We start from the raw sequence: 72,089 nt of genomic DNA, 5'->3' as shown, positions 1-72,089 counted from the left end.
TTTTTAAGTACCGAATATCAAAACGACTGATCCAGAAACTACTTCCAAGTAGTAATAGGATGTTGAACGAACACTATTTTAGTTGACATTTTCTTGATTTTATTAATTGAAAGCAATACTTCAATGTAGGATGGCGATAGTTTGTATCACATAATACGCAAACAACGGTTACAACAGCAACATATATTTGTTGAATATTAACGTGACAAACAATGTGGCTAACATGCAATCAGACCACAATTTTGAATACACATCAATTCAACGACAATCAGCTAGAATATTTATAAGTCAAGACATCGGTGATCATTACTGACCACCAAAACCATCGATACAGAAAGTACCTTGAATAGTAATAGTAAAAACACAACTAACACCAGTTTAGGTAAAACATTTCATTATTTAAAACGAATAATTCATTGTGGGATAATGGTAAATTATATCACACAGTACGCAATATCCAATTAGAATACACTTTTGAATACACATCAATTCAACAACAATATCTAATAGAATATTTATAATTCAAGACATCGGTGTTCATTACTGAATATAAAATCAACAGATACAGAAAGTACCTCCAAGTAGTAATACAACACAATAAGACATTTCCATAGATTTTATTGATTGAAACAAATACTTCAATACAGGATAGTGGAGGATATTATCACATAATACGCAAACAACGGTTATAGCAGTAACATTCATTGGATGAATATTAATGTGACAAACACTACCATATCCAATTTACTTTTGAATACATATCAATTTAACGACAATTTGGTAGAATATTTAGAATTCAAAACATCAGTAGATAGAATATTTTAATTTCAAGACCTCGGTGATCATTACTGAATATTATAACAACTGATACAGAAAGTAATTCCAAGTAGTAATACTACAAAATACTAGGATGATCTAACACTACTTTAGGTGAAATTTTCCTTGATTTTAATAATTGAAACCAATACTTCAATAGGGATAATGGTAGATTATATCACATAGGGTAAGGTTGCTCAAGTCGTACCATGGCCTAAATCATACCCTGGCAGAAATATTTTCTTCTGATGCATATAAATTGCACCATCTGGTGTCGTTTACCTGAACTATTTAGTCGAGCGAACAAAAGCAAACAAGTGGATCGCTGGGCAGCTACGTGAAGCAAAAAGCTTACTTTTATTCTTTGTTAAAATCTATTTGTAATACTTATCTGACAACTGTTTAGGCATACACAAAGAGTAGAAGTTTTATAGATTATGTTAGTGATTTTAGTTTTAAAGTTAGGCTATCCCGCCGCTTAAGTCGTAGCTATCCAAGTTTCCTTACTCGTACCGGTACAACTTAGGTATTAAGGAAATTGTTTTTTGTTTTTATTTTTTTGTAATTTAATTTACTTTTTATTTGGTAATAAATATCCATCCATCCATCAAATCAAGAACTTGGTGATTCAACTGAACCAACTAGGGAATCACCCGCTAGAGCCACATCGCCATCGATTTTAATATCATCAAGTTGCATTGCCTCCAATAAAGCCATTATTAGTATCTCTACCAATATTTTAATGACCATCATCTCCAAAAATTACAACGCCACCTTTAGCAACTAGAGAATCAACACCTCCCAACAATCAACAGGAACCTTCTACAATATCACAAGATATTTCACATAATGACGATAATTTAACAATAGATAAAATTATCAATAATCAACTAATAAAGAGTCACTTGAATATTTTATCTCCTATGCCTTGCATAAAAACAGTCATTAAAAAATGAAGAGGTTAGTACCTTTAGTTACCTTTTAGTTACCTTTGGCTTAGTAGCCAACAATGGAATTAACTTCAAGTCCCTATAAAAATGAAATCGAAGAAAAGGAAAACAATTGTATTCACACACTTAAACTTAAATTGTAAGTAAGAATAAAATATGTAAAAGAGCAATACACAAGTTTCTTGCTTGTTCTTCTTGTGATGAGACAGCATTCCGAATGAGCGATAGATTAAAAAAAAAAAGTTATGACTATTCAAAAGTGCTTCAATGTAAGTTATTTGAATAAATGATTTTCTATTCTAAAATTAAAAGGAAGAGACCTGTACTAGATATGAAAAAAATTAAAATAGACAAACATATATATAAAAGGAAGAAATACTAACGAAACATGCAAGAAAAACAAAAAAATCCTAAACAAACGTGGTTATGCAAACTATGTAGTAGATGGAGAAGAAAACATGATCCAGTGCATAAAATGTAAAGGTTGGATACATGATCTATGTGCAGGCGTTGAAAGTAAAGTAAAGAAATATATTTGTGATATCTGTGTCCAATCTCAATAATTATCTAAACAATACTTTTTTTCAAGGTGCTACCTATAATTTTATTTTCTATGTGTTATTTACTTAGTAATTAGATTTGATTTTGTAACAATAAGTGTTTTAAGTTGATTTCAGACTGAATTGTTTCTATTCTTTTAGTTTTTCATGATCTCATGTTATTAAGTATTTTCTATAAAGTTTATTATGTGTTCATTGAAGTTTATTTTCTAAGTACGACTAAGGCTATAGGTGTTACGAATTAGGCGACTAAGCGCTTTAATCGTACCGAAGGCATATTTATCAAAAACGTTAATATACCTACTTTGTTAAAAAAATTCTTTGTGTTTCTGTGATTGTTGATTAAAATCCAAATAAATAAAGATTCACCAAATGCATAATATTTTGTTTTATTATTTCAATTGCAGTGAATACTATAGTATTATTATAAAAATAATATAGTATTATTTCCTTAGGGGGTACGACATAAGCAACCTTACCCTAATAGGCAAACAACGGTTACAACAGTAACATTCATTATTTGAATATTAATGTGACAAACACTATTATATCCAATTTACTTTTGAATACACATCAATTGAACGACAATTTTGGTAGACTATTTAGAATTCAAGACATCAGTAAATGGAATATTAAATAAAACAATACTGTGATAGACTAACACTACTTTGGTGAAATTGTACTTGATTTTATTAATTGAAACAAATATGTAGTTTAATGTACTAGGATAGTGATACATTGTATCACATAATACTCAAACAACGGTTCCATTGGTTGAACATTAACGTGACAAAAACTACAATATCCAATTAGAATAAACTTTTGAATACACATCAATTCCACGACAATTTGGTAGAATATTTATAATTAACGACGTCCGTGTTCGTTACTGAATATCAAAACAACTGATACAAAAGGTACCTCCAAGTAGCAATACGAGTACAACACAATTAGTAATAGAAGAAGACATTGGTATTCATTAAGTACCGAATATCAACTGATACAGAAACTACTTCCAAGTAGTAGTAGGATGTTGAACGAACACTATTTTAGTTGACATTTTCTTGATTTTATTAATTGAAAACAATACTTCAATGTAGGATGGCGGTAGATTGTATCACATAATACGCAAACAACGGTTACAACAGTAACATTCATTGGTTGAATATTAATGTGACAAACACTACCATATCCAATTTACTTTAGAATACTCATCAATTCAACGATAATCTGGTAGAATATTTATAATTCAAGACGTCGGTGTTCATTACTGAATAACAAAACAACTGATACAGAGAGTATTTCCAAGTAGTAATACAACACAATAAGACATTAGCATTAATTTTATTGATTGAAACAAATACTTCAATATAGGATAGTGGAGGATATTATCACATAATACGCAAACAACGGTTACAACAGTAACATTCATTGGATGAATATTAATGTGACAAACACTACCATATCCAATTTACTTTTGAATACACATCAATTCAACGACAATTTGGTAGAATATTTAGAATTCAAAACATCAGCAGATTGAATATTTATAAATCAAGACATCGGTGATCATTATTGAATATAAAAACAACTGATACAGAAAGTAATTCCAAGTAGTAATACAACAGAGTACTGAGATGATCTAACACTACTTTAGGTGAAATTTTCCTTGATTTTATTAATTGAAACAAATAGTTCAACTTGGCATAATGGTAGATTATATCCCATAATACGCAAACAACGGTTACAACAGTAACATTCATTATTTGAATATTAATGTGACAAACACTACTATATCCAATTTACTTTTGAATACACAACAATGCAACGACAATTTGGTAGAATATTTAGAATTCAAGACATCAGTAAATGGAATATTAAATAAAACGACATCCGAGATCATTAGGGAATATCAAAACAACTGATACAGAAGGTACCTCCAAGTAGAAATACGAGTACAACACAATTAGTAATAGAAGACATTGGTATTCATTAAGTACCGAATATCAAAACGATTGATACAGAAACTACTTCCAAGTGGTAATAGGATGTTGTACGAACACTATAGTTTAGTTTTTTTTACATTTTTAGTTGAATTGAAAACAATACTTCAATGAAGGATGGCGGTAGGTTGTATCACATAATACGCAAACAACGGTTACAACAGTAACATTCATTATCATTATATTTCGTCGCTTCATTCTTCAGATATTAATTTTACCATGTGATGGGAGGGCCCTTGCGTAAGCCACCACGCACGTCTTTAGAATTTTTTTTTTGTCGGTACTTTTATTTCTTCGTCACTTCGCCTAGATATTTTACTCATTCCTTTTTCGTGCGTTGCACTGAACGGACGTCTTTTAAAATATACATAATTACGATGCCGAAAAGAAACGCACAGGAAAAGATAGTGTACTACCAGAATAAAATAAAGAAATTAAAAGAAAAACGAACTCGACGGTTAAGAGTCATCGCTTCGGATTCGGACCAAGAGCCATGTAAGTTTTATTAAATACTTATGTACAGAATAAAACATTCCTTTAAATATGCTGGACATTGTCCGTGATGATAACACAAAGGCAATAACACTTGGAGGTTATCCGCGATGATAACACGAAGGCAAAAACACCTGGAGGTTAACCGCGACAATAACACGAAGGTAATAACACCTGGAGGTGGTCCGTGTATGACAACACGTGGTAATTTAACTGTACAAAGTTCGAGGTTGACCGTGAGGATAATACGTGGCACTTTAATTTTTTAAGGTTATACCTATTTATCAGTAATAAAGTATATAGAATATTAATGTATAAACCTGGAGGATAACCGAGACGTTAGCACGATGGTATACGCATAAATAACATACACTGCAAGTTTTATAAATATATAGATATTTAAGAATATAACACATTTATATTTGAAATACCTGGAGGTTATTCGAGATAATAACACAAAGGTAATATAGAACATTGATAGTATTCACTAAGTGTGGTTTATATCATTTCAGGTTTAGACCTGGAAACAGGCTATTTCTGCTTCGCAGCCCGTATTAGATACGGGGAAACAGTATCTCCAAATGAATTAGACACTGGCGAAATAGAACCAGACCTACCCACCATCAGCAACAGTGTAATACCTGTTACTGACCCAGTTACACCCGTGGATATCCCAGTTCTGGATCCAAGCATTCTAGCAGCTCTGGGTGAAATCACCGATGAAACGCCAGAATTTGGAGAAAAAATTCACGATAATCTCGCAAAAATATGGCTGCCATTGTTGAAAAAAGGTATGTCAAAAGATAATAGAGAGGCACTGACTAAAAGGTACCTTGTGCCTGAAAATTGTACATTTCTACAGGCACCGGCTCTTAATCCAGAGATCCTGGCAGCAATACCAGATTCAGGAAAATACCGCGACAAGAAGATGACCTTTTGTCAGCAACAGTTAGGAGTAGGTATTACTGCAGTTAACAGAGGTCTAGACTTACTAATAAACAGTGGAAGTAATGTCGAGGCCATTAAAAGCATTAGCGACGGATGTCGCATCCTATGTGACCTACACTACCAAAATACTGAAACAAGAAAATAATTTATAACACCTTCTCTGGAAAAATCATTTTTACAAATTGTAGAAAAATCTGAAAGAGACAGCAGTTTGTTTGGAACCGATCTATCAGAAAAAATATAAGCTGCCAAAGCCATTAAAAAAGAGGAATCATTGCCACCCATTACACAAACATCTTACGCTGGCTGCGGCGATACTCTCCGGGAAGCATTCCTCAGGCGAAAAATCCCAGCCGAGTCGGTGAATCTCATGCTAGCATCACTTTCTGACAGTACAAGAAAGCAATATAATACATCATATAAACTTTGGTGGAAATTCTGTCATAACAATCATTTTAATACATTTGAAAGGACTGTACCTGTGGTTATCTCATTTTTAACAGAACAGTTTAATAATGGAGCGACATACGGATCTCTAAACTCTCACAGACCCGCACTTTCTCTATTATTGGGCAATAACATTGGTTCTGATGAATGCATTAAGCGTCTCTTGAAAGGGGCTTATAGGTTAAAACCCAGTAAACCAAAATATAATTACACATGGGATCCTCAATTAGTCCTAAACCATATTTCAGAATGGTATCCGAATAAAAATATTGAACTCGCACAACTAACTAAAAAATTAGTCATGCTTCTTCAGCACAAAGAGTCCAAACTCTTTCTCTTATCAAAATAAACAACATACAAATTTCATTAAACGGAATAAGAATTGTCATAAGTGATATAGTAAAAACTTCGGCCCCTGGAAGAAAACAACCAGTACTTATCCTTCCTTATTTCACAGAAAATAAAAGAATCTGTCCAACTACAGTACTTTCAGATTATTTATTTCTTACGAAAAATCTAAGAGATACAAATGAGTCAAGGTTAATTCTTACAATCAACCGCCACGGCTCAAACAATTAGTAGGTGGATTAAAACAGTTTTATCAGAAAGTGGTACAGATACATCAATATTCACGGGACACAGTACACGACACGCATCAACCTCCTCTGCTAGCTCTGCTGGTGTCTGTATTGACACAATACGAAAAACAGCAGGTTGGCCGAACCAATCACAGACATTTGCTAGGTTTTATAAACTTAATATAATTAATGAAAGCGAATTTGCTAACTACACATGTTTAAAAAATGCATATGATCCAATCAGAAATTGATTACGAATAAATTACTGTTTTTCAATATTTTTTGTTAAATGAAAACGAAGAAAACTTATGTACTTAGTAATGTCTTAAGAATTATTTTGTAATAAATATAATTATCAAAAATAAAATACTTATTATTTATTCTAAGTTATTTACAAAACTCCATCTCTTAACATCGACTCATATAATAATGATCGAACTTCACTTAGAAGCTCGTTTGATCATATATTATATTTCGTCGCTTCATTCTTCAGATATTAATTTTACCATGTAGTCCCCCTCCCTTGCGTAAGCCACCACGCACGTCTTTAGAAAGTTTTTTTTTGTCGGTACTTTTATTTCTTCGTCACTTCGCCTAGATATTTTACTCATTTATTTTAGAGATGAATTTAACTTTAGTTGTTTGCAAACTCACTGGGTTTTTAGGGTGGGTGCGTATACAATATATCTTCGAATGAAGCGACTCATATAATATTGATCGAACTTCACTTAGAAGCTCGTTTGATCATATATTGGTTGAATATTAATGTGACAAACACTACCATATCCAATTTACTTTTGAATACACATCAATTCAACAACAATTATATACAACATTTATAATTAAAGACGTCAGTGTCCACTTCATATAAAAATTGTATTTGAATTCCGGATATCAGTAAATAACGTGGCCGAACATAAAAACAATGATAACATCTTCGTTCATCTGCAGATAACTAATGTTATAACTCCTTATGACATTAACAATCTCTGAATGATAACTCCGTTAGAAAAGATCCTGATTGAAAAAGATGTAAATTCCGCGGGATTAACCAGCGAATGACAGATAGTAGTGATTAAAAAATAAGTAGATATTCAAATACCAACTCCTTTTAATAACTAGTGATACGAGATATCGTATACTGACTGACTCAATCCTCCGTTGCCATTCCCAACGATTGCACTGTCATACTTCCAGACCCTGTAATTTGATTGCCATATCTTAACTTTCAACATAACTTACTAAGCAAGTGACGACCTTGGTGGTGTAGCGGTTTAGCAAACCGCTTCACTTCTGGGAGACAGTGGATTGTTAAGAATGTGGATTGGTGATCATATTGCTAACTATGTACCATGTCAGGTTAACATCCGACGCGCTTTCCTCTGGAAATCATCATGATAAATTCTTGGTGAATTTGTCACGATGGGCCAACGGACCTGACCTCATGCTCATCTTATCATCCTCCTCCACTGGTGCCCCGCCAGCGTAATCCGTTACCGGGTGCACCATGTAGGTAGTATGGCGACAAAAATATTCACGTAGACGTTTTTGTAAAAAATCTAGTATCAATACAACAACATAATAATTAACATGTATTATTGAAATTATTATATATACATATATGTAGACTTTACAAAACCTTTTTACTTTCAGTAGAAATTTCATCCGATATTAACTTATTATTTGTTATATTTTCTATACTTTTTGACACATCATCTATTTCCTGTGTTCCATTTGTCTCCTTATCATCACCATCATCATCATCATCATCATCATCGTCATCCAACTCTTTGTCTTCTGTCTCTTTCTCACTGGGAACGTCATCTGACGGCTCATAGGAATGTAAATTGAGTTTCTCCAACCAGTTGCCTATTGAATTGTCTTCTATCTCACCTTTTACTATATTAGGGTATATGTGATCAAGTTTGAATTTTTGTACTGCTTCATCCTCTGCCTCCCAAGTTAGACTGTCATGGCTAGTTTTATAACGAGCATCATATCTATCGTAATGCACCTAAAAAATAAACAATAAGATAATAATAATATCTCAGAATTAATTTTTTTAGATAATTATTTTGTGAATATGTATATACATAGGGAACACATATATGAATACAAAAAAATATATAAAGGCGAGGTGAGAGAAACTGTTATCATATCTCAAATCTTGCTCTCATCTCAAAGCAAAATATGGCTCGCTCAGCAGCTTTGTTTCAAAACTCTCGAATACTAGGGTACTAGTATATAGAGGTACTATTGTATTATGTAATATAATATGATTACTCACCATGTCAAGTACTAAACCCAGACCAGGCGCAGTGGGTATCATCACCTTTTCCTTGCCGAATGCCCGCTCCAAGGTACACATGTTGGTGTGTCCCCTCACCACAGCTATCATCAGCCCCACCATTTTACGAATCTGATGCAGCATGAAGCTTTGACCCTGCATTCAATTAGTTTATTTCTTTGATGGATGAATAGAATATTTTTTTATACGTGACAAACTAGCTTGCCGCTCATCTCCTGTTACCAGGAATTGACCACGATATATGTGGGTAAGAGAAGTAGGCATTATGTCATCTCTATCGCACGCAGCTGGCGTCATTCGGCTATTGACACTGTTATGTATTTGAGAGCCGATAATTAGAAAGAAAAATACAGTGCTTATTGCTTGAAGAGTAGATAGGGCAGTACTAGTCCGCAGGCGCAGTAGTAATAGGCACAGTAGTCCTTAAGGATGGCAACATACTTGGAGCTGTTGTTCATGTACACAATTACTACTTTCCATTCAATTTACATAAAAAAATACTCACCTTAACTAATAAAACTGCAAATTCCATATCTGTATGTACGAATACTCTGTCAATGCTAAAATTCATCATATATCTCAACGCCGACGGGTCTTGGAAGTGTCTGCAATACAAGATTAATTGCGATTTTATTGTAAAGTGAAATATAGGCATGTCAAGTGTTGCGAATTACTAATATTGCTCATAAGTTTCTAATATTGCACTAACTGTAAAAAATATATAAATTATGATGAGACTTTTACTGTCCTAGATGTTCTTAATCCGTTCAGTAGTTTTTCGTGAAAGAGTAATAAACATCCATACTTACAAAGCTTTGCTTTTATATTATTAAGATTAAGATAAAATATAAAACATTTACTTACTTTTTTTCTGTGAAGTTGTGATAACTTTTGGTTCCTTTATATACACTTAAAACACTATTAACTTTTTCCAATTTTTCCGCAGGTATTCTATACAGCTTTCTCTCGTCCACACTCACTAGACTGGGTTCAAACACATATGTGGGAAGAGTGAAGCTATATGTTCGTGCGTTACATTTCGATTTTGAATTAAACTTGTTCGTAACACGTTTTACAGCAAATACCCTTATACATTCTGGTAATTTCTTGTTAACATCGTCAATGTTTATTTCTAAAGCTGTAAATACAATTATAATTAGAATATTTTATATAATTATGTTATTTATTATTTATTACTTACAACTGATATGTTCATGGTCCACTTAATGTTTCTTTTTACAACTTAGATGGCAATCAAGCATACAGCCTAACTGTTGGTAACCGTTATTTACAGGGGCGGATCGTGAATTTGTGGGGCCCTGGGCTAAATTTACTTGGGTAGGCCCAATTACTCAAATAAACAATACACTGACCAAAAACAGGCGACTAGAAATTCCCCATTCATTTCGATAGGCACCATTAATTGATCTCAGGGTTGCCAACCTTGATAGGTTTTTTAACGTTCTAGATTTTTTTTTATATTCTAAATATTGTTTCAGACGGGACTTGGGGCCCTGGGCTGCAGCCTAAAAAGCCCATAGGTAGAACTGCCCCTGGTTAGTTAGCCCATTGTGACAAATTTACTAAAACATTATCATGATGGCTTCTAGGGGGAATCGCGTGGATGTCAACCTGACTTGGAGCATTCCTAGAAGTATGGTCCACATTTAGTCTAGTATACCATGAATCCACCGTACACCGTACACCACAGTTCCCGGGTTTTGTGACCAGACATAGGTTTAAGAGAAAGAGAGAAGAGAAGATACTAAATTTATTACAAGAAAATACTAACGTAGTTTCAAAGACACAACCTGTCTGGCAGCAGAGACACCTTTGTCAGTCCGTGAACTCCTCTGGAACTGTACATTTTGTTGGTTATTGAAGTCCTCTTCTGTAATATTCTTAGTTTCTAATAGTGCTTTCAGTAAATCTTCCTCAATCGTTCTAACACCTGGGTTTCTATGAATAAGACAAAAAAAAAATTTTTTTGCAAAAAAAAATTTTGTATGTATATCGTTGCGACAATCCAGACAGACATAGAGGCTGTTGTATATCATATATTAAACACGAAAATTCAAAAATTACTAGAATGGGAACATAAACAACTAAACCTTAAACACTTTTTAAAATTGGAGTCATAAGGAGTTGTAGTTGGAGTGTAGTATATTTGGAGTGGATAAACCAAAATCCAAAAAATGCAAATTTTACATTCTGTAGCACCAATTTTAGTTACCTTTGCATTCCATAATAATCCACCCCACAGTATCCCAATAACATTGCCATTTTTTTCCTCTTTATCCTCTCAGAGGTTTTCTCACACAGCTTCTTTTCGTCTGTCTGTCCGTCTACTTTCTTACTCACAGCCAACTCCTCCCACTGCCGTTTCATGTGGCGTCTCTTAAACCTCGTCTGACTTTTGCTGTGTACTATCTCAGTAGCTTCATCATTTGGTGCATCTGTTTTTTCTGGTGTGGCTACATCCATGGCTGTTACGAAACGGTACTGTACACCTAATGACATAAAAAAAAAACATGATAAGACACAATGAATCAGGTGCACCAGCTTGCGATAATGGTTTATGCTGACATAGCACCAGTTTTTTTTATGGATGATAATGGAATGGTGCTCCCGCCTGCGCTAACTGCTTACGATGATGGGGCACCAGTGGAGGATGATAAGATGAACATGAGGTCAGGTCAGTTAGCCCATTGTGACAAATTCACCAAGAATTTATCACAATGGTTTCCAGGGGGAACTGCATGGAGGTCAACCTGACATAGTACAATACTAGCAATAAGATCATCAGTTGACATTACTAACAATCCCCTTTCCCCCCACATAGCACCCGTTGTGGATGATAATATATATGGTCAGGTGAGTTGCCCCATTATGATAAATTTACCAGGAATTTATCATTATGGTTTCCAGGCTTAGGGATAGGGTTTGATATCCATATATCAACCTGAAATGGTTTGGGGCTAGCAATGGGGTTGTTAGTCCTCATTTGAAACATACAAGTACATACATAAAATAAATAGAATGTCAAAATAAAGTCAATAAAATAAATATTAGTTTCTTAGTATAAAGGCCTGCAAAATGAAGGATGAAAGTAGACTATTTTTACATATTTTTTAGAAAATCATGTAGTGTCACAAACTATATAATTTTCTAAATATTGGAAAAACAAAATCTTGTCAAAATATTGAGAATTCAACAAAAAAAATGTAGTAAGATGCCATAGTTTTCTTAATGTTACATGTAGGACTTGAAGACATGACATGAAGTACTTTAGTCGTGATCTAGTTTAGTCGTTTGGAAGTAAGTGCAATATGTAAGGAACATGTGACAAGAAAGTATACGAAAATAACTTAAAATAAAATCAACAGACAGTCAGGGTGGAGGGGTATGTTATTCATGGGGTCCAATATTAAGCATTGTACCTAATAACTCGTCCCCCACGCGGTCTCCTTGTCAACTATCGTGATTAATTTCTGGTGAATTCGCCACAATCGGCTATTTGATCTGACTTCAAGTTCATCACATTAACATCCACTGGTACTGCGCGAATATATGCCATATACGAGTGCCATCATCAATCGAAAAAACACCCGACACTTATGAACCAGGTGAACGAATGTCCGGTATTCTGTTACGAATTTTCGAGGTTATGTTATAATTGAATGACAAACGGTATTACATTTCTGTGTTAATTACGTTATAAAAACAAAATATAAGAAAGTTACAAAAATTAAAATTACAATTTTTTTTTTATCCCCGACACAAAAACAACGTGTGAAATATTGATTTGAACTGGAAAGTACCTGATTTAATTGCATGTCTTGGCAGGTTCTTTCCAAAAGTGTTAAGCAATAGTTTGAATATTGTAACTGACATACCTATTACAGTAATAATGACACAAATAATCGAAATTAACAGAAATAAAATACATACACTAATATTCAATTAAACTCCTTACAAATGAACAAAATCACTATACTATAGGATAGTAGGAGTGTTAATCAGTGTTGCCACATTCGTAATACCCCTATTACTCTGTATACATTTGCAATTTATTGATTTCATATGTTCAATGATTTTATGGCTCTGGGTACTTGAGGAAATAAGAAATTTCAAATAAATGAAACATGACTTCGTTATTATGAATAATAGTGAATAATTTTAATAATTTATTACCTATCTTACCTACTACCTACTAAGTAAGATAAGTAATAAATTGTTACTTACTGCCTTTTATTATTATTTTCGGTTTTAACTTAAGCGTAGATGGGAATCTATCTCTTTCATTGTTAATAGCCCAACATGTCAAGACGGTCTCCACGGGGTCTCCCCTGGAAACGATCGTAATTATAAATTAAAGTAAAAAATATATTATTTTTTAAACAAATTCATCATAATAGCTCAGTAATGTTTATATGTATATACTAACATTAAACATTACAAAGAATTGTTTATTGTGCACCTCAATAGTTTTTAAGATTTTAAAAATTCCATATTCAAAAAATGTCCACATAATCAGGGAGTACCATGGGGTACATACACTTGACAGGATGGATGAATAAATAGAATTCTTTTCTAATTTTCGAATCTTCTTAGTTTGGAACATTTTCGTTGTAACAAAGGAGTAGGTACCTACCTGCCTATATCTTAAGTTGGTAAATTAGGTCAACTTGTCTGTTTGCTGAAGTATTAATGAAACCGACTTATGAGCGAATACCTACGGTCCATTGAGAATATATACATACCTTGCTTAGCATATAACAAACCATCCGAGTCAATGAACAACTACCGCGCATGTACCTACAATGCGCATGTCTGAACTCTCGGCACCGCATATTTAGTATAAGACACACATCATGGGGTGACGCATTGCTTGTAAAAAATGAAGGGTGGAAGTTCAGAACGGTTGGTGAGATCTTCTCGGCGTAGAGGGGAAACGCGAGCCAAACTTACCAGATACATAACTGTGACGTTAGCTGCTCTTTTGGGTGGCGGCGGATCTGCATTGCTGTTCCTCGTTCCTCTGTATGCTGACCCAGCGCTTAGTGCCCTCGCTGCAGACTTTGACCCAGTACCAGCCGAGTGCATCACAGAGAGGCGTGACGATAGACTCGGCCTCGACAACTGTACCTGGGCGTCATGCAGAGAAGGTTGCACCAGTGACGCGTATAAATGCATTCAGCTGCACGTCAAATATAAAGCCCATACTGAGGACTGGCGTCCGGCCGTGTTATTTGTCAATATAAAGGGGTGTGGATACCCGCCCACTGTGGATTGCGATAATTTTACCACCAGTTACGGGTTTGTTGGGGCCAAGTACCCTTGTTACTGGTCAAGAGCTGACACCAGTGTGGTGATACCTAGGTGGTCGCGTGGGGAACAGGTTGCAACTGTGACCAGGACCCTGGCATTGCCTCTGTTTCTATCTGGATGCGCTGGGATTGGATTGTGCGCTCTGCATTGCGAATGCAGACCTCGAAGGAGGCGGCGCCCCCCACGCCGTCCCCCTCGTTTGCCTACGTTGTCACCCGACGACACTTCGGTCTACAGGCTAGCTTAGGCTCACCGTAAGGTCCAATAGAGCTGTAACTATTTTAATACAACGTATATTAAGTACATATTAAAATTATAACGAGGATTAATGTAAATAAAATGGATATATTTGTGTTCAATTGTGGTTTTATTTGGAGTGCCGTATGTTGATTGGGTCAACACAATTTAGTTAAATAGAGGTTTTGTTCCACGAACAAACAAAAAAGGTGTCTTTAATAGACATACCTCAGCCTACTTTAGAGATAGATAGCGATATGTGAATGTCCTTGGTTATTATTGTCATGAATTTTGTAGGATGTAGCAAACATGCTACAAAATTCAATATAATCAGACAATTTCACATTAACAATTGCGAACCGTAAATGTTATCAGGTTCTCTCAAATTATAATAGGTTTGACGTAACAATTGGAAATTGTTACTACAGTAATCATTATATAGTGTAAAAGAAACTTGCTCTCGCTGTCTGTCCGTCCCTATGTATGCTTAAAACTTTAAACTACGCTACAGATTTTGAAGCGGTTTTTTTTAATGAGTGATTCAAGATAAAGGTTTATATGTATAACACATGTACAACCGGGCGAAGCCAGGGCGAGTAGCTAGTTAGAAAGAAAAGTAAAAAAAAAGTAGCTAGTTAAAAAAAAATAGACCTCATAGGATGCAGAAGTTATTGGGCTGGGATCGAACTTGAGACTATCGTAAAGAGTTATATATGGTACAGCATTAGAGTCTGCTTTTAATATGTACAAATAATCAATTTTCATTCAGTAACATTCCGCTAAAGTTTGTCGGGAATTCGTAGTATGTAACTACGAAAGTATAATGAAATATAGCAATAAAAAACATTTGAATGGCGTAGAAACATTTATTTTAGGTTTATAATGCGGTTTTAATATTAATTTAGAGTACAAAATTACATATTCCTTCAGTCCTATATTTACTGAAGCATTCAGTCTTCGTTCATACATTTACCTCTTTTCGTATATACTCTTATAACCCACTCATTTTAAGATGACGAACCGATCTTTAAGATTTTGTAAGAAACAACACTAATTTATCCCAGATGGGGTGATCTCATACATCAAATGTCGACGTCTTTATGAATACATCTTTTTACATGCTCACATATCAATAGGTATATTGGAATCCAACAAAGGTGGATCCAAAATCCTTGAAAGGTCGCAAGATTAACAGTCTTTCGGATTAATTAGATTTGTTATCGGTGTTTCCATCACCAGAGTCAGAATTATATATATATTTTTATAAATGTCTATCTATAGTCCAAGTCTAAATAACTATCACCAACATGCCATATCTATTTGCATAACTTATGTTGAAAATTTTATGTGCACATATTTGTGTAATATTTCTCAAACATTACACAAACTTCACAAGTCGGCTCGCCACGATATTATGAACGGGCTGTAGTCTATAAACCTCTGTAAGATACCGTTATACATGAACAATTTTATATTATTTCCGTATTATAATTTTAATAAACATTCCTTTTACCTCTCGAAATAACAATTTCCGGATATTAAACATGTAATTGAGTAACTTTTCAAGCATTTCAGATATATCTATCAATTTTTATAACAGTTTTTGCATATTAACAGTCTTACAGAAAACGATACTAAAAGGGTAATGATTATAATATTCATAAGTATACAGGCATATATTTAAAAAATGAGGCAAATACATACATATACCAGTGGTAATAGGAAGCTCTAGGTTCTAAGTATTACAGAAATACTGTTTGCTTATTTTTTATTCTAACAATTTTTTTGACTTTTCAACAAAGATGATTTTCTAAAAAAACTTGGTGTCTATTACAAAAGCATGCTATAATTGTGGTATATAAAGGTAAAGTATAAATATTTTAATGTAACATTCAAGTTCCTTTTTTAAATTTACAATGTTGTCTTTTAGAAACATATACTCCTAAGAATCATAGACAAAATGGTAACTAATTTTATTAACATAGTAAACTAGAATTTTGGTGATTTGAAACATTATCAACCTTTTACATTCAACAATAAAAAAATATATAAAAAAAAAGTAAAACGCGACCCATATAAAACCCGCTTACAAAGTGAATCACGCGTAATACCTATTACAAAATAAGTGAAAATGGAACGGAATCTTTAATTAACAAAAAAATAAATAACAGGGCTTCGAGTAAAACATGAGCAATATAATTTAATCTAAAAAGATTCTATTCCAAATCTCACGATAACATAGAATATTCATTATTAACACTTTAACTGTTGTAAACTCGTAAGGCGAGTTGAGTCATCTACATTGCACCTTGACTTACGTATCGTGGTGCGAGCTAAACGGTCAGGCAAGTCGATGTATATCAATAAGTTATTATTCTCCGCCAGTGTTGCCAATCCTACAGTTTTAACTGTGAATATACAATTGAAATTCAACAAAAGTAAAGCTGAAACGAAAAATCAAGAAGACTTACAAATTGAAGATGAGATAATAGCTAGTGATACAATCTAACATTGTAACATTGTGATTTATTATTTTGATATTTAATTTGATTAAAACTATATGCTGAGGTTGGCAACACCATTCTTACATGAGTACAATTCTGATTCCATACATTATGAGTTAAACCAGATGGTTTCTACAAATTCGCTCACCAGTTAAAGTGTCAAATTTCGGCTTTTTTAAACTAGGACCACGCCGCCGTTTAATAAAGCCGAGAAATAAAATTACAAACAAGGAACAATAAATTAAAACAAGATCGTGTTCACAACCATATCTCCGTCCAGAATTGAACTACATTCAAGTTAAATAGATAAATAAATCTAGAATTATCCTAATTAATACGCTATTTCGGATAAAGTATTAAAAATAAAAGAATCAAGGTGATGTATGATATAATTACTTGATTAGTAACAGCACAATATGTAAAATCATGAGTAGTCACATTGGACGCCATTTTGTGTACGTGTAAACGTTCACAAAATGGAGGACATAAAGTGACATCTGTTTTTCAGAATTTGAGCAAATTTTTACCATTTGATGGCATAATCGCGTTGAGATAAGTATTTACTAAAAAAAACAAAGAGCTAACACAGTATGGTCATGATTTTACAAATATTAATACGTCGAAATAATTCTATATATTCGGAACTAAATTAGTTACAATTGTAGATAAACAACGCAAGTTGATATTTATTCGTGTCTAAAAAGACTTCATAGGCTACGGTAACCATCAGATGGCCCGTATGTTAGTTTACCACCATCGCAGTATAAAAAAAAATGTAGAACAGAAGACAGTAATGTCGTTATATACAATAACAAACAGTGTTGTTTTCGTATAATTCATCAACTTACGTCGCCAATTCGAACTTATAACAGTAATTGTAAAAACCCGTATCTATAACAGAACTAATATCGTTTAAAAAACCTAATTTGATACAAGCCTTTCACCATTTTAGCGTCATCAAGACATCACCGTAATACAAAAATAAATATAACAAATGACTGTCTAAATGTATTTTGGGAATCATCAACATGCAGCATCTAAAGCAGTCAAGATCACCAACAACCACATACTAGAAATGCCGTTTTTTATATGAATATGTAAAGTTTAAAACATTTTTTAATGTAACTCGAATAGCAAACATGCTGTTCCACCTGATGATAGCGGTAACCGTCGCCTTTTTTATAGTATAAGAGACAAACGGGTTTGCGTCTCACCTTATAGTAAGTGATTACCCCTGCCTATGAGTCCTCGCAACACCAGGAGAATTGCAAGTGTGTTGCCAGGCTTTTAAGAAGGAATAGGCTTTTTTCTTGAAGTTAGTTGTATCGATTCGGAAATACCATTGTTGGAAAGTGGATTCGAAATGAAAATAACATGAATAGCATCACAGCCATCACGTTATCACGTGACACAAGTTACACCATGCATGTGTCGCCATTCTAGAGGACTGAGACTTTGTCTATTATTCTGTAATTTCACAGCCTAATAGTACCCTACAACCGAAGCAGCTTGCAAAGAAAGTTGCTTGGCGGCTGAAATAGGCGAAACATTTGTAATAAATAAATTACATATTCATATAGAGCGTAGACTTTGTTAATACAATGGATGCCTACAAAGTACCGAATCACAGCTAGCTGAGTGTCAATTGTAACAATATTATGTGGGTGTCAGTATACCTTATTTATTTATCAATCCATATACTATATCAAATTTACCCCAAGGATTTTATTTATAAATAAAATATTTTATTTATTATTTATAGATAAATGTACACAAAACTGTATAATTTTATTTACTGATGTCATATCACACTCGTTCACATTAAGAATTTAATATGAAAGAAAGGGACGACAATCTATAATAATTTTATTAATTAATTAGTTAATTATATAAATTAGTACCTTGGAAAAATTACAGATAATATATGAACTGACGTAAATTTCATTAGTCTATTCCACCACTAAAACATACTATGCAGAGTAATATAAATATTAAATATTTTTTACAAAATCGTTTCCTCAATAACATGTATTACATGTTACATGTTAAATAAAAAATGTTTTTAGAATTGCGTCAAATACTAACATTATTTATTTATTTGTGAAAAAGGATATTATTGATATATTATAGAAAAAGTAATTACTTATCAAATATATATATTTAATTCACAGGCACAGAAGCATCATGTACCGTAATTTTACTGATATTTCTTTAAATATTTATATGTAGACAGATTATGATAAAGTGGTGAAACAGTGGATATTTTTTTTTCTAAAATCATTTATAAATATAGCATTCGTTTCGTTCGTAATCATTCATTCGATATGGCCGAATTATAGACCAAACTTAGAATATAACTCTCTCAAATATTTATTGCTACAAATATCAATAAAGTTTACAATACGAGAATAGCCTTGATCAGTGGTAGAATACACGTCAATGTCTAGGATCCTCTGTACGAGGTTTTTGGAATCAATTAGAATATTCGAGTTTATTAAATACGAGTATTTTAGAGTGAACAATTCCAAATAACCTCTTCCATTTCAATAACATTCTTCAAGATAATTAATTGATGAAAAAATCTACAAAGTTAGGTATTACTTAAGTACATGTCTAAAACAATAGCAGTAAACTGCATTAACTCATAAATTACAAACTTTGGAAAGTGGAAGTTCTAGTTTAAAACATAAAATTGAATTTCGAAAATTTCTAATTTCTTATTTATTATAGTTCATTATTCGGCTACATAAAAGAATGTTTGATACGAGAATTTTAAAAATTCTATATTCGAAATTTTTTTTTTTTGGCGATATTATAGATGGCCAGTTGATTTTTCTCGTACTGTATCCCTTTAATATAGCTTAAGCGTATACAAAATAGCTGCATATTCACAATAAACATTTTGGAATAAACATTATTATCCTAATATCCGACTGCAAACATTCTCGATTTAAATACGCGAATAAATTACAAGCAGTTTTATATAGAATCTATAATCGAGTGTTTGCAATCGATCCATACTCATGATATTTTCAAAATACAATTTAGTCTGAGGTTTTTAAATGACCTGGCATGGTCTTTAAACAGTCTTATTAAACTTTTTAATCTAATACATTTCATGAGTATGAATTAATAAACAAAGGTGGATTAAGAGCAATGCCGTAGGGTTTTCAAATTATTTTTAACAGACTAACACTGGTATGACAAGAATTTTAAATGTACTTTATTTTTTGTAACTGGCAATTTCATCACTGAAAAACCATAGTAGTAGAATTTTATGATATTAAAGAATTAAAAAAGCTTACAAGTATTATGATAGAAACAATATGTTGCCATAGCAGATAAATCTTTTACTTTAAATTCAGTCTGTACTCCCTGGAAAGCACTGGATCCACCCTTGCGTTATACGACTAGATTATCATAGAACAACTTGAGACATCTGATTGGCGAGTCTATACCTCTTGCTATCTATTTCTACGTTCGTGTCTAAGCCACGTTTCACAGCCGTACTGCTAGACGGTTGTACCGTACCTAAATTATCATCTATTAATCTACTAGATCTACAATACCTGTATTCTGTGGGGTTATTGACCCTCTGGCACGTTGTATTAGTGGGTAATTGTAACGGGTAGTAAGTCTGCACAGTTGGCGCGCTGTCGTTCAAGTCCAGCACTGAGTATGTCGTTTCAGCTTCTACGGGGCGTTGACGGTAATCGTTGAGGTAGCTGGTGCTGCAAGTGCTGGATGCTGGCGACACTTGATATGGAGACGTGCATGGTGTGAGGTTAGGAGACGTACGAGCGCTGCTGTACCCCTGATCGGCTTCTGAGTCTGCTGGGGTCTCCCGAGACTTCACCATTTGCATCATCCTGTAAAGAGTGGTATGTTAGATGTGTAAATAGTGGTGGATGGTATTTTTCAATAAATATGAATCAGTATTTCGCTTCGGTGGTATAACCAATGATGGGATCTCAACCAAAATGGGATATCAACCGTTTGCTATAAAAAGCGTCTTTTCGGCCTTTGTTTCATCATGCAAAAAAACATGTTATAACATTATGTATAATGAAATCACTACAATCTAAAATTGACTGTTTGTGTTAAGGCGGCCAGCCAGCTCGGCCACGCCGGCAGCCCTAGCTCTGTGTATGGGTGTTACCTGTGCAGTAGGCGCGCGATGGGGGCGACGGCGGGGTGGTCCCGGGCGGCGCGGGCGGCCAGCCAGCCCGGCCACGCCGGCAGCCCTAGCTCTGTGTATGGGTGTTACCTGTGCAGTAGGCGCGCGATGGGGGCGACGGCGGGGTGGTCCCGGGCGGCGCGGGCGGCCAGCCAGCCCGGCCACGCCGGCAGCCCTAGCTCTGTGTATGGGTGTTACCTGTGCAGTAGGCGCGCGATGGGGGCGACGGCGGGGTGGTCCCGGGCGGCGCGGGCGGCCAGCCAGCCCGGCCACGCCGGCAGCCCTAGCTCTGTGTATGGGTGTTACCTGTGCAGTAGGCGCGCGATGGGGGCGACGGCGGGGTGGTCCCGGGCGGCGCGGGCGGCCAGCCAGCCCGGCCACGCCGGCAGCCCTAGCTCTGTGTATGGGTGTTACCTGTGCAGTAGGCGCGCGATGGGGGCGACGGCGGGGTGGTCCCGGGCGGCGCGGGCGGCCAGCCAGCCCGGCCACGCCGGCAGCCCTAGCTCTGTGTATGGGTGTTACCTGTGCAGTAGGCGCGCGATGGGGGCGACGGCGGGGTGGTCCCGGGCGGCGCGGGCGGCCAGCCAGCCCGGCCACGCCGGCAGCCCTAGCTCTGTGTATGGGTGTTACCTGTGCAGTAGGCGCGCGATGGGGGCGACGGCGGGGTGGTCCCGGGCGGCGCGGGCGGCCAGCCAGCCCGGCCACGCCGGCAGCCCTAGCTCTGTGTATGGGTGTTACCTGTGCAGTAGGCGCGCGATGGGGGCGACGGCGGGGTGGTCCCGGGCGGCGCGGGCGGCCAGCCAGCCCGGCCACGCCGGCAGCCCTAGCTCTGTGTATGGGTGTTACCTGTGCAGTAGGCGCGCGATGGGGGCGACGGCGGGGTGGTCCCGGGCGGCGCGGGCGGCCAGCCAGCCCGGCCACGCCGGCAGCCCTAGCTCTGCACGTGCGCACGCCACGCACGCGCACCCCACGTCCACGCTCTCCAGCGCCACCAGCCGCACATCTGTACAGGGACAAAAGCTTTGCTTACCAATTTAATAATAGCTAGCTATCAACCACGGCTTAGCACGGGTAGTATACATATAAATCTTCGTCCTGAATTACTCTATCTATTGCTAAAAACAATTTCTTTCTTTTTTGTCTTCCTATCTGCTATCAGTCTTATCTTGTTTGCTTGCTAAAAATTGCATTAAAATCCGTAGATTAAAAGATCCGAGCAAAGAGACAGCAGAAACAACTTTTTTACTTTATACTGCTGTCTGTGCTGGTAACAAACAAGCATCTGGTGCATATCTGACAGTGATTATTTAAAAGACACACAAGTTTCTTGGGCATTCTTCTTGTGATGGACGGTTTCCCTAGTGAGCGATAGATAAAAAAAATTATGAGAACTAACTTTTGAAAAGTGCTTAAATTAAGTTTATTTGAATTTTCTATTCTAACCATCTGATGGTAAACAGTTATAGTCTATTATCATTACTACAAAACACTGACCTGACAGAGTCAAATCAAGATACGCCTCCAGCAACTTAGCGCCGTCCCGTTTGAACCGCCTCACGAACTTCGGATGCCTCGTGGTGAGGTCGGCATCCGTGACCACGTACTGTGCCAGAAGCGCCGCAAACGTCGCCGGGGTCGGGGCCAGCAGCCGCCACCGTACATGCTGGCCCACCATCCATTCCAGCTGCCTGAACGTTTTCCCGCACAATTGAACCCCACTGATCTTCGATAGGGTCTTTAGGGATGGCGCCCGGCTGACTTTTTCCTCGCTTTTTGCTGGAACAAAAACGTTAATACGTGAGTAAAACTCAGGTAATTAAATCTAATATTATAAATGCTAAATTGTATCTGACAGTCCTGGTGGTGTTGTGGTCTAGCACACCACATTACTCTGGATGCTTTCTATATAAATATATTATGTATGTATTTGCAAATAAAATAAGAAACAGTATTTATATCAGTTGTCTAATACCCATAACTTAAGCTGCTTAGCTTGGTACTAGATGGCGGTGTGTGAATTATCCTCTGATATTTATTATTTAGCTGATAATATTTACATCTAATATTTCACTACCAAATGTCATATGCCGACACGGAGTTTACTTCATAGCTGCTTGGCAGTAGAACTCAATTAGAGACGTAAGATTTTCTACTCTACCTTGTTAATAACAGGATAACAATTGGTGGGAGGGGCCCACCAATTAACTTATTATTATTATGATTGTTAGCAATGTGGACTTTTGACATCATTGCAAGCAATGTCAGATTGTAATTTCCTGGTCAATATGTCATGTTCATCTTATCATCTCCACTGGTGCCCAGTCAGGTGCACCAGAACACAATCTATCATTAAAAAAACATGATAACAATTTGAAGCATATAAGAACTGGAACAAACCAGCAAGGCTCAGGCAAGCCAGTGCAACATGTGTCAGCCGATCTGATCTCAATCGATGCGCATCCATGAACAGGTCGAGTTGAGCCACCGCCGCGTGTAGAGTTGCAATAGTGAGCGACAGCTTCTTGGAGACATCACGGAGGAGCTGGACAAGTGTGCCGCGGAATTCCAACTGTGAATAATAATAATAATCATGTTTATTTGTCTCAAATAATATTACAAATGCTGCTTATGAAATAAATAAATAAATAATATAATATTTAGAGACAAAACGACGCAACTCAACAACTCAGAGGGGGTTTACACTCTCTGCTATTCTGTTATAGCCATTATCGGTAAATTTATTTATTTATTTCTCATTTTCGTAATTTCTTTTATTAAAAAATTGTTCGTAATTATACGTAGAACTAAAATATTATTATTATCTAATCGAACGATTACTTAATTATATAGTTCACAATTATCACCTAATATCTATTGAAAGGTACGTAGAGATATTTCCTAAGCTATCAATAGCTACAAGTAGACACTGATATTTATTTAGATAATAAATCTGACATAAAATGAGTAGCACTAGAATCCACAATACTACAAAGCAACTATTGTTACATTAGAGGCTAGACCAGAGGAAAACTCTGTAGAAAGCCCCTTTGGGAGCCTCAGTCTCACCTGATTCCGTCGCCAGTGCCTTATTTTGCATGTTTCAAGTTTTAGGATGAGATATAAAGTGAACTATAAATTAAAAACATAAAGAAATGCTAGAAAAGTCCTATAACGTACGCCTCGTAAATTTCTTCTTTATAATTGCACATATTTACAATAACTTAACAATACACACATGAACTCTGTTTAAAGAGTGTAGCAGTTTTGTAGATGATTCATTCCACATTTTACAATAATCAAAAGCGTCTGTTAGTTTGTTACAACTAAATGAGAAATGCAATTTAAGTTTCAATTCTAAATCTAATTATTTACGTAAGAGCAAAGATATGTACTACAGTTTATAGAGATCAACATAGAAAGATGTATAATAATAATAATACCCCAAGGTAAGCAGAGGTTGTGTTATAATAATAATAATAATATATAATAATCTCAGGACAATTCACACAGCGCCATCTAGACCCAAATTAAGCTAGCTAAAGCTTGTGTTATGGGTACTAGATAACTGATACATATACATAGATATTTTATTTTGTAACTACATACATATTATACATAGAAAACACCCAGACCGATACAAACAATCATACTCATGAATACAAATGTTTGTGCTGTGTGAGGAATCGAACCCGCGACCATCGGTCGTAAAGCGGTGTGCTAGACCGCTAGACCACCGAGGTCGTTATGAGTACTAAACTAATGATATTTTTATGTTTGTAAAATTTTACATAAAAAATACCAAGATGGATACAAACAATCATATTCATGAATACAAAAGTTTATACCGTGCGAGGAACCGAACCAATGGAAATAAAGCGGTGCGGACTACCGATGCCAATATATATATTTTTGCCATTCTGGAGGACTATGGTGCATATACTCTAATTCACTATTTACAATATATCTCTTCTCAAACAGCGGTATATTTAATCTCTACATAGTATAAAACAAAGTCACTGCCGCAGTCTATTCACTTATATCCTTTAATTACGCAATGGATTGATTCAAGTGGAAGTTTTATATGTATAATACATATACACGATGTGTACTATAATAATAATAAATATGTTTATTATATTATCAATGGCCCATTTGTTAGTGTTTTTTTTTCTAATCTAATGATAGTAAAGTTGTTATCTACACTAACCAAATGTTGTATTATTGGTAGATAAAATTTTTTCATCACTTCTCTAACTATATCTCTGTCTTCAAACAGCAGTATAGTTTAATAAAGAAAAAAGAGGAAACAGAAGATTTTACGTTTTACAATTGAGGAATTAAAAGCTAAATTGCATCAGCGCATCTGATGAAATCCAGGCAACTATTACTTCATAGGTAGTATCATATTACATTTTTACTAGTACGACTTATAAGCCGATTGCATCTGCGTTGCATCATATAATATCGATCTGTTCAGCTGCTCGTTCCTTTTGACCGACTTCGAAAAGTGAAGATTCTCAGTACAACATACTGGCTATAATTAGTAAATAAAGTAGTATAAAAATAAAAAATAAAACGTGGTAAGATCCCGTGGGTCTTACCACGTTTTATTTTTTAATTTTTGTTGAGTTCCCGATATTTTCAGTTTACCCGTGATCGTTGCAACACTGCCGCAATATTGGTAAGTGTAAGAAATTATAATTTTTTTTAGGTTTTGTATTTTATGTTGGGCTAAAAAGGACTTGTATCCAGAGCCGTAAAATATTAAATAAAAAAAAATTGGTAAGATACTTATAAATAATGACTGCATCAAACTTAAAACAATATTGTTATATATTGTTGGGTACTGGGTGTTGTGCTAGGTGTTATAAAGTATTATATAATACACTTGGGTGTCAATAACGCGATATTTCATTTGACTTTTAGCATGAACTTAGGAACAGTTTTTTTTTAATAATTTAATTATTAATTATCATGTCATTCATTTAGAGATAAGATTATGTAATTAATCTCGATATATGGAAAATATACGAAAAAACAATTATTGGGGGGCTTTAGAAATATATTGAAATAAAAAAACAATGAATGTTACAACTTTTGTCTGTTCGTTATGTCCACAAATTTCAGAAACGGCGTAACCAATTTGGGTGCGGTTTTCCTTAATGTATTATGGTAAGAACAACTAAAAATATTGTATTTATTTAATTCTAGTCGGCTTTCAAATAATAAAATTGTATGGGTATGAAGTTACCAGCTCAATTAGTTGTACGTACAACAAAATAGTAAACGCCCTATAAATATCTATACATTAAATATTCTTTTAAAAAAAACAGTATACTTTATGTAAAAAAAAATAGGAGAATGCAGAATTTTTGTCTGTGCGTTTGTGTAGTTCAATTATCCGTATGTATTGTATCAGCAAATTTTGTGTGTTTTGTTCCAATCAGTTTACGAACAAATTCGTATGGATAGTACGGCCTCAAATAGTCGTACGTAGAACAAAATAGTAAACGATCTATAAATACCTCTACATTATATTCTTTAAAAAAAACAGTATACTTTAGGTAAAAAGAAATAAAAGAATGCAGAATTTTTGTCTGTGAGTTGCCATAAACAATTTAACAGAATCGATGTGGTTATGACAATACAAAAACACATAAGAACAATTATTTACATTGTTAACCGGGTCTTAACACGAAACAATGTACTATACACGAAAGTTTAGTAACTATAGAATAACAACATAGTATCTATACATATAAAATTGGAGTATCTGTTTGTAATATTTAAATAACCGTTTTTTACTTTATGAATATAAATACGGTACATACACAAAAATAACATTTTTTTAAATATTTGCCTGTCTGTCTGTTTGTTTGTTCAGACTAATCTCTGAAATGGCTGGATCGATTTTGACGGGACTTTTGTTGGCAGGTAGCTGATGTAATAAGAAGTAACTTAGGCTACTTTTATTTTAGAAAAATAAAGTTAAATTTCATGCGTACGAAGTCGCCGGTGCAGCTAGTTATCCAATAAGAATAAATGATTCATCAAGTTCATGACCAAAAACAATGGATTAATTAAATTGTTAATAATGATGAAATTTATGCAACTATTATACCTAATAAATAATTTCATAATACCATCGCCTTTGTGCGTATTTACACCACATTTCACCATATTGATCTGTATTGCACCATGCTTCACAGGTGGATTTTTTTTATGATTAGTCTATCCTTTTTGGAGAATACTAGTTGTAGTGTAATGAACATAGACTAATTAAGTGTACTATAGTAATTTACTCTGTATTGTTTTGGCTATCTCATAAGTAAACTCGTGATTAACTAAAGATTGGTTTAATTTATAATATTAGTGATTGCCCTGGCATTCCATGGATACAATTGTTGTAGGGTTCCCCTATTTTTCATTTATCCACCTATACAAACAAATCTGTTTGTAATTTCAAATTAAAAGGTTTTAACTAAAAGCATGAGAAAATATATACCACACCGGCTTCAAAAAATTAATTTCAAAAAATTGTCTGTCTGTTTATTTATTTTTGCTAATGTCTGAAGTGTCTGAGCTATGGAATCTGTTAAAAGCTTTTTTTTTCTATTCTCTTGATCTCTCTATAGCGATTGAATAGAAAAAAAAACTAAAATTGAAGGCTGTTAATACTCATAGCTAAGACAGAACAATGTTAGATCAACTACTACAATATACTTATGTGATAGTATTGCTGTATTTTATGGAATTATAGCTATGTACCTGTGGAGACTGTAGATGGATTGTCGGCTTCTTCGATTCCTGTTCCAGCAGGCTCTTCCATATCTCCTCCTTATACTCGCAGTGGTATTCATCATCAGGATCTGTTATTGGCTGTAACAAGAATTATTTCATCAAAAAAGGAAATTAAATAACTATGTATTGTTGCTCTCACAGAAAGAATATAACAATTATGTAATTTAATATGTATACCAAATAAAAATATAAAAACAATATATAACTGTATATATATATGTATATAACTACAATGCAGAGGTAACAATGGGAGGCCTTATCACTAAATAGTGTTTGGTTGTGAATTATTTCTTTTTTTTTTAACTACTCTATGTACATGTGGTAGATGGCCTTTAAAACTTTCACTGAACAAAAATAGGAGAGTGCAGAATGTACTCAAGTCTGTGGAAGGATTTCTGTATAGGATAAAGACCAGCTATTGTATAACAAATGCAACTTAACCCCAGATCTAAGCTCAGTGTTCAAAGTTTGAAAATAGATAATGTAATTTTTTTGTATAGCATGGGAAATAGGCCAACTTATGGCAACTCGGAACCCCAATAGAATGGGACAGGGGATTCAGTAAGTTTTATAATATTTCTCTATCTGTAGCATACACCTTTTTAAGTATTGTTTTTATTTATTTATTTTTTTATTATAGTATATGGCAACATGGCATCTTAGTCCACTTACAATCAAGGCTATCAGTATTTGCCATTTGTAAAATCCATAAATCCATTGTTTTTTTTGTAGATGCAAATTTATAATTTATCTATATTATATATATTTATATAAGGTCATTATTATGTAATAATATCCCTGGACAATTCACACAGTGCCATATAGTCTTAAGCTAAGCAGCTTGTGTTATTGGTAACAAACAATTGACAGATACACTGATATTTTTTTAATATGTACATACCATGCAAGAATATGAACCTAGTACTATTGGAAGTAAAGCACTGTGCTAAATAACTACACCATAGAGGCCACCATATTGTTTTGAAATAAGTAAAGAATTAATGACCTTCCAGGTTTTGTTTCAAGTATTCTTTCTTTTATGGTCTCAAAATCTGATCTTATCCTGGACATGGATACGGACAATAAATAGAAATATATTTTTATTTCTACTTTATCACCAAATTGTAAATTGTAAACATATTTTTGGTTGCCATATTGCCACAGAACAGTAAGAAATAGATAAGGATGCTATCAGTTATGTTCATTCCAGATTCAATTATGATTTTCCATTCAATTAAACATTTCTAAATAGAGATAATCATATTTTAAAAACATTAATGCATTAAAAGTAATACAAATCTGAGGGTAGTTGTATAAGCAAATTTTTATAACCCTAATAATTATTTTTTAAAGACATTAAATACGAAATTTATTAATACTGTGGATCCCACACGGAGATCAGATAATTAAGAACATATTTATATTATGTATAAACATATAAATTTGCATGTTATTATACTATTAAAATAACATGAACAAAATACATCACATTATTCAAAACAAAGGAATTTGATACTTTTTAAAATAATATAAAAACTCATGTTGGTTCTTTTATAAACACAAAACAAATAAATTATATTATATTTGTAATTGAGTATAGATTTTATTCAACATTTTTTTATTTTAAATGCATGATAGAGAAAAGTTCACAGGCTTACATTGGGATCGAATCTTGAGTCGCTTGACTCGGCTTTTGACCCATTTTCTTTGGATGTGTGGCTCCTAACACTCGACAAGTTGAGCTTGGACATGTTTAAGGACTCCATTTCAACGTAAAAATGCGGTCAAGAACTTAAAATGTAGCGAGGTCCTTTAACACGTCGACTAGTTCTGACGTTCACCACGTGGAAACAAATGTCACATGTACAAGAAATATGGGAACATTTTTCACCACTACGTGCCACATCAATGAAACATTTCACTCACAATTGTAATACTAGATAAAGATATTACACAGTGACTTGTACAAAAAACTTAATTTATTTAATTTATATTATTCGTCACATGACGTTGCGCTAAAATAAGTAACTAGCATGCGACTTTGAAGAGTTCTGACAATTGAATGAATGACGAACGCGGAACGAATCACGAATTAAATGAAGGATGAACGAACTTTTTTTTATTAATATTTTTATGACTTTGGATTTACACTCTTTTGATTTAACCAAAGTACAATGTTGCCAAATAACCGTAACGTGAAACGATATTAAGTTTATGTCGGATAGTATGCAGTAAATAGCATTATTCGTCTCAGGGTGTTTTAAATCGAATTTGCCTTCGTAGCTATTGGTAAATAAATTATTTTGTATGTATAAAATAAAATAGATTCGTTCTCTGGATAATTAAAAACATTCGTTTTGGTATAATATGTATATAATATTAAGAAATACATACAGCAAAATGAACTGAATCAATATTTTATGTACTATTTTAAATAGTGTTACTATATTTTTATAGACATATACCTTACATCAGCAATCAAAAATAATATAACTCTTCAAACATGAAAAATCTATAAAGGTTTCTGTAATAAATTTCTACAACAAACATGAAATTAAAATGTATATATTGTTTGCAGTAAAAAGAATCCTATCGTAAATTACATATATTTATATTATTGTAATGAAAATTTAACTTCTACTTAATTTTATTTGAATGTCACAACAATACTTTTAAGGGTTTTTTCTTGATTCTGTTTTTATGGTAATTGAAACGTTTTGTCAAGGTTATTATGTTGTTACTATTTGAACATCCATATAAGGACATTTCTATGCTGTGTAAAATACCAACATTGCGGAAAAATTACATACGTCACTTTTTTTAGGGTGCCGATATAGTGCTAGCGGCTGTATGTGTTTTTATATAAAAATTAAAAAGTACTGACTAAATTGTAGATTTATATTAGTCACCATAGTGTTTAATTAGTAAAGTGTAAGAAAAGTATGTCGTACTCTAATAGTAAGTTCTAATTTATTGTATTCGCCAGTAGCATTGCAGAGAGTGCTTCTCGTTGGTATTTTTGTGATTTTGATATTATTATAACATTAAAGTGGTTTGTGATTCATTATTTATGTGTCTACAGAATATACTTTTGCGGCCTTGCCGCGAACACAGCGAGGTACACCGCTGGTTTTAGGCGGTGACCCGAAAGGTAGAAATTTCCTGTATACCAATGGGAATTCTGTAATAATCAGAGATATAGAAAATCCTGCCATTGCCGATGTGTATACAGAGCATTCGTGTCAAGTGAATGTAGCAAAATACTCTCCAAGTGGATTCTATATTGCATCTGGAGGTAGGTTATGATGAGCTACACTTTATTACATTATACAAATGATACACTGTTTAAATTGAGTAAGTACTTTGCCTCACTCTGTAGTTAAAAAAAAGGTGGTGTTTTTGGGGTTTTGAGCACTTGTGGCTATTGGTTTATAAGGCAGATAGTTAAATTGTGATAAATGAAGCAAGTAGTTATTGATGTATTAATTTAAAAACTAAATATGACTAACTGTATAGTAGTGAATCTCCTGCAATTACTAACTTCAATGAAATATTAAAATCATATTTTTAGGCTATTACCCTGTACTGAATCTAATAAAATGAATCTAGATGGCCAATAATTGTCATAGAGCTAAATATCCTAAAACTTATCTTGAGCCGATTTACTGCTTTGAATTTTAAAAATATCTTAATTCTTAATGTTTCAAAATCCGATATGTAAAATAAATATCATCTATATTTTTTTTATAGAAATTATGTAAGTTTATAATTTGCATTAAATTGGAATTAAAAACTTAATGTAGCCAAGTGTGTTTTTGTTGACACACTTTGTTGTTACGTAGTTGTACATATGTTGATACATAAATTTATTCTATTAATTTAGAGTTCTAGATTTAAATATTTCAAGAATGAGTGTGAAATACTGCACCATTTTTATTTATCATTATAAATTGTTATCATATATGTTTGTTTCAAATAGGGGATTTGGTAGTATCTTTACTGTTATATGATTAACATTATGAGTCATAGACTCATAGTATTTATTTATATAAGTTAGAATATTAGTTAATTAAATTGGTAATTAAAATTTGCATGTTATATTTAAAGCTGTTGATCAGCCATTACAACTAATCTAGGGTTTACATAACTTTTAATTACAGACTGAGTAATGTAAATAAATTTCATATCATTGTCTTATAGCCTATATATTTTTAATTACAAACATATGTAAATTTAACAGAAAATAATATGAGTATAAGAATTATATGTTAAACTTAAACCTCAAAATTATATATTCACATTTCACTTTCAGCCAAGTGAAAAAAGAATCAAAAAATTCAAATGATAGATTTTTTTTTATTGTATTATACAAACTTATTTTTTATTATGGCTATGAATACATCTTCTTTTACTCAACTTTAACTGACTATTCCACAGTGCCACAGTGCTACCTGTGTGGAATGTAGCTTGTTTTTTATATTTTTTTAAAGCATATGGCCCATCTGAGGGTAAATGGTTACCGTAGCCTATGTCACTTCTTGATTTATAATCTGTCTACATATTCTGAAAGAATTATTACAATTATTGTAGAAAGTTTTGAGTTTATAAATCATAAATTAAAATTATATTAGTTGTAGACTTTTTTTATGTTATGCTCATTCAGAGAATATATATTCTTGGCACACCCATATGGATATCAATATTAATCTATCGTTTACCTAAAAAAGCAGATGAAAGCACAGATTACAGCTAGTTATCTTCTAGCATTATATAATATGTAGAATCATGTTTATCTGTTTGTTTAGGGATCTTAAAGGGTACTTAAGAGGGAGGAAATAGAAGTTTATATAGTCGATAAATTATTTCTCAAGTAAGGGATGTAAACACTTGAGAAACAGGAAGAATTTATTCTATGCAGATGAATTTGCGCGTATCTACTAGTTGATATAAATAAATAAAGTAAATATTATCGCAACATATCAGATGTATGAAATCTTTATGCATTTGTTTCTTATCATTAAACTTGCGATTTGTAATTATCACCACACCTATTGATAATAATGAATTGATATAATTGATGTGATTTTAACTTTAATTCTTCATGGTATCACTTTTACAAAGGTGGACAAAGAGTATTGAGAAAGTAAAAATATATTGTAATAAAAGAAAAATTTATATGTGTGGTCTAGTTGTTTTACGCACTGCTTAACATAATGAAGCTGTTTGTAGGATTTTATTATATGTAAAGATAAATGTGTAAAGATAATCAGATAAAGTTAAAGTAAAAAAAGATTAGATCTTATAGGAAGCTTTCAGTCATTTATGCAAGTTGTAAATTTTTTATTTATCACTATCCATACAACCCATTTTGGCTAGATACTTTAGTTGAGAAGAACTGGCAAAAACTTAACTGGTACATTTTTTAATTTAATAACTTTTTTAATCCCTTTCATTCTTTAAAAATTAACATAGCCTTCAAATAGTATATAGGTGTGTCTAACATATTTAAGATATCAAAAATCTCTTCAATATTCTATACTGACTCATTACTTAGTATCCATTAGATTTATTCAATAAATATTTTTATAACAAAAATTTAAGCATATTAAAAAATTCATCCACAATACTAAAGACTAGTGATTGGCCTTTGCTTCCTACAGATATATGTACACTGTGTGAGAAGGAGGTTCTACAATTACAAATATTAGAGCATTATGCACATAAAAGTATAAATATTTCATGACAGTCTTACGCATAATAGTTCTGGATTCCTCCGTTCTGGACTCCTCCTTCCGGATCCCTGAATTTAATTCGTAGCTGTTTCATGAACAGTCTCTTATATTCACCACAGTCTGAAATAATAAAATAATTACAAAAGTTTTTTTAATTTTTTTAAAGTATATTTTTGACAAAAACGCAATAGCATATGCTGATAGTCAACTATAACAATCTGTATTTTTATAATTATGTACAACCTTGAAAAGAATAAGAGCTGAGTTAATTGTCAGTTCCTAACTCAAAAGTGCTTCTGCTCTGAACTGACTGTGGATTTTACATATCATAATAGTCTCAAATATACCAATATGAATAAATATATTTTTAACTGAAAACTTGGGTGCCTCTGTCACATATACCGTGCAGTTTCCAAGGTAGAAAGCTGTGTTTTGTAGATGGGTAAGATATAGTAGTAAAATTACAGAATACGACATAAACACATTATTTTTCTGAATAGGCCACGCATGAGGTTTCCAAATTCATTTTGTGATATCCGTGATGATGGTCACGTCTGTAAGTTACGATCAGTTTCCAACAGACAGGCTGTCAAGCCCTTTTTCATCTAGTTACTTTTTCTTTTTTTTTTTTATTGGGTTGTTTGGGCTATTGTCAGATGTTTTTTTTTTTGTGGATGATAATGGAATGGTACACCCGCCAGCGCTACCGGTTTACGCTGGCGGGGCACCAGTGGAGGATGATAAGACGAACATGAGGTCAGGTCAGTTAGCCCATCGTGACAAATTCACCAAGAATTTAACACGATGGTTTCCAGGGAGAACCGCGTGGAGGTCGACCTGACATGGTACATTGCTAGCAATGGGGTTATCAATCCACATTACTAACAATCCCCTTCCCCCTTATTGTGAGATGTTTATAGCACCTGTAGCACTGCGACCTACATAGATCTATTGTGCTCGCTCTTTTTCAAAGCTCGCTACCTAGACCCGTTAGGGACAAGAATTGAAGGATATTCTTAGGAGCGATGGTTTTAATCTCCTTGGGTAAGAGTGTAAACTTCCCAAATGAGATATTTCGTTTATGCATGAGTAGGCTACAACCACATAGGATGTGTAGTGGCGTTACATAAAAAAAATGTGAAATCTAGAGTTAATTTCCATAAACAATATAGTATTGTGAAATGAATCTACTTTTCATGGAAATTCCGAGCCGGTGCATAAGCAATTGAGTTTAATGGGAGAAAGTGAATGAGCGAGATGCAAAAACTTTAAACGAAGGTGCTGATTAACACACTTGTACGCAATAATGCGGATTCTGTATACATTAGTTTCATTGACTGATTTTTGAGGTACTTTATATATAATTTTGTAATGCTGTTCATGTCTAAACGATGGTTACCTATCTATAACACAAGCTCTGCTTTGCTTAGGACTAGACGGCGCTGTGTTAATTGTCCAGGGCTATTTATATCTCTGGACAATTCACAAAGCGCCATCTAAGCAGTGGTTGAGTTATGGGTCTAGTAGCCAAGGCTATAGACCTCTTTTGGATTTCGTCTTTAGTTTTATGTATAACAGTGAGGAGGAAAGTGGATTGTTACTACTATGGACTATATAAACCATATTACTAGCAATGTACCATAATCAGACTTCGTGCTCATTTTATCATACTCCACTGATTCCCCGCCAGCGTAGACCGTTAGCGCAGGCGGATACATCATTCCATTATCATCCATAAGAAAAGTAACAATGAATGTACGTGTAATGAGTGTAATTGTTATATAATATGTAGTGTATTGTTATAATGACATACATTTATAAATCGTAGTTTTATTAGATACTTATAGTAGCGTATGACTTTGGCCACTCGCCAGATGGGGCATGGAGATCTCCAGAATTAAACTTGTTAAATATCACAACAAATCTTACACAAATAGTTGTTAACAGTTAAAATTGTTTCGGTGACCTTTGGAATTCTAAATATTACGTGTATTTATAATTCCATAGTCCACAGCTGTTTGGTTCTTTTATGATTGATTATGAAATGGACTTGCCTGCGTTGTTGATGATACGCGCAGTGCAAGATGAGGATGAAGTCAGATTAGTCAGCTCTTTGTAGCTAATTTAACAGGAATTAAGTACGATGACTTTGTAGGGGGACGCGTCGAAGTCAACCTAACAGGATGGCTACATAGATAGAAATTGATCTAGTACTCTCCATGACTAAAAATCTTCTCCCATGTCGAGGCAACAATTGGTGATACCGTATCAAACAATCTCATTATTGTTTATAATATTAATTAGAATAGTAGAGCAGATATTATGCGAGAGCGGTGTGGCCAAGTGGTTGACTACGCTGAATTACTACATAGAATTACTTTTTCGATCGGATGTGAACTCACGACGAGTTCAAATTTCGACTTTCGATCGACAAGACAAAATTTCGATCGACAGATTAAAAAATTGGGTGTTAATTTACTCTCGGTAAAAGAAACATTGATATCAAACCAACGGGCGAGACACGTTCTTATTAATCCAGACCCCATAACAGCAGCTAATCTCCTTATGGGTCCACCTATTCCGTCTTTACCACTCTTTCACACACGACCTGTACTCGCCGGCAAAGACCTCAACCACACTATACCGCGCAATCAACCGGGCTTTTGCCCCTTCGATCGATTTCGAGCCGAGTTCGAATCTCAAATTCAAATCGTATCTGTCTGGCGGGAGTTAGTCTTCAGCCGCATCATAAATCCTACTGCGGGATTGGAGTGCTATCTACACTCGCTCCCTATAGTCCGGTACAGCTGTAAAGGCCAGCAGCGGATAACAGTATTAGAGTACCCGAAAAAAAGGCTCCCCGCTACGAAGTTAGTTTCAAATATGCCGAACGAAATGTGGTCATGTCTAGTGTTGCGTTCACCATGACGTAGATAATTGACAATGCGTCTGATTTTCCCATCAGTCGTCACAGTATGTTCATAACAAAGTCCTCTAGATAGAGTATATATTTATGTCATGATTTTTTATATACATTTACTAATTGAATAAAATCTGGCTTTTGAGTTCACACTTTCGCCTTTGATAGTCATTACACTTTGTTTTAAAATTTATAAGTTATTAATATTTCTATAATCATGTCTGTGCTCTATAGTCAGATGTCCTCCATTTTGTAATATTAATTAAATAATTAAATAATATTGCAAAATGGAGGACATAAAGCGCTAAAGCACTCACGATTGAATAATGCGGGAATGCGCGAGCTGGCGACGCGCGCGGTCTTTCTCATTCTCTCTGTCTACCTTTACATAATCATTCTTTCCATCTTGAAAGCCAATTTCTGCTTGAAAGCGCAGCTAATAAGTAATCGTCATCCAGCGACAATTTTTAACTAAACGTAATATTCTGTACTTCTTTTTTTTATTACAGATGCATCCGGAAAGATTCGCATATGGGACACCGTGAACAAGGAGCATATATTAAAAAATGAGTTCCAACCAATCGGAGGACCGATCAAGGACATCGCCTGGAGCGCTGACAGTCAGCGCATGGTGGCCGTCGGAGAAGGGAGGGAAAGGTAATTTCACATTTCTATTTTTAAATATGAGATCTTATTAAATTCAATTTCAAAATATATTTATTCATATAGGTCCATTAAAGACACTTATGATAAGTCTAATTATAATTATCTACGGCGTATATATATGATAGTATAATATCATCGAGGTACAACAACGTCTGTCTTTCTTGCCTCTTACAACATTGGATCTTTCAAGAGAAGAGTGAATAGGCACTATTTGAGCTTGCGCTCAGCTTAGACTGCATCATCATTTAACATCTGTGTAATGTATCATATATGTTTTAAAATGAACTAACGAATATTTACAATAAATGCACAACAAAATTATACGGAAAATAGCGTTCAATTTATATTTAAACTATATACGCCCCGGCGTCGCACGTGTATAATATACATAAACCTTCCGTGTACATGTATTATATATATAAACCTTCCTCTTGAATCACTCTATCTATTAAAAAACACCGCTTCAAAATCTTTTGCCTATTTTTAAGCATACATAGGGACGGACAGACAGCGATAGTGACTTTGTTTTATACTATGTAATGATAATGACTGTGGTTTAATTAATAATAAATATCACCATGATTCAGAATGTTTTGGTCTGCTTTGCTGATTCAAGTCGGTACTTTCGTGACGCCAATTTCGAGTTTTTTTTAGAAATACACACAATATACATAGGAAATATCCAGAGCAATAAAAGCAATCCTACTCATGAATACAAATGTTTGTACCGTGCGAGGAATCGAATCCATGACAATCGGAAGTAAAACCTAAATCTCTTGACCATTGAGGCCGTCAGTATTTGAGCACGATAGTCAGAAGACTAAATTAATAAAACGAGAATCCCTGAATCTGTATTCGGAATTCTGTATTCAGCCCGATACAGATTCGGAGTGACACTCCACCTGTTATATGATCTGTCACATCTAGTTATTTTTAAACTTTCGTGTTTAATACACATTTATATTGTATTTATAATCCAGTCTTAACAGGAATAATTCAATGGTAAATAAATGTACTAAACTCTTTCGACGTTTCGACTACGTTGCACGAGCCTCACAGGCTGCCCTGAATATCTTTATTTACCATAAAATTATTCATGTTAAGACCCGGTTAACAATATATAATATGATTACTGACTGACTGATTAGATTTTTTATTTCTGCAATAGCATATGCTTGGTGGTCACTCTATTTTCCCAAATTTGATTTTAAATGACTCTGTATTATTGTAAACATGTACAACATTTATTTGAAAAGAATACTAGTGGGTTTCTTTTCAGTTCTTCTCATCTCGAAATCATTCCGAACTGACGGTAGATTTGACATATCATAAGAGTCTGTAATAGACCTACATGAATAAAGATAGTGTGAATTTGATTTTCAATATATTGCATATGTTAATAGTGCACGTAATTGATCACAAGATAAAAATAATTTCCCTTTTAACAGATTTGGCCACGTGTTTATGGCGGAAACCGGTACATCGGTCGGGGAGATCAGTGGGCAGTCGAAGCCGATAAACTCGGTCGATTTCCGACCGACGCGACCGTTCCGGATCGTAACCGCGTCCGAGGACAACACTATCGCTGTGTTTGAGGGGCCACCGTTCAAGTTCAAGTGTACTAAGCAGGTATTTACTTTCTGGCTTACACTTGTAATATTTCTGCAACACTCGGTACATTCCCATTTGTTTACCTTTGGGGCCGTTCAAGTATTACGTAAGTAGATTTATTAAAAATTTTTACCCCCCATTCCCCTTGTTAGCAAAAGTAAGCAAATCTCTTAGAACAGCCTCCTAAATATTTCAGCAATTGACATGGACATGAATTGATATTTCAAAGATATATTTTCTAATTTAGTAACATAGTTTATACTTTATTTACTAACATAATATGGGTGGATATCCGAAATAAATGAATAAACAAAATTTTTTTTTAATATTCTCCCTTTGATGGGGTTATCATTCTTTTACCATTTAAGTTCGATGTAAAGTCAGTCCACATTACGACTCCGCGTCGCCTTAAGGTGTTAAGTCCGCCACATGCACCTATATTTGTGCATTAAGGTATTTGGCCTTTTTAGTGCCAAGGAGCGCCGTCGCTCTGCTCTCATCAGTAAAAAAATATGTATGGCACTAAAAGAGTAAATAAATAAATCAATATATTAATTAATTAACAGGAACACACTCGTTTCGCGCAAGCGGTTCGCTACAGCCCTGACGGTAGTTTGTTCGCGTCAGCTGGTTTCGACGGCAAGATCTACTTATACGATGGTGCTACATCTGAGCTTAAAGGAGAGGCGAGTATACCTTTATCTTATACTAGCTGTGCCCGTGGTTTCAAACGCGTTAAATTTCAATAAAAAATATAGCCTATTTGTTACTCTGATGCATAAGCTATATTGCTGTTCATCAAAATTCGTTCAGTAGTTTTTGCGTGAAAGAGAACCATACATATATATACATACTTCTATACTCACAAACTTCCGCGTTTATAATATTATTATTAGATATAAAATTCTCGTGTCATAAGTTTTCTTATAAAACGGTTTGACCGATTTTTATGTACTTTTATATTTGTATTTAGTAAGTCTGAGAATCGGCTACTATCTATTTTTCATACCCCTAAGTGATAAGGTTTGTCCACCCCTAATTTATTTTTATTTTTTCGACATAACATAATATTGTTTAGCATTGAAAAACAAATACAACCCTAAATTTTCTATCTATCACCAACCCCTACTTTTTAAATAGCGTTTTTAATTTATATGGCAAAGCTACGTTTGCAGGGTTAGCTACTTTACCATAAAATTATTCGGGTTAAAACCCGGTTAACAATATAAATAGTGTATAGGACACACGTAAGTTAAAAAATAACTACTATAACGCTTTTCTAAGACCCTAAAATCAATCATTATTACATTGATGATTAAAATTTGATAAAATTTATTAATTTTAATATCAACTTCAATTTAAATTTGCATGTTTAAAACGTAGCTGAATATTGAACTGTGAATTAATTTCTAAGAATTATGTAACCTGTTGCGTTTGCATTGCAAATCCTTATCATCATTACATAGTATAAAACAAAGTCGCTGTCGCTGTCTGTCCCTATGTATGGTTAAATAATTAAAACTACGCAACGGAATTTGAAGCGGTTTCTTTTAATACATAGAGTGATTTAAGAGGAAGTTTTATATATACAATACATGTACACCTGTGTGTAACTGAAGCGAGTAGCTAGTAAATAAATAAATCAACGTTTGCTATTCACAGATCGGATCACCAGCACACAAAGGTGGTGTGTACGGTATCTCATGGTCTCCTGATGGCAAGCAGCTGCTATCGTGTTCAGGAGACAAGACCTGTGCCATCTGGGATATTGAAACACTGCAGCGGGCCACACTATTCAATATGGGAACAGCTGTTGAAAATCAACAGGTACATTTTTTTTAATGGATGATAATAATTATTATGATAATCCATGAAAGGGGATTGTTAGTAATGTAGACTGATGATCTTATTGCTAGCAATGTACCATGTCAGATTGAGCTCCACGGGGTTCTCCGTGGCATTCCTTGGATACAATTGTTGTACGGTTCCCCTATTTTTCATTTATATTCTCCTTGGAAACCATCGTGATAAATTCTTGGTGAATTTGCCACGATGGGATAACGGACCTGACCTCATGTCCACCTTATCATCATCCACTGGCGCCAGCGTAAACGGTTAGCGCAGGTAGGTGCCTCATTCCATTATCATCCATAAAAAATGATAACCCCATCCAAGGAAGAATACTAAAAATATATTTTTGTTTATTAATTTATTTCGGATATCCATCCATACTATGTTAATAAACAATGTATAAACTATGTTACTAAATTAGAAAATATATCTTTGAAATATCAATTCATGTCCATGTCAATTGCTGAAATGGTTAGGAGGCTGTTTACGCTCACCCGAATTTTACACTATGTATATAGCAAAATAATAATAATAATCGTCTCCATGGCCTCGGTGGTTGGTGGTGGTAGCGGTTTAGCACACTGCTTTACTTACGATTGTCGCGGGTTTGATTCCTCGCACGGTACAACATTTCTATTTTGATTGATTTTGGCATTATCTATAAATAGTCGTTATTATTTATTAAGCATTATATATGACAATTTTCATTTAATGATACAGAGTCATTCAAAAATGTATTTTTTTTTTTTTTTATTTTTAAAAATTTTTTAAATGTTGACCAACTTTTAATGGGAGGCGAGGGAGGGGGGATAGGGGTATGGGGGGGTAAATAATTGTAATCTGCTTACGTAGTACTTGAACGGTCCCTAATCGTTTATTGAGTGATAAAGGTCTTGTTCAATAAACATAATTTAACCTGTTAAATCATATTTATAGAGCAATTAAATTTATTTCATTATTGAATTAAATTTATTTAACAGTAATTTCAGGAAATCCTTTGGTATCTTATTTAAAATTTGTTACCCAACCAAATCCAAAGGTTTGTAAACCAACTAAATCGGCAAACATTGTTACTAACAATGTTTGCCGATTTAGTTGGTTTCATCATCATTGCCTTGCCTTTATCCCATTCATTGGGGTCGGCGCAGTATGTCATATGCCGGGTTAGTTGGTTTGTTTATAGTATTAATGTGAATATTTCTCTTCAGGTATCATGCCTCTGGCAAGGGAATCATCTCCTCACGATATCCCTGTCCGGTGTGATCAATTACTTGGATGTTGATAACCCAGACAAACCTAGACAAGTTCTTATGGGGCATAACAAACCCATTACATCGTTAGCGCTGCATCCAGATAGACATACAGTGTATACAGCCAGCCATGATGGATGTGTGACGTCGTGGAATGTTGAAAGTGGTACGTATTTTTGTATCTACCAACCTGGCATAAAAAAACATTTATTTTGTTTATTTTTTTATTTATTTTATTCGGAAAACCAAGGCTATTTACAAACATAGTGGTAAATGAAATTAAATCACAAAAGCCATATACAGGTTTTCATAGATATAAACATTGTAGAAAATAAATTTACAGTACTAACACGAGAGCCGTGTATCATAAGTGGCTTCACATATTTCACATATTTTATACAAATAATTTATAAGTATAATAAGTAATCATAAGATCATACATCAGGTATCAAAAACATTAACAATCTACTAAAAAATTGTGAGAGTATGTAGAGTATAGATATCCTAGCTGTGTCCGCGGTTTCACTCGCGTGAATTTTATAGCTTGTATGTTATTATGATATATTACTGTAAAGTTTCATCAAAATCTGTTCAGTACTTTTTGCGTGAAAGAGTAACAAACATCCATACTTACAAACTTTCGCATTTATAATATTTATATAATTAAGATAAAATGATATAAATTCCAGGCGAAGCCCGTCACATCCAGGGTCAAGGTCACGGCAACCAAGTGAACGGGATGCGCTCCAGCAAGGATGGTTCACTCCTCACCATCGGTATTGATGATTCACTCCGCAAGGCTGTGCCCTCCGCTGAAGGTATGCAAAATTATAAATAATGCGAATTCGACTTTAAAGTTGTAATTTTAAGGTTTATTTTTATTATTTTTATGGAGGAGTTAAGGCTATAGTTAAGTGCTTTAGACTTGTAACACTGCGACCTAGTTAATGGAAAATTTAAAATAATGTGAATTCGACCCTAAGGTTATAATTTTAAGGTTCATTTTTATTGAGGAGTTTCGGCTATTATCAGGTGCTTTAGACCTGTAGCACAGCAACGTATATAGATCTATTGTTCTTAGCCTTTTTCAAAGTTCACTACCTAGACCCGTTGAAGGATATTCTTAGAAGGGATGCTTTTTATCTCCTCAGGATAGAGTATATACTTTCCAATGGAGATATTTCGTTTATGCATGAGTGGGCTACAACCACATAGGATGTGTGACGTTTTCTCTTCAGCTTGGCAAAATCTGCAGGTTTTTGTTGAGTACAGGCTTAAGTTTGCCATGTGTTTATTCATGTTTAATTTTCAATTTTTGACTTAATGGAGTTTTTAGTTATTATAATCTTGTATATAAAATTCTCATGTCACAGTTTTCGTTCCCATACTCCTCCGAAACGGCTTGACCGATTCTCATGAAATTTTGTGAGCGTATTGAGTAGGTCTGAGAATCGGTCAACATCTATTTTTCATCCCCCTAAATGTTAGGGGTAGTCCACCCCTAAATTTTTATTTTATTTTAAGGCATAATATTATGTCATCGAGGCCGATGATAATGATTTCGTATGATTTAATATTTCAGGCGAGGCGCCGACATATACAGATACAGTTGTACCCCTGGGCTCACAGCCTCGCGCTATGGACCACATCATAGAAGATGATACCACCATCATAGCCACTGTTAAAGAGGTATGTCAAAATTGCCAGGTAGCACTGAGACCAGTATAGATCTATTGTGCTCGCCCTTTTTCAAAGTTCGCTACCTAGACCCGTTAGGGACAAGAATTGAAGGATATTCTTAGGAATGATGGAAAACCATCGTTCATTCACTTTATTCTCTTATTTCCAAAAGATACAAATATCGTTTGGAAATAAGAGAATTCGGCAGTTAAATACATATATTAAAATAATAATATTTACACGTTGACATAAGATAAATCCTGAGTTATAAAAGTGACGTATTGTTTAAAAGTGTACAAACAATTCATTCTATGATGGCCAGTATTATAATTTTCACAGTATCACAGGATAGAGTTCTTTCCAAAGAAGATATTTATTTATTTATAATTGCACATGCATATACATAAATTTACATATAATAAATGAACAATGCACATGGGCTCTGTTTAAAGAGTATGGTAATTTCGTATATAGAATCGTAGAAAGTGGCACCGGTGTCAGAGAGGTTGAAGAGTAATCGTCTATCATGGTATGGACATGTAATGCGTAGGAACGTGGATAATATTTTAAGAAAGGTGTTACATATGAATGTGGATGGTTATAAGGGGAGAGGAAGGCCGAAAAAGAGATGGATGGACCGTGTGAAAGATGATATGGTAAGGAGGTAAATAACGATATGACTGCGATTCATCCCTGGAATGGAAGAGAAAAACATATTACGCCGACCCCAAATAAATGGGATAAGGAAGAAGCAGATGATGGTAATTTCGTAGATAACTCATTCCCAAAATGAAATTTAAGTCTGTTGTAGTGTCTGCTTAGCTCCTATAGTATGTCTGTTAAAAATTCTTTTACTGTTTTTATTTCGTTTATGCATGAGTGGCTACAACCATATAGGATGTGTAGCGTTTCCTCTTGTGCTTAGCATAATCTGCAGATTGTTGTTAGGCCTAATTAAAACAGGCCTAATTTTGCCATGTGTCTATTCAATTTGCAGTGTTCAGATGTATCTTGTAATGATTACAGTTGGCCGTAGTGATCGGTGGTAACAAGCAGTCGGTGCTGCCGCTGAGCTACGAGCCCACGTGCGTCGCCATCGACCCTAAGTCCAGACATGTTGCTGTCGGTGGTAAGTATTTTATAGAGGACTAGCTGTGTCCGCGATTTCAATATGAATTTCAATATAAAATATAGCCCATGTGTTATTCTGTATAAGCTATATTACTGTAAAGTTTCATCAAAATCTGTTCAGTAGTTTTTGCGTGAAAGAGTAACAAACATTACATCTATACTTACAAAGATTTGCGTTTATAATATTATTAAGATATTGTATTGCATTAGAGTCCGTTAATTTCCGTCCCCCTTTTTTTCTGTTTTCTAAAACAGTACGGACCGTATTGTAACGTGCGCACTCGCGGGTATGCATGCATGGCATTACGGATACGTCGTCATATGATGTCTGTAGCATTACCTTGCACTTTGTGAGAACTCAGGTTTACTCTGTAATATCCAGTGGCGGACTAAGGCTAAAGTGGGTACCAGGTAACATTGTAATTTTGGGCCAGGCGTTATCAATCAACATATAATTTGGATACGGTTCAGCAATACAACGAAGTCGCTGATAGCTGGTTATCTAATATTTGAGAGCCTCGAGCGGTTTACCACACCGCCTTACTTCCGATGGTCGCGCGTTCAATTCCAATAATTGTATTCATGAGTATGATTGTTTGTATAGGTCTGGGACAGTCTGGGTGTTTTCTATCTATATATGTATTTACGAAAAAAATATATATCTATGTATTTATACTGGATACAAATAGTACCCATAACATAAGCTTTAGCTTAGCTTAACTTGGGTCTAGATGGCGCTGTATAAATTGTCCTGAGATTATTATTAATATGTATTGTATATGTTTACAGGTGCAGACAATAAAGTACATTTATATACACTGGACGTCCGTACACTAACTCCTGGCGAGGAGCTGGTACACCTGGGTCCGGTCACCGACGTACGCTTCAGTCCTGACTCTAAGCTTCTGGTCGCCAGTGATGCTAATAGAAAACTTATATTATATTCTACCGATGACTATAAGGTGAGTTACTTGATGGATTTGTAGCATTACACATACGTGCAATACAGCTATGCGCTAACTGCCAGCGCAATGCGAGTGCCGATTATATTAATAACCTCGGTGCGAGCAGGATCGCACTTGTATTTTCGTCTCACTCATTGGATGCGTCATGCTGATTTGATAATACCATAACCATATAATTTTAGGCATATCTTGTCTATATACACGACACTTAGCTTTTAAACCAGTGTTTCCCAACCTCTTTAGTGCTATCACCCCCTTATGTAACATATAATTTATGAATTGTTCAGTTAAGACACTTAAATAATAGTTTTTTAGGAAGAAATCACAACGTAATTGATAATGAAACAGTAAGTAAATTTTGAAAACGTAATGAAAGATTAAAATTTTATATTCCATATAATTTTAATAGAGTCCATTTTTTCTTCTTTGCTTCCCCTTAACAATCAAATGTAAATGTGTAAATTGCAATGTGTGTGGGCCCCAAATAATAGATTAAATAGTGTAGGCTCAGTAGAACATGTCGCGACATGTCCTAATAATGGTTTTTGTTCTACAGTTAGCGCATAACAAAGAGTGGGGCTTCCATACAGCTCGCGTGAACTGCGTCGCCTTCAGTCCGGATTCGTCGCGAGTTGCGTCAGGTTCTCTCGATACTAGCATTATTATATGGAGCGTCGCCCAGCCTGCTAAGCATACTACTATTAAAAGTGAGTATTTATTTTGTATACTTATTTATTTATTTAGATCTTATTGAATTTTGTACAATAGGCGGGCTTAATGCATAACATGCTGACATGGTACATTATAATAATAATAACCCGGTACAATTCACACAGCGCCATCTAGTCCCAAGCTAAGAAGATCTTATTTTTCAGGCTTATTACTAAGTTCATACAAACTAATTCTTTGAATTCATGAATCCATTGGTAATAAAGTGGTGTGTTAAACCGTTAGACCATAGTGGCCCATTGGGCTAATAAACCCCATTACTAACCTAATACCTTCTCCCTTGTTTGTTTCTATTAATGTTAACTGACGATTCTTTGATTATAATCCACAGATGCTCACCCCCAAAGCCAGATCACTGGCATCACGTGGGTTGATGACGAGACGGTCGTCTCTGTGGGCCAGGACGCCAACACGCGCGTCTGGAGCGTGCCTAAAGCCTAAACGTAAGCTTTTATAGGGACATATTAACTCGTATGAGGATTTTAAAAACTTAAAATAACTTTCATCATTATATAAACACGTGAAGCAAAAACTTTATACCCCTTTTTTATGAAAATTAGGCGGACGCAATAGTATGAAATTTCGCACACTTATAGTTGATGTAGAGGAGTGCAAATGCTAATCATTTAGTTCACAATATTACTGTAACTATATTTATAAACGCTTGAAACTAATTATTGAATGGAAGAGAAAAACATTTTTTTTTTCGAGAGCTAATAACAGAATTGTACCTTCGCCTGCGCTAACGGTATACGCTGGCAGGACACCAATGGAGGATGATAAGATGAATATGAGGTCAGGTCAGTTAGCCCATCGTGGCAAATTCATCTGGAATTTAACATGATGGTTTCCAGGGGAACCGCGTGGAGATCAACCTGACATGGTACATTGCTAGGAATGGGGTTATTAACCATTATTAACAATCCCTTTTCCCCTTTAGAAAAACAATACGGCGAGCCCCAAGTAAATAGGATATGGAAGAAGCAGTGTTGATGTGCAGTATTTGTGTTCTTTTAAAATTTTAGCGTATGAAACGTTAGACGCAAAAATGTTAGTACAAGCCCAACTGAAATCTCTTTACAAATGTTCTACTTTCTAGCTGTCGTGACATGCCCCACCCCCCATGTCACGTGTATATGAGACGGAAGATCATAAGAAATATTACGGTTTGGATGTTATGAATTATGAATGTCCATCTTCATAAAAAAACAATGTATACTTTGTATATTACCATTATTAAATATATTATGAATTCCATTTACTAGCAACATTCTTAAGATATTTAAATAATGCACGCTACCAATTTAAAGTGCGAAATAATCTAATTATTGTAAGTTTTTAATGAATTTCATATGAGAAAGCTTCCCTAAAAAGCAAAGGTACTAAATTAAAAAGATTATATAAATTTATTATAAGCAACATACGAAAACACTAACGTATTTATTTTCGCTTTATGTTTAGTTGTAAGCTTAATGCTCAGTGAACGCATCTGTGCAACTGTAATAGAATCGATTAAAACTCTATTTTTTTTTTATTTCTGTTTAAGTTTCTGGAAAGACCGTATGGGCCCAATTCCCTTTGCAATTGGGCCCATACGGCCATGTCTACATGTTCGTATCATTACTCTGCTAACACGATTCCCGCCAATTTTGACATATGATTCAAAATGGCGGCAATATGTAACAGAAGTATAACGTGTGATGTCAGGACGTGTAGCTAGTTACTAATAAATATCTGGTCTGAAGTATTGCAGTCTGTGGAAATCTATAGACTATTTTATATATTACACATTAAAATTACTATAGCGAGATGTCATTTTTCTGTTGTAGATGCACAGTTGTGTAACATAGATAATTTATTTGTTACTAACGAATCAATCTTCGAACTGATTCAAAGAGATTTTTTTATAAATATCTGATACAGATATAGGGCTCTTATTATAAGGCTCTTTTTACAGTCATTAACTTATGCAGCACTAAATATATTTAATTTAAATAAAGATACTTATGATTAGTCAAAATTACCGTTAATTTAAATTTGTATATCTGTATAAATGATGTAACATTTTTTACATAAAATTTCACATATATTTTATATTGAAATGCTTTATAGAACTGCTGCTGTAAAATCAGATTACTTACTAGTGACTGTAAAAATTGTATTATAATATAAAATTTATATTGTAAGTTTGTTCACATATTTTATATTATGAAATACAGAGCCAGTCTATAGTGTTTTTGCTGGCAACGAATGTGATTTTTTTTAAATACCAGTATTAAAAATATTGTTTGTGCCCATTTGTATACTAACGTGTGGAGAAGCATTAAAATGACGTTTTATTAATACTATTCAGAAATATACTTTTTTTTTCGTAAATTTTCATATAAAATACTTTTTTCCAAAGATGTTTAGTTGAATTGGAAATAAGGAAATTGGAATCCACTTGTTTTGCCGGATGTAGTATTCCTAGAAAAAGACAAATTAGTCACGACTAAATGCAACTTATTCTCATATTTACATGTATGTATTTAAAAACTTATATTTATATTATAACGTAATACTGCATTAACTAGAATTTTGAAATTTTAGATAATGAACTCTAAAAGTTTTTAATATTAAAGTCTAGTTCACGAAAACTTGTATTTATTCAGTTAATGCATTATTATATTAAGTGTGAGATATACATATATACATAGTTGGTATATATGTATATATATATATATTTCGCACATTTATGCCTATAGGTTGTATATAAATATATGATATCTTAATATATATTTCTGAATAGAGCGTAGAAACTTTTCTGAACAGTATTTTTATACTAATTTCTGATATATTTTCTCTTTTTTTACGTGATTTCTACTAAAATATATGTAAAATGAAATAAAAGTTGTATACACTTGTAATTTGGATATTTTATTTTTGTTTTATTCAAGCACCTTACTATATATACCACGATTTTCCACGATACCACGGTTTCGCGTCTCTCGTATCCATTCTTTTTATTGAGGTTTTTGGGCTATTGCCTGGTGTTAAGACATGTAGCACTGCGACCTACATAGATCTATCTTGCTCGCCCTTGTTTCAGAGTTTACTACCTAGACCCGTCAGGGACAATATCTGAAGAATATTCTTAGGAGCGATGGTTTTTATCTCCTCGGGAAAGCGTGTATACTTTCCAAAGGCTACTTCGCTTATGCGTGAGTGGGCTACAACCACAAAGAATGTATAGTTTTCTTTTCAGCTCGTATCCATGCTGTAAGGCTCAGGCTTCATTACATTTGTGATACAGTCCAAAATATAGATTTTTATATATTACTAGCTGTTCCCGCAACTTCGTCAGCGTGGAATTTAACTTTATTTTTCTAAAATAAAAGTAACCTAAGTTACTCCTTATTTCATCAGCTACCTGCCAATAAAAGTCCCGTAAAAATCGGTCCAGCCATTTCAGAGATTAGCCGGAACAAACAGACAGACAGATGTACCGTATTTATATGCATATAGTAAAAAACTGTTATTTCAATTAACAAACAAACACTCCAATTTTATTTATATGTATAGATAGAAAAAGGAATATATAAATAAAAACAACAGCAATGTGTATATAACTATTTATTATACTTTTATTTATTATATTGTCTTTCCACTAATGTCTTTTATTGGCTTAAAACTGAGATAAGGGCCTGTGCAGGCTAAATACTTGTTTTTGTTGTCCGCCACTAGTTGTATAACCGTGTCCACTATTGTAACCACGATCTTGTATACATTATTTAATGAAAAGGGACACTAAAGATTGCCTAAACTTCTGCGTATGAACAGGACTTGTTATAAATTACATGGCTCCTAGCACTAACATTTAGTAAATAAATAATAATTTAACAATAATACACTAGTACAAAAAAAATTCACAGACCAATAAAGATGTTTTTTCCTATGATTTAAATTGGGTCATAGGAAACAATCCCATACATTTTAATACTATTGAAGAAAACGTAATGATAAAATATTTTTTTTTTACAAAAAGCTGTACGTATTGATATAGTAAAAAAATAATATTAAAAAGAATAGTGTTATTAAGTAGGGTTGCTTAAAATACGTGAGTAGGTATGTCACTATCTACGTACCGTGATCGTTTCTATCTAACTCACTACATGAGCTCTTATGCCATTACTCGGAAGTATTTAAAAAAACGTGAAAATGCAGACTATGTGAACGTGTTGTTAATGAACGTATTTAAGAAAACATGAATAATAATAGTAAGTACAATATACTTTGGGCTCAAAAACACTTGCATCCAGAGCCGTAAAACATATCAATAAAAAAATGTCTTTTGAAGTTACTACAAAGTTTTCGGTGGGAAACTTTAAAAGGGAATAATTATTGTAATGTTTGATAGTGATATTAGTGATCCAATTATAAAAAAAAATATAACTAACGTGAAAACACCTGAATAAAATAACTGAGAAAAAATATATATGTGAATTATATACATTGAGGTTTTTATAAGAGGAAGATACGTATATTATTTATACAATTTCTAATAACTGTACTACGGTACTGATTTTTTTATAGTTTTTACATCTGTATAATATAAGTACTCTACTTAATTACTCGTAGATCTGTTCCAGAGCAATATCTTTTGTTATGCAATATATTTTGTTCTCAAAGTACGTAAGTATACAAACCAAATTTCAATATTGTTTTCCCAGCTAATCATTTTATTAATTTAGATTTCCCTGTTATGTGGGTGTCGATAATAATTTTTACATGTTATTTTGCTTCATCCTACAAGGCAATATCCCTTTTATAATAATTAATTAATTCGTCGTCGATAAATCATAAACTTCAAAGGAAGTGGTAGAAATTTGCTGTTAATAAATTCACACTGATGAAAATTAGTTTTGTCAGTTTTACGCTGAACTTTGAAATGTTTACAATAAATATATCTATTTATAAACAACAATATTAGGTTTCTACATACGTTTTATATTTATATTATTTTTGCAAACGCTTTTGTATACACATTCTAGATTCTTCGAACACACATTGAGAAGTTATAAGAATTTATTTTACCAATGCATTAATTTTAATTTCATTCAGTGACCTGAGTACCTAATCTGTTGATGTAGTTATGTAGTTGTCTGGATCTTCCTTTTTTATCACAACTATTCTAACGTTATTTACTATATACGCAGCTGACTTTTACAGCTTCATCGGATCAGAAAGGGACCAAGAGCAGAGGGCATTCCAAATCCTCAGACAAGTTTATGGAGCCGTTGAAGGACAAATCCTGCATGCCAGGACTGGAACCGTCTCTTATGTGGAGAGATGTTATGAGAATTTGCATTATATACCTTAACAATTTTTTTTGACAAGGGCCAAGGAGCCGTTCAAGTATTACGTAAGCAAATTTATTACAATTATTTACACCCCCCTTCCTCTTTATCAGCAAAAGCAACTAAAGCTCTTACCGCCTCCCCCCATGCATACGTAAACATTTTTCGATTAATGTATTGTTTTTTAGCAAAGACAATGTGAGGATTGCCATTCGTGTAAAAAGTAAATAACTAGGTGCCGGTGACGTAATCATCATCTAGACTCGCCTACCCCCATGTCATCCAAAATAAGCAAAGCAAAGACCCCCCGCCCTCCATAGTGCTTATATAATTCTTGAACAGCCCCCATCCATAAATTATATCCCATTAATTTCATGATTTATGACCCCTTCCCCCGTCCTGGAACCCTGCCACCCCCTTTATAACGCGTAACGTAATTTCCCGATAGTCACCAAGTCCTCATAAACTGATCCCCACCACACTTTCGTCGGCTAGTCACAAATCCGCTCGCTCCCTGTGGTGCGCGGGCGCATGTCTGTACGCCACGTGCTTCCGTAGCGCGTCACGTGATCTCGACACGTGGCTGCACGCGCGGCACGCGTGCCGCCGCCCCGCGTGCGTCTCCATGTGCACGCGCAGATTGTATTGGTTGCTCAAACGTTTGTTGCATATAGTGCACACTGAACTGTTCATCCGCCATTTTCTGTCGTACGATTCTTGTGGTGCTGGAATTCAGATAAAAATAATATTTTTTATCAAATTAGGTGCTATTTTGCAAGTCTATTTGATTACTTAATGGATTCATATTATTTTGTTTAATTCCATTACAATTAGCATGTGTGATACCACAAATATTCAATGCGGAAGTTTGACTTCCGTTACGACCTTTCGACGAGAAAATAATATAAATTCATTGAGTAGGAAAATAATCTTAGTAATATTATAAATGCGGAAGTTTGTGAGTATGGATGGATGTTTGTTACTCTTTCACGCAAAAATTACTAAAAAATATACAAGATAATAACATATAGGCTATAGTTTAAAAAGATATTCAGAATTTGGCGAAATATTATCATAAATGTCAAGTAAGTGTGATGCAGACGAAGTTGCACGGGTCAGCTAGTTATTCTTATTTATATTTCAAGGTAGACTGTACAAAGACGTGATGTGGGACGTCTTACGAGGTTATCAAAATGATTGAAAATTGATTTCCAAATTTAAATTAATTCAATTTACTTACCAAAATTAGAAACAGGCTGCGTCTGTGCGTTAGTCGAGCTACTGAACTTGTGTGTGCTGTACAAATTCTGGACGATTTGATCCAATTTACTTAATCTATCTTTCTCTCTAACAAAATCAGCATTGCCACTTATTGCATTTGATTCTCCAGCGTCTTGCGGTGAAGTTAAATCTTCATAGTTCAATTTAGAATTGCTGTCGGAGTTCTCGTTGACGAGTATGCTTTCGTTAATATTGGGGTGTTGATTGGCTTCGTTTTTAATTTCCAAGTTGACGGGGGAGGTTTCGTTGTCAGTGGATTCGGTTTCCGTGGGGGTTAACGTTGGGTTCTGGAAATAATTATAAACCAGGACAATTTACACAGCACCCTCTAGTACCAAGCTAAGCAGACCTTGTACTGTAATAGGTGCTAGAAAACTTATATAACAATCAATGTTTTTGTAAATTCATACACATTATAATTAGAAAATACCCAACAATCATACTCATGATTGCAAATGTTAGTACCGTGCGAGGGACTGAAAGCGCGACCAACGAAAGTAAGATGGTGTGCTAAAACTCTGATTCATCAAGGCCGTCCGAATAATAAAAACAATGATTCGGAAATTATGATCATTATAATGAGCGAAGACGGTATATAATAATAATCTGTTGCGTGATTTGGAATAAGGGAAGAAACAGAGGAATACACCGATCTTATACTACATATCTACTATTAAGGAAAATTTCTTCTAATTCGTTACAAAGTACATAATATGTCAACTTACTTTAATTCTTAAGAATGTCATAACAGGATATATTTATAAATCTTTGTATTGCGCGAAGATCGAATTCGTGACAATCAGGTAGTGTGGTAATAGTTTAAAACTATACGCCCACGAGATCGAATAATTTGAGAGGAAGACTTACTGTATCAGCATCAGTCAGACCAGACACTTTCAGGGTCTGGGCGAGTCGTAACAGTGATGGCAGGATCTTCTTTGATGCGGTCACTTCACCCGTATACATAAAATGTAGGAGTAGTCTCAGTTCAGCCGCTTCACACCCGAGAACTACAACTACTGTGTTACTTTCAGCTTCCAGTTCCTGAAAGTAAGTAATATATGATTTTAGAATAGTTTTATTCATCAGATTTAGCGCATCGCAACAACTTTTTGATGCCTGTCTTTGCTAGTTTTTAATACACTAAAATCTACCAATACTATCAATAAACTAAAAAGTCGCCTGCGTGTGTACTATTTCCTCAGTCTAACCATTTTTAGTCTATTTTTGGTAGTTTTTAATACTAAAAAATAACAAAAATAGATTAAAATGTTGTCTGCGTGGGTACTATCTACTGGGTCTCACCAATTTAAGCCGCCTATCTGCTTGCTTTGAAGGCACCATTCAACTAAAACAAAGTTTATTAAGCACACTGCTTTGTGGTAGAAATATTTAAAACTTACGTCATACCCATGTTTGTACTAAGACTTCTTACCTTAAAGAAGTATAAAAAAAGGCGTTGTGCAAATTTTCCTAAAGTCTAGTAATTACACTTATTTTGCGTCGTACCTTGAATAACTGAGAAAAATATTGGCTACAAGACGCCAATACCAATCGGTGTGCCTTTAACGAAGTCCCGCTCGCATTTAGAGTGACGTCAGTCAGGGCTCCGGTGCTCAACATGCGGCCTAGGGCTCCGATGACGCTGTTCTGTTAAAAAGAAAACTGTATAAATATTCGATTAGCAACCATTTAGGATAATATTAACATTATTGTTATTATATATGACTGAAAATACTGTTTTCTTTGCAAGCAAAATATTGTACAGATAAATATATATTATTTGTATTACTACGTTTGTTTAGAGATATCAAATATGTTCAGCAAAGCTATACCTATATTAACGTAGTAAGTTATACAAAAACAATTTTCGTATAGAGAGAATTTGGTAAATAATTTCTGTACATAATATAATTGTATGGCTCGCAGTTACATTTCTAGGAAAGCAAAAATCGAAGTTGAGGTATTAAGTTATAAGATCAATTCTACAGTAGAATAAGCCAGGGTAAAGAACAAAATAACCCAATAAAAGCTACAGCTACAGGACAAACCTGTCCTCAGAGAGGGAGGGGATTGTTAGTAATAGGGTAACTAGTCTCCAACAATCTAATAGATCTCCACGGGGTCTCCATTAAAAATTGTCGTGGATAATACCTGCTGATTACTGTTAAGAGTGTAGTCACTGAGTTATAATGTTTTATCGTTAGAAATTTCCTCACGACTCATCTGTTCGGATACTCTTCTCGGCTGTTTGTTTTTCGGACTACTCTAACGCTGTTGGCCGCAGCTGGCCTTTATAGCTTCACCGGAGGATAGGGGGCGAGTGCGGATGGCACTCCAAACCCGCGGAAGGACTTTATGGAGCGGCTGAAGACCGGATACGACTTTAGTCTGAGGACACCGCTAGGGGTTCGAGCCTCGGCTCGGGCCGTCGTAATTTCGATCCCAATTTTGTTTGGACAGGGGATCAATGGGGCTGATAGAAAATTCGGAGGTGTCCCCTCGGTTGCTTCTGTATCGTCTTTTTAATCATCTCATCGTGATCTTTTGGCTTATTACTCCCAATACACCGGAAGTGATAACAGAACTAATATTGTTATTAAGACGGGAAATGATAACATCGGTCAACTGACTCATATGTGTTATATGTCATATGAGTTACTGCAGGCAGGTACACTATATATTAAAAAAAAAATATAGCGAGCTCAAAGATAAAATAGTATTGTTTTTTAGTCATAATAATAACAATTTTAATATTATCCTAAATTATTAAAATAAGATACAGATTAGTGATAAAAAAATTATAACATGAAGTGTACTCTGTGCAGAATTTGTTAGGTAGATATGTGTGGGTGATGGAATAAAATAATGTACAAGCTTTTGAAATTAGAGCCAACACATACACATCCATTCGTATGTTATTCAGGCATGTTTTATACAGAGCTTTTTTTAATCTAACCTATACAAATAAATAAAATTGAAGCGTCTGTTTAAAAATATCAGCTTTTCACTGAATACATTTAAGCATATATGGTACTGAAAAAAATTCTGTTAGTCTGTCTGCTAATCTCTGATTTGTTCTTGCTAATTTCTGAAACGGCTGAAGCGATTTTGACGGGACTTTGACTCACATATAGCTTATATTGTAAGGAGTAACGTAGACTACTTTTATTTTAGAAATCTTATTTATTTTAATAAATAAAAGGCAATTTCGTGGTAAGGTCGCGGTTAATAGCTAGTGTTAGCTAGTTATATGATTTATTCTAGATTCCACTAAAGAGAATATTTTGTTATTATGAGCCTGTACATAATATTTAATGCTGTTAAACCTGCAACTACTGTACTCTATTAATTGATTGATATGGGAGTTTCACATTTACCTGTTATAATTATATACTTATACTAGCTGACCCCGCAAACGTTGTTTTGGCATAAATTAAAATAGTTATTAAAATAGGGGTTGGTGATAGAAGGGTGAAAATTTAGGGTTGTATGTATTTTTCAATGCTAAATTATTAAATAAGTAAAAAAATTGTCCCAAAAATAAAATGAAAGGTGGACAACCCTTATCACTTAGAGTTATGATATATATATAGTAGCTGATTCACGGACCTACGTAGTATGCATATAAAATTTCATAAAAATCGGTTAAGCCGTTTCAGAGAAGTGTGGTAACTAACATTGTGACACGAGAATTTTATATATAAGATTAGACCTTAGGTATATTGCGGGTAAGTCTTAAATGGTATACCAGTTAGGGATGATCTATATTAGAAAAACACCGATGTCGTCATTCAAGTATAGATGTCAATATACCTCAATATATCCGTTTCCAAATCCAAATTTAGTTTAGGCCACTAACACTTTGTTCTTTTTTAAATTATGCCTATGTTTTTTTAAAGTATGTACGACCTCAATATATCCGCTTTAGTATTCCAACTTCGTGTAGGCCACTAATACTTGTTCTTTTTTTAAATTATGCCAGTGTTTTTATTTGCTAAGTTTAAATTTTCTTCTTAATAAATAAACTACACTTATTTCTGTCTTAGATTAGAGAGTAGAGCGAGAGAGAGATACGTACATAGAGTGCTTTTGCGATGTTTTTAATTTTTCTTTCTTATAAAATAGTTTCGTAAATGTCAGTCAAAGCAGACTATTTACAAAGAAGACAAGCTAAACTACAGTTATTTCATTCTAAATATGTAGATTAAAGAGAGACATAGACAGCTCGATTAAAATTATCATAGTGTACGCGATATTTATGCCAGTGCTTTCATATGCTAAATATTCTTCTTAAAAAATAATTTCGTAAATTATAGTCAAAGTAGACTATTTACAAAGAAGAAAAACTGCAGTTATTTCTTTCTAAATGTGTAGATTAGAGCGAGAGAGAGAGAGAGAGAGAGAGAGAGAGAGAGATACGTACATAGAGTGCTTTTGCGATGTTTTTAATTTTTGTTTCTTATAAAATAGTTTCGTAAATGACAGTCAAAGCAGACTATTTACCAATTTACGGCTCGATTAAATTAATTATACAGTACGCAATTATTATTTTCGCTATCATCAATTGGCATTTGGACAAACAAGAGTCATGACAAATAAAAATGATTTCGATTAACCTATTTACATCGCACACACGTGCCAATTGTTGCCTATTTTTAATACAAATTCACGCCTTTCCATCACTTCACCTTAATATTTAGACTAATGAATTAGTGCCAGTTGGTAGTTTTGTATTCACATTTCAATTTAAAAATATAAAGTTATGACTAAATTATTTAAAAGAGCAACATGGAATTTTCTTGCTCGTTCTTCTTGTGATGAATCAGCTTTCTGAATGAGGAGTAGATTAAAAAAAAGTGATGACTATTCAAAAGTGCTTAATTTCTGTTCTATTCTATTCTATTCTACTTCAACAGGGAATTACTATCTTAATAGGGGGGAAGGGATTCTTAGTAATTAACCCCATTGCTAACACCTTACTGTGTTCTCCATGTGATCCTCGCTGGAAATCATCATGGTTAATTCCTGGTGAATTCCTCACGATTAGTTAACTGGCCTAACTTCATGCTATCATCCTTATATATCATATAAGATCATCATTCACTGGTGCCCCACATGCGAATACAGTTAGCACAGGCGGGTACACCATATCCACCACCGTTATCGGCTATTAAAAACAATTTTAATAAATAAATATTATCTAACTCTGTCTCTCAAGTGCTTTTATGTAGTAGTGTATCTTATAACCCACTATGGGTTACTAAATCATCGTACCTACCACACTATCTTCTAAGAATATCCTTCAATTCTTTCATGTCCCTAACGGGCCAAGATAGTGAGCTCTAAAAGCGAGTATAATAGATCTATGCGGACCACAGTGCTACAGGTCTAAAGCACCGAGTAATAGTCTAAACATCTTATACTGAAACGTCGTAGGTTTATATTATTATGGTTACTTAAAATTACACGCAACTTTGTTGTTAATTTGATATTTCTTAATAAAAACTATAATGCAATGTAAAGGGTATTTATTGTATCAAATGAGGTGTACTTTTGCGGAAATCCATTTGTATACTCAATGGATTTATATTATTTTGTTTAATTCCACTGCTATTAGCATGTGTGAATTGTATATTTTTTGTAATTGTATAGATAATATTTAAGTTTTTGAAATAATTTTCATCAAGAAATTTTGAATATATAAATTAGGCCATTCTAATTTCATTGTTTTTACACTGTTTTTGTGGGGCACTTCTGACACAGCTGGACACATTTTTATATATAAAATTGTGTTTGGTTGTTTAACATTAAATTTGAAATATGTTGTTACAAAACGTAGTACTCTTACTAGGACGGATTTGGACCCTCTGTGAAATATGTTTGTTAAAAATTATGAAACGTATCAATTTCTTAATTTTTTTACATGAGTTTGTTATTCGTCCTAATCCTTATTATACATTGTCACTTAGTCGATCCACACATCCAATTAATGTATAACGTAATTTAAATAATAACCTAACCTATTTTATTGGCAACGTGACTCAGTATGTATACTAATAATGTTTTAGAAATAACGTTTTCCATTTTCCTACTTCGACCACTTTATTGCGTATCAGGAACACTGGTTTTTATTATGCACATTGTGGAATAAAAACTATAATTCCATCACATTTAAAATTAGTGTTCTTGTGGCTAAGTAATTGATATGTCTCACGTGAAACTGTGATGAAATCAAGAATGAATTATATTTACAGCATATATCCACTGTATATCCCGTACAATACTCAAGTATCTTAAAGACATAAAATAAAATACTCAAGCATAAAAGCAATTAACACTAAATATAAAAATGTATTTATTTATTTGAACAACTCTGAAAAGTTATTTATAAATAAGAATTGAAAATATTGAGTTAGGATCTATCTTATTAAACCTTTATAAATATCTTATCCCTTAAATTACCCTCTTCTAGGAATCGAGTGGAAAAAAGGGTTGCCTCTCAAATTTAGTGGTCTGTTATTGCATTTTCTGTTAAAAAGCGTACAGAAAAAGCTTATTAAGCAAAGCAATTTATTAAAGTAAAGAAGAGTAATAGCGCTTTAAAAATATAGATATTTAAAAAAAATATTAGAAGCTATATCTATGGTACATTCTTTTTTCAAAATTTTAATAAATATTGTATATTTCATCTGTGTACCTGTGCTCGTTGTGTGTGTTGCATGTCGATAAAAATAAAAAATTACTTACCTACCTGATGATTATGCCAGCGCAAAGAAAATTGTTGCATTTCGTCATCATCCATAGCGTCACAATAAAAAAAAGATATGGGAATGGTAATAAGAAAATAGCAAAGCGAAAGCAGTGTCACTCACTATTGAACGTAGCACGTACGGTCGAGACAATAATATTGTTAACCGAATCCAGACTACTTTATTTTCGTCTGTTCGCCTGGAAAACCTGTAGCCACCTATTTCTGGAGCTGAAACGTATTTATAAATCGAATGACATTCAGTCAGTGACGCGGCTCACATACCAAAACTCATCCAAAAACAGATTTAGTTCGATTGGCATCATTGTTTGACTGTTTGCACTAATTATCGAACGTTCACTATGAAACAATTTTTAATTGGCTCGTCCCAATTATGAACTATTAAACTATATTTATTCACCTCCTTATTCATACCTATACCACAGATAATATAATATTACATACTATTAGATAGATTTTACTTGAAAAAAAACGTCATATTTTGTTTGTTGATTATATCGCACTGTATAGATAAAAGTATTTAAAAAATGGTCAAGTATTTTTATTTACTTATTCATTACAATATATATAAATCTTTTCTTTTTAACAACGAAATTATATTATCTCAAATCAAGTGTAATAACTTTCCTTCAAGCCAGTGCTTTAAAGAAAAACAAAACAGAACACTATTGGAGAATAAAATAATATTCTATAATGTTTATGGAATATTAAATTCAAATAATTGTTTACTCCAAATGGTAAATTACTTAGATGTTTGATATCTTATTTAAAATCGACTTAGATTTCTTTATATTTTGCAAATTAAATGTGATTTTAAATTGTTATTTAATGGAATAGAATACTACCAAATATATTTAATGTACTCTATTTTGAAATTGTATTATTATAGAATAACCTATGTATATACTACCCGCCAGAAATTAAAATACCATCTCGGACACCTGCATCAATGGGGATGCTCCGCCATACGTTTTTTCAGAAACTATTTGACACTCAAAACCACAATGTAGAATTACCTTCCAGCAATGGTATTTCCAAACCGACACGATAACGTAACCTGCAAGTCTTATTTCTTCTTATAAGGTCGCTCGTGGGCGGCAGTCATCACGTACCATCAGGTGAGCCGCAGCATGGCTGTCTGCTATGCAATAAATATATAATTTATTAAACTCTCTAATAAATAGATCAACAATGTTGAAACAGTCAATTCATAATCCTACACCGACATGTGAAAAATTTAAGATGTTTTGGATTTAAGATTGTTTGGATGTATATCAATTAATCACACTTAATCAGTTGAATGTATTAAAAAAAAAATCTGACTGGTACATAGGCCATAGAGTATACTATTTATTATAATACGTCTACACAAAGTTAGTAATTCATTTTATGGTAATTGCGTAAGATTCTATAATAAACTACCAGAGTCTACGCTAAATCTTTCAGAGAGGCAATTCAAATCTTATATTAAACAAATGTTATGTAAAAAAGCCTATTATAAGATAGATGAATTTATAGATGATAGCAACGATTGATGATTATATTTGACCCAAAAAATTAGTGCTTGTTGGTAGTTTGTATTCACACGTTTCGACTTGTAAATGTAAACTTACAAGGATTATTTAAAAGAGCAACACACAAGTTTCTTGCTTGTTCTTCTTGTGATGAGACAGCTTTCCGAACGAGTGGTAGATAAAAAACAAATTGTTATGACTATTCAAAAGTGCTTAAATTAAGTTTATTTGAATAAATGATTTTCTATTCTATTCTATTCTAATAATATCTCAGGGAAGTTCACACAGCGCCATCTAGTCCCAAGCTGACCAGACCTTGTGCTGTAGGTAGGTACATTGATACATTTTTTTATAAATATATATTATACATAGAAAACACCCAAGAAGATACAAAGAATCGTACTAATGAATACAAATATTTGTATCGTGCGAGGAATCGAATCCGCGACCATTGGAAGGCGGTGTCCCTAGAGAACCGAAGCCGTCATCGTTATAATCATTAGATAGTATAGAATAAAGTCGCTGTCGTTGTCTGTTCGTCCCTATGTATGCTTAAATCTTTAAAACTAAGCAACGGATTTTGTAGCGGTTTTTTTTAATAGATAGGGTGATTCAAGAGGAAGGTTTATATATAATGCATGTACACCCGTACGAAGCCGGGGCGAGTAGCTAGTCTATGTATAAACTTGTTGCCCGAGGTCTCTAATAAAAAAATATAAGTTAAGTTTTAAACAATGATGAATACACCTACTGATTTACATATTTTACTACAATTCAGGTTTATTATAAATGCGAAAACAAAACTAATTGTCTATTTTTTATACCACGATGGTGGCAATCAAGCATTTCGCCCATCTAATGGTAAATAGTTAGCGTAGCCTATGAACGCTTAAAACATCATTTATTTGTTATATTTTGATATCCTTATTTCCTTGAGAAAGACAGACAACCTTATTTACGTTAGAATCAATTTTTCTAATTAGGTTTTGATAAGACGAGAGAAAAAAATGGCGGGTAATATATATTTCAAATTAACCAAAAATGTCTTTAGATTTAAGTGACATATTTCGTTGAGCTCTCTCTTTTTTTTTATTGAAAAGACTATCTGTCAATTTGCCTGTCAGTCAGCAGCAACAGTCGACAGCTGGTTAATGTTGTTTCGTTGATATTTTATTTGGAAACTTGACAAAATAGAATTATTCACCGTCTACTTTTTATTAAAATATGTAATGGAATGAATGTTTTGTTAGTTTAAATAAATATGTCATATGTCTTATTTTTTTAAAGATTGTTTCGTCGTATTTTTGTTTAGGTATATCCTAAAGAATTTTAACTTATATTGCAGTTCCATGACGTAATGTTTTTTATTAATTTATAGCCGTACGTAGGTTCCTAATCTAAAAAATAAAAAATATTTTTTGGCGGGAATATATTTTTGTCATATACTTATTCAATCATATATTATGATCAAAACAAAAACTATCAAAACCTATATATACTAATAAAAATACACTTATTTAAAATTTTCATTTACTATATCTGATAAATGCAAACACCAATAAGACAACATACATATATTAATTTATTGCTTTTTTATTATTTAATTTATGGCTGAATATAGAAGTTCCTTAACCTGAAAAAATAGAATATATTTTTAAGACGTGAACTTGGCGGGTAATTAAATTTAAATTTTATGGAATCTAGGTATATAACATAGTTATTGGGGCATAATAGGCAAAATTTGCCAAAAAAAAACATAGTTATTATTTTGCTTAGTAGGATCCGTGCAGTTTATTTTAAAAACATTACATTTTCATCAGAAAAATGAATTCACACGTTACTTATTCTGAATATTTGGCTGATCCAGACATTTTCGAAAGATATAAAGATACAATTGAAACTCATTTATCCGAAATGAAGAAGATAGCCGACAAAATCAATCGAATGCGAGGTAAGAATAGGTTGAATCATATTTCATGTTTATTAGTAATGTAAGAAGTGGAGATTATTTTAAAAATAAACTTATTGGATAAAATGTATATCGAGACAAATTTAGTATAGATTTCAAATGTCTTTTTATACTACTTTCTATAAAAAATATGCCGGTACGAGGTAGGTAAATTATGTTTTCTTCAGCTGCCAAGCAGCTTGCTTTGTAAGATGTGTTTCAGTTGGAAGATAATGTATGGCATTGAAATTACAGGGTATTTTATTTTAGTATTTACGTATACCTTTAGTATTTATATGTGTATGTTGTAAATTTATATTATTAGATGTGTACTTCTAAATTTACCTATAATCTTTATCCTGTTTGCCACTTTTTGTTTTTTTCTTTTGCTAAGTCTCTAAAAACATGTTACGGCTTTCTCAAGTAATGTTCTGTTGATTTAATGTATTGGATTGTAAGCTGTTGGTTTTCCAATACATAAATAAATATATTTTGTATTGGTATATTACCTATTTCTGTTTCTATAGTACCTACGCCACCTACATTTTCTTTACTCATCTTCCGAGTCGTCTATAAGAGATTGCTTTAAGCGATAAGCCCGGCTTTTGTGTATAGTTAGTACATTTATGTAAAGTTATCTTTTTGTAAATGTTTTTCTGTGCGCAACAAAGTGTTGTATTATTATTATTCTTATATAAATTTTGTTTTCTATTTTTTGTTCTTAGTTTAGTTTTATAATATTTAAATATTTAACCATATGTAGTTCACTGTGTCAGCACTTGTCTCACCTAGGGTGGGCGGGTCTCGAGGAGGATTTTCCTACAAGTAAAAAAAAATGTTGATTAAGGTACCTTTACGTTGAGTGTCAGTTTGTTTACGACTTCAGTTCAAAATTATTAAATTCTCAACTGGTGCCTATTTTCAGGCGAATCTTTAGGTTGTTCGTTATTCAAAGCCCTAAAAGTCATTACATTCGCCATTGCTGAATTGCGGAACCCTAAAACAGAAGCTGACAATAAACATCCAAAGAGCTCCGCAATACGAATTGATGCGCAACAGGTGCTGTCCAATGATGCCAGATTACGGAGATTTCCCCAAATTATGGGAAGGATATTGTGGTGATAGGAAATGTCAGAGAGGATTTGTGGTTGTGTGGGAGAAAGTTGAAGTTGAGGGTTGCGAAGTATTAATAATACGCGATGATAGATTAAAAATATCTGAATATAAGCTTGAGTGCTTAAAATATTAATAGGAAAATATTTAAGTGATGAGATATGTGATTGTATTGAGAAAATATATTTGATTGCTTCTAGCAATAATCCAGCTTTATTGTAATTGTACATGTGTTCCTTAACGTTAATGTCTTTTGTTAAATGTATATTGTAAATAAAGTATAATCTATCTATCTAATATTTGAGGGGAAAGTGAACTATTTGATATGCGGTCACAGACTAAAGTAATTGAACAAAAGCTTGCGGGTCCAAACAAATAAAACCACAGCAGACTAATGGTATGCTGGCGTAATTATTACAAATAAACCTAAACTGTGAAGCATTAGCTGACAAAATAAATAGTATAAAAATGACATACTAAAGAAAAATAAGAACAATATATCTAATAACTTTAACGGATTAGACTTTCTTTATAGGGGTGATTTTTCTTCAACAATTTAATTTATAACTTGTCGCCCAATGGTCGAAATATTCATAGTCGAAAAACAACCATAATAAAAAAAAATCTTTATACCAGCAATAACAATTAAAGAAAAGAGTATATTTACTTGCGAGTGTCAAAAACACGGTAGTGTGTATGTGTAATGCTTTTTTTTAATGATTTAATGAATTTTTTCATTACCTTCCTTCCGCGCAATTTTCGTAAAAAGTGAGTTTTTGCTTCGATTAGGATTTTGTTTTGATTAGGATTTTGCTCATTTGGGGTAAATCTAAACGATCACATGGCAACACTGTACCTGTCTAGACTCGTCGACTCGACTATTTGAGAGTGACATGTCTCTATTTGACTTGGTTATGAACGAGGTGGCACCAGTAAATGAAATATCACATGAACTTGTTTACGGGGTATGTAGACCACAATAAATAAATAATATTATATTATATCATGGGTACTAGACAACTGATATAAATACTTAGATATTTTTGATTTTTAAATACATACATAATATACATAGAAAACACCCAGACATACATAAACAATCATACTCATGAATACAAATGTTTACACCATACGAGGTTTAGAACCCACGACCATCGGAAGTAAAGCGATGTGCTAGTAGACCAAAGAGGCCGTCAATAAAAAGACGCTAGTGAAAAACATCTTTCGTATTGTATGTTTGTATATGTTTTTATTGGATTGGCAAACAAACTAAAGACCTACTTGTTGGTAAGGGGTATCTCGTTGTGGCCCTACTCATTCGTTTTCTATAAGGTACTAGCTGTCCCGGTAAATGTTGTATTGCCTTAAAATGAAAATAAAACAAATTAGGGGTGGACTACCCCTAACATTTAGGGGGATGAAAAATAGATGTTGACCGATTCTCAGACCTACTCAATACGCTCACAAAATTTCATGAGAATCGGTCAAGCGGTTTCGGAGGAATATGGGAACGAAAACTGTGACACGAGAATTTTATATATAAGATTACATCTCTATACCATGAATTTTGCCATATTTCACTCTTTATCCAAACAATACACTGCAAGCTACTTCGCGGCTGAAATATGTGACACTGGGGTACTTCAGTAGTGTAGTTTCAACTGTAGACGACTTTTTACAAATCCGACCCGAAGTAGGTCACTAGTATTGCATGTATGTAATAAAAAACAAAGTACATAATTAATTTTACACAGTAAATATATTTAAGTATTATGGCCTCGATTGTTTGGCGGTTTACCATGTTTCCGATAGCGCGGGTTCGATTACTCGCATGGTACAAATATTTGTATTCATGAGTATTATTGTATGGATTTGGGTGTTTTCTATGTATATTATGTATGTATATACTTACATCTTTCAATGTATTTTTATAAGTTGTTTAGTAACCATAACACAATTTCAAATTAGCTTGGGATTAGATGGCGCTGTGTGAATTGTTTTACGCTTTTATTATTTATTTACGTCACACTAAGCGAGCTTTCCAGTTCCCAATATACCCACTTAGAAAGATTGTATAGAAATACACACACTTATAAACACTAATTGCACAAGAAAAATAATACTAATTGATAATAATAAGCTTAATTTTACATTCTACATAAATAATCTACTGCCTTCCTATGAAACTACAACATATTACGAGTAAATGTGTATACAAAATTTATATATATAAATATATATTCTGCACAAACTCGGCATAGTTACCGACTATATATTGCTTCGTTATAATATGCCTATGTTATGTATTTGTTATTAGAAAATATAGCTATTTTACGTACGGTTTCGACCTCGTTATTTTGTTAGTAAATGTAGAGATCCTGTATTCCTTCGCTAGGCAATCTAAATGCTAATTTGTCATGTAATATGAACCAAGTCGTCCTATTTTGGGAGAATTCTAACATTACCCTCATTAAAATATTTCAAAGAAGCTTTCCTTCGCATAAAATAAAATACGTGTAACTAATATATTAGGGCTCGAAGCAAATAGATACAGACTCTTACATTGTTCATATAATACATATCTAACTTACATATACTCTCATACAAATAAATATTAATTTAAGATTGTTTTCTATAACCAAAACGTTTACGAGTACATTCTAGTCAAAAAATGATTCGGGAAAATTAAAAAGATATGTAAATTGGGTGAAATATAATGATAAATGTCAAGTAAGTGATGATGATGGATCAGCTAGTATATTAATAACACTATACACTACTTCATTATTTTCTACTAGCTCTGCCCGCGGGTTCAGCCGCGTGAAATTTATAGTCTACCAGCTACTCGCCCCGGCTTCGCACGGGTGTACATGTATTATATATATAAACCTTCCTCTTGAATCAATCTACCTATTAAAAAAGACCACTTTAAAATCCGTTACTCAGTTGTAAAGATTTAAGCATACATATGGACAGACAGCGACAGCGACTTTATTTTATACTGTGTAATGATGTTTTATTCTAATATATATTTTTGTATGTGTAATATAGCACAACATAGAACATAGACATAGAGTCTATGTTCTATGTTGTGCTATATTAATGTAGTTTCAGTAGTTTTTGCGTGAAAGAGTAACAAACCATCCATCCATTCGCACTCACAAATCAGTTCACAGCAAAAAACTTCCGCGTTTATAAGATTAGGAAGATTTAGATATATATATATAACATGACTAATACAACTAGCAATTAGCCCTGTTTTTGCATGTGTACTGATATTGTAGAGATCTCTATTTTTTTTACGGTAGTTTTCGTAGATTTCAGAAGGTAAAAAAAAAAAATATATTTATTTATTAAAGCTTCGCATTCCATTATGTTACAGTAGTTAGATAGATAGGTATATTTCAAAGTTAATTATGGACCCTGTTGGGCACAGCAAGCGGAATAGAAGAGAGGAAGACGATTTATTTTTTTATAATTATAGTATTGTATATATAATAATAATAGTAATAATTAATAAATTAAAAGTATATATATTTAATTATTAAAATTGTATAACATTTAATTCAATACGTCATTTTTATATTCATGTATAATAACATTTTTTAATCAATAATATCTTGAGATTTCTTATAATTTTTTTATCATTTGTTTCCTCTTTTAAAGAAGGTGGTAAGTGGTTATATTTATGGATGACACCAGAGGACCACTTGATTGGATCACAACGAAATTTTTCAATATCGGTGTAGTATTTTTCAGTTTGTCCATTACAAGCGACAAATGTAATGTGGCTTTATTTTAATTTTGATTCAATTTTTTTTTATTTAGTAAAACTAATTAAATAAAATCAACTCGTGATTGAGGATGTATGAGATAACTAAGTATTATATAGTAATCGAATATCTTCAACCAAACATTTTGTTTTTTATAATTCATATAAGCACCCAAAACTGATAATAAATAAGGAAATGAGACGCCAGACAACCTGTCCCGTTTTTTCATAGCAGTATAAACGTATCTAGAAATAGAATCATTTATCACTTGTCTGCAGACCTTGATAGATTTCGTTTTGACTTTGCCTCCTCAAAAAAGAGATATAATGATGCCCCCGATGGTGTAGCGATACTTATTTATCCGCTTTCCTTTTTGATAGCCGCGGGTTCGAATAATGTACAATATAAATATTTGTATCCACGAATATCTTTGATTGTATTTTTATATGACATATGTATTATTAATAATGAGTGCCCGCGGTTGCTCAAATTTATAGCCTATATTCAAATGTATAATGTATATTATTGTAAAGTTTCATTAAAAATCCTTTAGTAGTTTTTACGTAAAAGAGTAACAAACATCCATCTATCCATATAATTTAAGAATTTAACTTTGCAGCAGCAAGCTGCAGTTCACGTATACCACTGTTTGATTTGTTAACAATGTTTCCATCATTCGAGAATCAGTATGAAATATACAATGGCCAAAGTTTTTTGTTCCGTCAAATTCGATCCAACAACTTGTCGGTCTAAGCCTGGGTCATCTAGGTCATGAGGCTCTAATTTAAAAATGTACCTAGTAATAATTAAAATAATATAATTTTCTGTTACAGTGGAAGCCGCATATTTAGAATCAGATTTATTAATGATGATCAATTCTTCTACGTGGGAGAATATAAGTGAATTCATTGGTTTGAATTCCATTCAGAAGACTATACTGAAAGATGAAACCAATTAAATTAATTTAAAATTTAGAAAATTTAATGTTAATAGTGTTATAATTTCAATATTTATTTTTAAAGGACGAAATGCTTTTTTTTTCTTCATTTATCTAATGGTATATGTTGATAGTGATGGAACACTTGGTTGATAGTGATAAAATGATAATCTAGTTGATGATTTATGTGGATTAAACAATTTTATAAAGATTAGTAAGAAGTATTTCTTAAGTGAGTAAATAATTTATTTGTATTACAGATAGATATACATAAACAATTAAGCTACAGTGAAACTATTATTTGTTTTTTTTCAGCAATTTTCCCAGTAAGTATTTTTTTTTAATTTAATAGGTAAATCCGAAATATAGGAATATTGTAAAAAATATTATTAAAACAAAATGGAGGCAAATCGCTGTTATTGGCTAGGGTATACCCTACAGGGTATACTCTGATCACATTTCTAAATTGTTTTATGTAACTACAATACTAAAATTCATAAGGGAGAACTAGTAGTTCGGTCAGTAGGCCGAAGGGTTGGTGTATCGGCTCTCCCGTGGCAGATTACCGTCATCAGTGCCGTGACAGACAATTTATATCTAGTCTTAATTTCAATATCACTGATATGTTATTTATATTATTAACCGGGTCTTAACACGAACTAATTTTATTATAAAATATATTATAAATATAATAAAGGTATTTAAATACCTTTATTTGCCATAAAATTTGTTCGTGTTAAGGTTAATAATATAAATAATGTATATCATTGATATGTATGTTAGTTTATAATATATTTATAAAATGGGCCATTAGTAGCCTGAATGATATGAATAAAAAAAAATGTTTAAGATGTTCTTGATGGTAACCATTATTATACTGAAATTACACTATAGAAATGAAAGAGATAGAGGTTCCCACGCAGACGACTTAGTACAATATCTATCTGTAAATATCTCAAGCCAATACAATCATATTGAAATTATTTATCACTCGTTCACATAAAAATCTAAAATGTTTAGAAATTTTATTAAATTTCTCTACTATACCGGTCGACAATATTGGGGCGCTTTCTTTTTAAAAGAATTTCCAATGTGGCTGCTTGTCCAAGCTGAATCGTGCAAATTGTAGTATTGTTGTGTCAATCTAAAACAGTTGTTGTGCCTTTACAATAAGGTATTGAGCGTGTGCAGTGCGTTTTCTAGTGAACTCGTGAATTATTCGGGTCGGAGAGTTTTCTAGCGTTGAGGCAGCTTTGGCCGACAGAGGCGCGAGTATAGCAACTATTTTACGATCGACAATAGAATTGTTTTTGTTTTTATTGAACTATTACAAATTGGGAACCTTATTCATTCTAAAGTTGCTTATTTTTAAACTATCACTACACTTTATTAATATAGTTAAAAGTTAGATAAAGATTTCGATTAGGTTGCACTAGCCGTGGTCACGAGCCGACTGAAGTTACAGAGATTGTCAATGTTGATAGGTGCTGGCAGTTTCTTCACCTACCGTCATTAGATTGTCCGGCGAAAAATTCTAAAGTTCTAAAGCTTCTAAAGTTGTTTAATATAAATAAATTTTTAACATAATATAATCATTTTAATTTAATATACAACGATAATGGGTTAATGAAGAAGCAGATGATGATACAATGATTAAATAAATTAATTAATCTATTTACAATTATGGAACAAAGTATTATAAATGACAAGACAATTTCAACCAAAATTGTCCAGACTCTATTATTACTATTGAAGAATTTATGAATGTATTAATATTTATTTATTTACGTGACTCCTTATAATCATAAATTAGGTTTCGTAGGGATAATTTGAGATTCGTACCGCAGATAATTGATAGGAAGTATATTGATATTTGTCTTTCTTTCCAGAGTTTTTAAAATTCACAAACAACTTATATTCGTATCTACAAATTAGTGTCATATGTTTTTAAATGATAAAACGCGTGCCGCCCTATATTCGTTCATTAAGTATGCGTGTGATGTCTAATGAATAAATTATTTATTTAATTTTGAGGTTAATTGTAGGCTGCCGCCATTTTGATTAAGTCTTTGTGCCATAAAATGGTTCCCATATTTATGTTCTGTGGTGTGGATGTTATGAACGGTTATTAATGTTTACTATATTATTATTCTAATTTAATTACTTATGCTATTTTATTAATAACTTATCTAATTGAATTGTAAAGTTAAAAGTAACTATTTTTACAATTATAAAAGTGGGAGGTAGAACCATCGGAGCGACATTAATTTGTTAACGAATGTTATGAACAGACGTGTGTGTGAACTCATGTATGTATCAGGCGTCAGAGAGGATGAAAGACGACTGCATGCAACGGAAATGCGGATCTGATGTGACAAGAATGGATAAGACAAAGAATGAATACATTAGACGAAGTATGAAAGAAGATCATATGTTAATGGAATGATCATATGTCATAGATGAATGTGGATGGTTCTAAGGGCAGGGGAAGACTAAAAAAGAGATGGATGGACTGTGCGAAAGATGATATGGTAAGAAAGGTAGTAAATAATGAGATAACTGCGAACAGGGATGAATGGAAGAGAAAAACATGTTACCCGACTGCAAATAAATAGGATAAGGAAGAAGCAGATGATGATGAAATTGCGAACGGATGTGTATTGGAAAATACCTATATTGTTAATTGTTTACAAAATATAAGAAAGTGATTGTGAAGTGAAACTATTGT

General features: G+C 33.5%; 5 protein-coding genes across 7 annotated transcripts; 2 read left to right on the top strand and 3 right to left on the bottom strand.

Annotated features, from left to right (window-relative positions):
- Positions 1-8,373: 8,373 nt before the first annotated feature.
- Positions 8,374-13,141, bottom strand: LOC131846603 (pseudouridylate synthase 1 homolog). Of its 3 annotated transcripts, none has more exons than XM_059195940.1 (7): positions 13,054-13,141; positions 11,336-11,612; positions 10,895-11,061; positions 9,967-10,240; positions 9,608-9,707; positions 9,082-9,237; positions 8,374-8,808 (listed from the first exon to the last, which is right to left on the bottom strand). In XM_059195940.1, exons 2-7 carry the CDS (start codon positions 11,584-11,586, stop codon positions 8,425-8,427), a joined length of 1,332 nt encoding a protein of 443 aa, XP_059051923.1. In that variant the 5' UTR covers positions 11,587-11,612; positions 13,054-13,141; the 3' UTR covers positions 8,374-8,424. The 3 variants fall into 3 exon arrangements, with proteins under 3 accessions (XP_059051923.1, XP_059051924.1, XP_059051922.1); XM_059195941.1 differs by having other exon boundaries at positions 12,999-13,086; XM_059195939.1 differs by lacking the exon at positions 13,054-13,141 and adding an exon at positions 12,924-13,047.
- A 788-nt stretch (positions 13,142-13,929) lies between these two features.
- LOC131846604 (protein tipE) lies at positions 13,930-14,768 on the top strand. Its single transcript, XM_059195942.1, has one exon. The coding sequence runs from the start codon at positions 14,003-14,005 to the stop codon at positions 14,678-14,680; it is 678 nt and encodes a 225-aa protein (XP_059051925.1). The 5' UTR covers positions 13,930-14,002; the 3' UTR covers positions 14,681-14,768.
- A 5,700-nt stretch (positions 14,769-20,468) lies between these two features.
- LOC131846607 (uncharacterized) lies at positions 20,469-30,196 on the bottom strand. Its single transcript, XM_059195944.1, has 6 exons — positions 29,811-30,196; positions 28,120-28,230; positions 23,749-23,920; positions 22,846-23,127; positions 22,198-22,354; positions 20,469-21,043 (listed from the first exon to the last, which is right to left on the bottom strand). The coding sequence occupies exons 1-6, from the start codon at positions 29,916-29,918 to the stop codon at positions 20,593-20,595; spliced, it is 1,281 nt and encodes a 426-aa protein (XP_059051927.1). The 5' UTR covers positions 29,919-30,196; the 3' UTR covers positions 20,469-20,592.
- A 785-nt stretch (positions 30,197-30,981) lies between these two features.
- Positions 30,982-47,130, top strand: LOC131846605 (actin-interacting protein 1). The gene is made up of 13 exons (XM_059195943.1): positions 30,982-31,110; positions 31,235-31,447; positions 37,314-37,461; positions 38,919-39,099; positions 39,648-39,767; positions 40,744-40,908; positions 42,141-42,348; positions 42,872-43,000; positions 43,765-43,871; positions 44,889-44,991; positions 45,783-45,955; positions 46,515-46,665; positions 47,019-47,130. The coding sequence occupies exons 1-13, from the start codon at positions 31,095-31,097 to the stop codon at positions 47,126-47,128; spliced, it is 1,824 nt and encodes a 607-aa protein (XP_059051926.1). The 5' UTR covers positions 30,982-31,094; the 3' UTR covers positions 47,129-47,130.
- A 5,291-nt stretch (positions 47,131-52,421) lies between these two features.
- Positions 52,422-60,237, bottom strand: LOC131846608 (protein abrupt-like). The gene is made up of 5 exons (XM_059195945.1): positions 60,059-60,237; positions 54,814-54,954; positions 54,172-54,348; positions 53,264-53,591; positions 52,422-52,748 (listed from the first exon to the last, which is right to left on the bottom strand). The coding sequence occupies exons 1-5, from the start codon at positions 60,107-60,109 to the stop codon at positions 52,519-52,521; spliced, it is 927 nt and encodes a 308-aa protein (XP_059051928.1). The 5' UTR covers positions 60,110-60,237; the 3' UTR covers positions 52,422-52,518.
- Between the last annotated feature and the right edge of the window lie 11,852 nt (positions 60,238-72,089).

The sequence above is a fragment of the Achroia grisella genome, unplaced genomic scaffold, assembly GCF_030625045.1.
Source record: "Achroia grisella isolate CSIRO2021 unplaced genomic scaffold, CSIRO_AGI_Agris_v1 utg511, whole genome shotgun sequence".
Lineage (NCBI taxonomy): Eukaryota > Metazoa > Arthropoda > Insecta > Lepidoptera > Pyralidae > Achroia > Achroia grisella.
The sequence above is the reverse complement of the archived record's forward strand: the minus strand, read 5'-3'. Positions and strand labels throughout refer to the sequence as shown.

Bases quoted from the DNA above. Each gene is read 5' to 3' on its own strand.
- LOC131846603 (XM_059195939.1), bottom strand. From the start codon at position 12,996: ATGTCAGTTACAATATTCAAACTATTGCTTAACACTTTTGGAAAGAAC. The intron at 11,062-11,335 runs GTAACTAAAATT...TCTTATTCATAG, and splicing joins GATTATTATGGAATGCAAAG to AAACCCAGGTGTTAGAACGA. The intron at 9,708-9,966 runs GTAAGTAAATGT...CTTGTATTGCAG, and splicing joins CACAACTTCACAGAAAAAAA to ACACTTCCAAGACCCGTCGG.
- LOC131846604 (XM_059195942.1), top strand. From the start codon at position 14,003: ATGAAGGGTGGAAGTTCAGAACGGTTGGTGAGATCTTCTCGGCGTAGA.
- LOC131846607 (XM_059195944.1), bottom strand. From the start codon at position 29,918: ATGGAGTCCTTAAACATGTCCAAGCTCAACTTGTCGAGTGTTAGGAGC. The intron at 23,128-23,748 runs GTTTGTTCCAGT...TTTTTGTTCCAG, and splicing joins GGCTTGCCTGAGCCTTGCTG to CAAAAAGCGAGGAAAAAGTC. The intron at 21,044-22,197 runs GTAACACCCATA...CACTCTTTACAG, and splicing joins ATCGCGCGCCTACTGCACAG to GATGATGCAAATGGTGAAGT.
- LOC131846605 (XM_059195943.1), top strand. The intron at 39,100-39,647 runs GTATTTACTTTC...ATTAATTAACAG, and splicing joins AGTTCAAGTGTACTAAGCAG to GAACACACTCGTTTCGCGCA. The intron at 43,001-43,764 runs GTATGCAAAATT...TTAATATTTCAG, and splicing joins GGCTGTGCCCTCCGCTGAAG to GCGAGGCGCCGACATATACA.
- LOC131846608 (XM_059195945.1), bottom strand. From the start codon at position 60,109: ATGGATGATGACGAAATGCAACAATTTTCTTTGCGCTGGCATAATCAT. The intron at 54,955-60,058 runs GTAGGTAAGTAA...TCTTTTTAACAG, and splicing joins TGCGCTGGCATAATCATCAG to AACAGCGTCATCGGAGCCCT. The intron at 53,592-54,171 runs GTAAGTCTTCCT...AATTATTTCCAG, and splicing joins GTCTGACTGATGCTGATACA to AACCCAACGTTAACCCCCAC.